Raw genomic sequence first — 72089 nt, 5'->3', positions numbered from 1 at the left:
AAGAAATGGCTAATTCCAGGTCTATTTTTCAAGTAGAAAATATACACAATGATCACTGGACCAGCTTATCTTAGCAGAAATCAAAGAAGTTATCAAAGATTAATAAGACCATGTCAAAATTGGTCAGAAACAAACCTGAAGACATTCCTACTGGCCAAAGATGGGACAACTTAAGCATCAATACAAATAATAGCCGTAACTATTTACAATAGCCAAGACATGGAAGCAACCTAAGTGTCCATTAACAGATGAATGGATAAAGAGGTGGTAAATATATACAATGGAATATTACTCAGCCATAAAAAGAAAGAAAAATTGCCACTTGCAGCAACATGGATGGATCTAGAGATTGTCATACTAAGTGAAGTAAGTCAGACAAAGACAAATATCATATGATATCACTTATAATGCAGAATCTAAAAAATAATACAAATGAACTTATTTACAAAACAGAAATAGACTCACAGACATAGAAAACAAACTTATGATTACCATGGGGAAACGGGGAGGGAGGGAAAAATTAGGAGTATGGGATTAACAGATACACATCACTATATACAAAATAGATAAACAAAGGTTTACTGTACAGTACAGGGAACTATATTCAATATCTTGTAATAAGCTATAATAGAAAAGAATCTGGAAAAGTATGTATATATATATATGTATAACCAAATCACTTTGCTGTACACCTGAAACTAATACAATATTGTAAATCAACTGTACTTCAATTAAAAATGTAAAAAAACCTGCAAAAACTTGTTCTATTAGGGACTTCCCTGGTGGCACAGTGGTTTTGAATCTGCCTTCAAATGCAGGGGACACAGGTTCGAGCCCTGGTCCAGGAAGGTCCCACATGCATGGAGCAACTAAGCCCATGCACCACAACTACTGAGGCTGCACTCTAGGGCCTGCGAGCCACAACTGCTGAAGCCCGTGTGCGTAGAGCCTGTGCTCCACAACAAGAGAAGCCACTGCAATGAGAAGCCCGCACGCCGCAACAAAGAGTAGCCCCTGCTCGCCACAACTAGAGAAAGCCTGTGCGCAGCAATGAAGACCCAACACAGCCAAAAAAAAAAAAAAAAAAAGAGAGAAAAAGAAAAAAAATTGTTCTATTAAACAAATGAAAGCAATTTAGTAATAAAAAAAGAATAATAGCTGTAATGAATTAAAGCACATTATGTGTAAATAGTTCAAAATTATACTTCAAAAAAACTCACTGATCATTTTTGGAGAATGCTGGAGAACCAATTCATTATTTCTAAAAAATGGACTGTAATACAAGAGAACCTGTTGAAGCTAATTAATTTGTAGTTTTTCAACTAAAACTGGAAGGCTGGACCTTGTTACCTTGGATCCTTGAACATTAAGATGGAGATCATTCTGTTCTATGCTGTTCATAGTTTACTGAATTCTGTAAAAGAAACAGTGGGTAAGAATGCTTTTACTGTATTTTTAACAAATTTTTACTGCAGATTCATAACCCCAGTTAGCTATGTAAAAACGTTAATGAATGATGACAGAGATAGAGAGGAAGAGGCGTCATCATACATAGTTAAACAGAACATGTTAGTCTGTTCTAACAGATTGCAACCCATTAGTCATTTGTGTTAGTTTTACAGGGACATCTCCATTTAACTTTGCACTGGTATGTTTCACAAGTTCCATTGTGGGCCATTATTCCTATACATTTATATTAAAAACTGCAGGAGACAAAAATATTACAGCATTACATATTTTTAAAAGGACCAACCAAATTAAATTAAATGTCATGAACTTTACTTCTGTCTGTAGGTTTATTTTAAATTATCACTTTATCCTGCATAAAGCAGTTTTTCAAATGGCATGTGACTTTTCCATTCTAATAAACTTCTTTAGAATACCATCATGAAAACTACCTACTTTGCATCCTACTCTATAATTTTCTATCCTGTCCTACGTGGGTGGAGATTACCCCATTTGCTCAATGCATTATTAGGTCAATTCACAGTAACTGCCATGGTTATAGTATATGACCCATTCCAGAATAAAGGGGGTTTGAGGATGTAAGTTATATCAATTACACTCTTTCAAAGAAGGACGGGAAAATGGACTTTAAAATGAGTGAACTAAGAGAAAACAGGCGTCTAGAAGTCTGCTCCTAATTATTGGTTTTAAAGGGTATACACATGGGAGTGGTCACACCAAGGGTACATACAACACTTTTTTCACTCCTCAAAGGCAACAGTATTCACAGATAAGGGTGAATTCAAGAAAACAGAAATCCCATTGTTGCCAGAAGGACATGTCAAACATTTGTATTAAACATCACTTTGAAAGGCTCTGTACTTCTTGTTAGAGTTACCGAGGAATATGAAACATAATCATTATTCTCAAAAGACTAACTTTGATTAAGTGCTTCCCATGTACCATGTTCAGCTCTATGTGTGTGTATCTTATACATATATATCAAAACCTCACTCCAACCTCCTCATATAGGTATGGTTATTTCCACTTTAGAAATGGAGAAACTGAAACTCGGTGAAGTTAAGTAACTTGCCCACGGTCACACTGCAAGTTCAGTATTGGATCTGGGTTTGGAAACTTAACAGTCTGTCCTGAGAGCCTGAGCATTTAACTATTATGCTATCTTCTCTACTGCAGGTTTGGTCAAGAATCAGAACATTTACGTATCCTAGTTAAGACGTGCAGATGGGTAGGTGAGAGATTTTGGTTTTAGTACTTACTCTGACATTTTAGTCGATTCTCTTTGTACCTCATTTTGTTCATCTATCAAATGAGAATCACAACATGTCTATCTTACGTAACCTATCATGCAATTATTACAGTAATTACTGTGAGTGCTTTAAAGGACAAATATTATACAAATAATAAAGTGCTGGGTTTTTTCTAAAGCAACAGAGGGCCCCCATCTGTCCCTGTCTTTGTAGGGTCAAGGTCTGGATTGATATTCTAATTCAACAGATTGAGCATCTACCGTGGACCCAAAAAATGCTTTGCACTACTTCTGTAAAAGGTGTGTGAACAAGATATGATCACTACCTTTGTTGAGTGCCCAGTCTCAAGTCAGAGACAAACATTAAATAAGCAAGTACACAAATATGGGTGTAATTTTTAAATTGTGTTTTAAAAGAAATAAATACCTTGTCAGGAAAGAGAACAAAAGAATGGACTTGAAGGATATGTCTTTCATACTGGTGGAGAGAAGAATTGAAAGTATGGTTGACTAAATGGGAAAAGAATTTGAAAAGGAATAGATACACATATATGTATTACTGAATCACTTTGCTGTATACCTGAAACTAACACAACACTGTTAATCAACTATGCTCCAATATATATATATTTTTTTTAATTTGAAAAAAAAAAAGCAAGTATGGTTGAGGGGGTGTGGTATATGAGGCAGGTGGGAGAGGTACCAGCCTAGGGCTAGGGCATGAGGGCCCTGTAGTGGGTTTTGTATTTTATCCCAAGTGCAATGGGAAATCATTAGTGGGTTAAAAGCGGGGGCCTGGCATGGTCAAAGAGTTGAAGGTGTTTGCAAAAGTGACTACACTGATGACCCATGATGTCAGGGCTGGATGAGGGGTCGAATAGAGGGTGGGACTGCAGGATGGAGAGAAGACAGCTGGTCACTGACCTGAAGGGCTTGGTAAAAGGTGAAAAGAATGTTGCTGGAGTTACTGGAGAAAGCGGAGGGATAGGACAGCGTGTTTGAATGAGTGAGGAATGCAAGGAAATTTCTGGTCCATGTTATGATCATGGGAGTGGGCAGTGGTGACAGAGTAGAGGAAAATGTGGCTGAAGATGTGAAGTGAGAAAACTAAAAGGCCAGGATGACTTGACTGACCTGGGAAGAAAAGTTGCAGCTCCCAGAAGGCTCAAGCTTGAGGGGTTTGTATAGGGCTGACCCCTGCTGGTCAATTCTGGTAGAAGCCCTGAAGCCCAGCTGCTGGCTGAGTCGAACCAGAAGGTCAGTGAAAACTGTAGCCGCCGGCAGCAAAGGAAGAGGGCTGCTTCTACTTAGACATGACCTTTTCACTTTTCAAAATGTCTCTGCCAGGGATTTTGGGCTCAGAATGTCCTCACAACTGAAGCACCCTTTATAAATAATCCTGGGCTCATGTTATCAAATAATGAAAATGCAATGCATGAATAGTTGGAGGACACAAGTTTCTCTCTAAATTTTGTTTTTAACTTAATAAAGTGAAACATACAAGTTATAAAGTACACAAATCTTAACTGTAAAGCAAGATGAAATTTTAGAAATATATAAACCTATTACATTACAAATATAATTAAAATATAGACTATTCCAGCAGCCCAGAAACCTCCCTCTTGCCCACCCCCAGTCACTACTTACTCCACTATCCTAACTTCTAGCCACTATCCTGACTTTTAACAGCATAGATTAGCTTTGTCTGTTCTTGGACATCATATAAATAGAATCAAACTGTATGTACCCTTTTGTACCTTTGCTTCTTCGACTTAGCGGATGCCTGTGAAATTTACCCATGTTGCATGTAGCTGTAGTTCATTCCTTTTTTAAAAATTCCATTTTAAAAATATACCATTATTATTTATCCATTCTCTTGCTGATGGCCTTTTAGGTTGTTTTCAGTTTATGAATTTTACACTGCTATGACCATCCCTTTATATATGTCTTCTGTTGATTGTATGTATGTATGATAGATGTATAACTAGATATGGAATTGCCAGGTCACTTTAAGTGGATACTATCAAAGGTTTTCCAAAGAGGCACTCCCACCAGCAGTATATGATAATCCCAGTTGTTTCACATTTTTGCTAACACTTGGTGTTGTTAGGTGTTTTTTTTTATTCTAATGTATAAAGAAGAGACTTCAAGAGAACCCCTTGGAGTTTGACCCATGTCCCTTGCAGTTGGTGTGGTACAGAGGTGAGTGCCAAACCTAGTTCTGAAAAACTTCTCCAGGCCAAAGTGGCCGGTTGTGGCAGAGTACAGAGGGCTGCATTTAATGTGTGACATTCCCTCTGAGGGCAGGGCAAAAGCTGGATGGCTCTTATGGACCAAATGCAGGTCTTGGGTCCCTCTTGGATCCTGTCCTTAGCAGCCATGAGATCCCAACAGAGAGGTGGCCTGAAAGACAAAAGGGAGCAGTCAAGAATGGCAGTTAGAGGAGCGACATGGCCAGGGTCAGAAGAACTGTCATCAAAGAGCCCAGCGTGGGAATTTCTGAGGGACTCAAGGAAGGGCCCATAAGAGGAAGATCTAGCTTTGGGGGTCTGCCTGCCCCAGAGGGCACCTTCATAAGGCACCTGTCAGTGAGATTTTTCTGTCCCTTCCTGTCCTGGAAAAAGAGCAGAGACAACCTGGTGAGGGCCAGGAGAGAAAAGGAGAACCACAGTGGGAAAAGAGATTCAGAGCTGACCATGCCCTCTCCCCCACTGTTGCCCCCAACCCCCCTCAGCCTAAAGCAAGCCAGAGCTGAGAGAAGGGAAGAAGTTCAAATGAGGTAAGAGCTGGAGTTGTGATTAATACATACCCTGAATATTTTAATTACTAAAATATCTCTGATAAACGCCCCCCAAAAAACTTGTTCTCCCTACAGAATTGCCTACTTCATTTAATGGCTACTCCATTCTTCTAGTTGTTCAGGCCCAAAGCCATCAATCAGATCATCCTCTGTCTTCTCTCACACTTCATATTCTATCCATCAAGAAATCCTGCCACCTTTACCTTAACATGTTCTATGTTTTGAAAAGGGAGAGTGGTCAAATATGGTTTTGGTGTTTTCTGTATTTAGGATGTCCTGAATTGTTCACTGTTGGCCAACTTTCAAGAGAATAAGAATTAGTACAGTTTGTAGGTTTGCTAAGTTTACATAGAAATGCTCTGTTCATTCTGTTGCACATGCTTATGCTACTAAAGGCTAAATCATCAAACTAAGGACCAAAACCTAAGAAAGGAACCAACGGTTCATTAAAGTGAGATGATTGTGGTTACTACTAATTCATATTTCATACAATCCAGTAAAAGGAATTGTTGGTACCAGATAAACACAGATGAGCTCAATCTTGTAGATGAAGGTTTGATTTGGACACAATTATCTATGAATATGGGTTTTAAAACAAATATAAAGCCTTAACTTAGAGTTTCATTGTGTTTTATAATCATCACTGCCTTCATGTTTAAGTATCTGTTTAAGTCCACCTAATAAAGGAGGAATACATGTTTGTGTATGGGGTTTGTAAATATGAATGCAGTGAACTGTAACTTTAAAAAGAACACGTTTTTTTAAAAAAAAAATTCTTATTAATCTAGCCAATAGAATTATTTGCAGAAGAACTGAGCATATAATAAGGAGTTATTTATTTATAAATAAGAATATTTTCCCCAAAAAAGCTTCAGATACTTTAATTATTCTAGGATTCTTTCAAAAACTAAAATTTAAGGGGCTCTATCTCCAGAATGACAGCACGAGGTGCTCCGTGGATCTGTTCCCCAGCAAAATAACTATAACTGGTGAAAACTATAAAAACACCCATTTAAAATCTCTGAAAATTGTCCTAAGTTCATACAGCAAATGAAGAAATATTTTTTCAAGGAAATCTACTAAATTTCAGTATGAACAACAAGAGTCCGTGACACTTGAGCTACAACCTGCTCTCTCTCCCCTACTCCAGCTCAGCTTGATGGAAGCTCCAATCCAAACAATTTGTCCAGAGAGATAGGGCTTCCTTTCTCCTTAGTTCCTAGTCAACGGATATGGTATATCATCAGGAGGTGCCACCAGCATCTCTCATCTACTCCATCTTTGAGTTGCATAGGCAAGATTCCTGGTAAGTGTGGCCAAGAAGTTGAAGTCTCACTTCCTCTACCCAGCTCTTACTCATATGATGGAGGTTCTACCACAGGCACAGCAGACTGAGAATCCTGGGCCCCCAATTGCCCTTGCCTCAATTTACTTGAAAGGTGGAGGTTTCCACACCAGAAGAGGCAAAACAAAGATACGTGGGGCTACCACCCCTATCCAGATGTTTGTAAAGCAGTTAAAAGTCATTACCAACTCCAGCTCCAGAGCAGTGGATCAGAGATATTGTCCAGTGGGAGGTGGTCTATAAGAGCAAAGAGTTCCAAAGCTCTCTCTAAAGGAACTAACTTTATTTCAACTGTCATAAGAATCAACAAACTTAAAGGAAGATCAATAGAGATTGTATAATTCAAAGAACAGAGAGGGAAAAAAATGAAGAAAAATGAACAGAGCCACAGAAAAACGTGAGACACCAACAACCACACTGACATATGTGTAATGAGAGTAGCAGAGAGAGAAAGGACCAGAAAAAATATTCAAAGAAATAATGGTTGAAAGCTTCTTCAACTGGAGGAAAAACAGTAATCTACACATTCAGGATACTCAGTAAACTCCAAGTAGGATAAACTCAAAGAGATCCACATGTAGACACGTCATAGTAAAAAGGTTGGAAAGCAAAGACAAAGATAAAATCTTGAAGGCAACAAAAGAAAAACAACTAATCATAAGTAAAGGAAGCAAAACAATTATAAACTGACTTCTTATCTGAAAGAATGAAGGCTAAAAGGTACTGGAATGACATATTCAAAGTGCTGGAAGTGTCAACCAAGAATCTCATATCCAGCAAAGCTATTTTTCAAAAATGAAGGCAAAATAAAAATATTCCCAGGTAAATGAAAACTAGGAGAATTCCTTGTTAGCAGACTCACCTTACAAGAAATATTAAAGGAAGTTCTTTAGGCTGAAAGCAAGTAACTCCAGACAGTAATTTGAAATCAATATTTTAAAAAAGTACTGGTGGGCTTCCCTGGTGGCGCAGTGGTTGAGAGTCCGCCTGCCGATGCAGAGGACACGGGTTCGTGCCCCAGTCCGGGAAGATCCCACATGCCGTGGAGCGGCTGGGCCCGTGAGCCATGGCCGCTGAGCCTGCGCATCCAGAGCCTGTGCTCCGCAACGGGAGAGGCCACAACAGTGAGAGGCCCGTGTACTGCAAAAAAAAAAAAAAAAAAGTACTGGTAAAGGTAGTTGTCTAATTATGTAATTATTTTAAAACAGTATAAATGCATTTTTCTTCACCTGTCTTTTTTTTAAGTTGGCTGAATTGTTTAATTTCAAATTCATGTAGTATTTTATATTTAAGTTACATTACTTTTTGTTTACTTTTAAAAATTAATATGTAGTTGTATAATATTATAAGTTACAGCTGCATAGCATAGTGATTCACAATTTTTAAAGGTTATACACCATTTATAGTTATTATAAAATGTTGATTATATTCCCTGTGTTGTACAATATATCCTTAAAACTTATTTATTTTATACATAATAGTTTGTACCTCTTAATCCCCTACCCCTAACTTGCCCCTCCCCACTTCCCTCTCCCCACTGGTAACCACTAGTTTGTTCTCTATATCTGTGAGTCTGTTTCCTTTTTGCTATATTCACTAGTTAGTTTTTTTTTTTCAGATACCAACATATAAGTGATATCATACAGTATTTGCCTTTCTTTGTGTGACTTATATCACTTAGCATAATACCCTCCAAGTCCACCCATATTGTTGCACATGGCAAAACTTCATTCTTTTTTATGGCTGAGTAGTATACTGTTGTATATATATATACTACATCTTTATTCATATGTTGATGGACTCTTAGGTTGCTTCCATATCTTGGCAATTGTAAATAATGCTGCTATGAACATTAGGGTTCACACATCTTTTCGAATTAGTGTTTTTGTTTATTTCAGATATATACCCAGGAGTGGAATTGCTGGGTCATATGGTAGTTCTATTTTTAGTTTTTTTAGGAACCTCCATACTGTTTTCCATAGTGACTGCACCAATTTACATTCCACCAACAGTGTACCAGGGTTCCCTTTTCTCCACATCCTGGCCAGTGTTTGTTATTTGTGTTCTTTTTGATGATAGCCATTCTGATGGGTTTCAGGTGATACCTCATTGTGGTTTTAATTTGCATTTCTCTGATAATTAACGATGTCGAGTATCTTTTCATGTGCATGTTTATGTCTTCTTTGGAAAAATGTTTATTCAGGTCTTCTGCCCATTTTTTATTGGGGTTTTTTTTTTTTGATGTTGAGTTGTATGAGCTGTTTAGGTATGTTGGATATTAACCCCTTATTATTAGCAAATATTTTCTCCCATTCAGTGGTTGTCTTTTCGTTGTTGGTGGTTTCCTTTGCTGTGCAAAAGCTTATAAGTTTGATTATTTCTCATTTGTTTATTTTTGCTTTTATTTCCTTTGTTTTAAGAGACAGATCCAAAAAACATATTTCTACGATTAATGTCAAAGAGTGTTCTACCTATGTTTTCTTCTACAAGTTTTACCGTTCCCAGTCTTACATTTAGGTCTTTAATCAGTTTTGAGTTTATTTTTGTACATGGTGTGAGAAAATGTTCTCATTTCATTCTTTTACATGTAGTTGTCCAGTTTTACCAGCACCACTTATTGAAGAGACTTTTTTTCTCCATTGTGTATTCTTGCCTCCTTTGTCATAGATTAATTGACAATAAGTGTGTGGGTTTATTTCTGGGCTCTCTGTTCTGTTCCATTGATCTATGTGTCTGTTTTTGTGCCAATACCATAATGTTATTCACCTCCTCTTATTTTAAAGCAGTTGTGTAAAACAATAGGTATATAATTGTATTGTTCAGCCCATAATATGTAGAAAGGTATTATCTTTGACAATAGCAACACGAAAGAGATGGTGGGAGCTATATGGAGTGAGTAAGGAAAGTACACCAGATGGTAATTATGATCCACAGGAACAAGTTAAGAGATCAGAAGTGGTAAAAAAGGAAGTTTAATGTAACAAATTCTATGTATATGTGTGTGTATATATATATACTTTTCTTTCTTCACTTAGCTTCCTTACTAGACATAAAATTATATAAGGCAGTAGTTATAATAATGCATTTTCAGTTACATATAGACAATATGTATAACAATAATATTACAAAAATGTGAAGAGATTAGAGATATGTATGAATGATATTTCTATATCTCACTGAATTTGAGTTAGTATAAGTCTGAAGTTTATTCTGATAAGGTATATATAGTAAGCCTTGGAGCAATCATTAAGAAAATAACTAAAAAATTTTTTTAAATAATTAAAATATTACAATGGAAAATATTCAGTCAATGCAAACAAAAGCAGTAAAGTATGGGCATTCCCTGGTGGTTAGGACTCTGTGCTCTCACTGCTGAGGGCCTGGCTTTAATCCCTGGTCAGGGAGCTAAGATCCCACAAGCCGCACATAACCACCACCACCAAAAAAAATAAGAAAAATAGAAAGAAAGCAGTAAAGGAGCACTACAGGAACAAAAAGACAAGGAATGTATAGAAAACAAAAAGTGAAGCATCACATGTAAATCCAAATGTGTCACTAATAATAATAATGTCATTATTTAATCAAATTACTTGATTTGATTTAATCAAAAGGCAGACATTGTCAGACTGGATTTTTTTATAAACCCAACTATATTGTATAAAACTTTAGGTTTAAAGATACAAACAAGAAGCTGGAGCGGCTATGCTAATATCAGACAAAATAGACTTTGAGGCAAAAGAAAAGCTGTACTAGAGATAAACAGGAATATTTTATAATGATAAAAGGGATAATCCATCAGGAAAATATGGCAATTTTAAACCTATATGCACCTAATGACAAAACCCCAAAATATATGAAGCAAAACTCACAGAAATGAAAGGAGAAGTAGTCAGTTCAACAATAATGGTTGGGGACTTCCCTGGTGGTGCAGTGGTTAAGAATCCGCCTGCCAATGCAGGAGACATGGGTTCAAGCCCTGGTCCGGGAAGATCCCACATGCCACAGAGCAACTAAGCCCATGCGCCACAACTACTGAGCCTGCACTCTAGCGCCCATGAGCCACAACTACTGAAGCCCGCGTGCCTAGAGCTTGTGTTCTGCAACAAGAGAAGCCACTGCAATGAGAAGCCCACATGCTGCAATGAAGAGTAGCCCCAGTTACCACAACTAGAGAAAGCCTGTGCGCAGCAACGAAGACCCAACACAGCCAAAAATAAAATAAATAAATTTATTTTAAAAACCCAAAAAACAAAAAGCAATAATGGTTGGCCACTTCAATACCTTACTTTCAATAATGGAAAGAACAATGGGCAGAAGATCAACAAGGAAATAAAAAACTTAAAAACACTAAAGCCCAACTAGATCTAACAGTCATTTATAGAACACTCCATCCAAAAGTAGCAGAATATAATTCTTCTGAAGTTCACACAGAAAATTCTCCAAAATAGACCACATGCTAGGCAATAAAACAAATCTCAATAAATTTAAAAGGATATAAATAATATGAAGTACACTCTCTGGCCACAGGGAATGAAATTAGAAATCAACAACAGAAAGAAATTTGGGAAATTCACAAATATGCAGAAATTAAACAATATATTTCTAAATAACCAAAGGGTCAAAGAAGAAATCACAAAGGAAATTAGAAAATACTTTGGAATGAATGAAAATGAAGATACAACATACCAAAATGTATGTGACTCAGTCAAGCAGTGCTTAGAGGGAAATTTATAACTCCAAATGCTCCATATTTAAAAAGAAGAAAGGTCTCAGGACTTCCCTGGAGGTCCAGTGGTTGAGATGCCATGCTTCCACTGCAGGGGGCACAGGTTTGATCCCTGCTCAGGGAACTGGGATCCCGCATGCTGCACAGTGCAGCCAAAAAATAGAAAAAAATAAAAAATAAAAAAATAAAAAGAAGAAAGCACTCAAATTGATAACCTAAGCCTCTAACTTGAGATGTTGGAAAAAGAAGAGCAAACTAAACCAAAAGCAAAAAAGGAAGAAGGAAATAATAAAGATTAAAGTAGAAATTAATGAAATAGAGAATAGAAAAAAATCAACACAACCAAAAGTTGGTTCTTTCTTTAAAAAATCAACAAAATTGACAAAATTTAGCGAGATTGCCAAGAAAAAAGAAAGAAGACATAAATTACTAAATTTAAAAATGGAAGACGGGACTATCAATCTTACATAAATAAAAAGGATTACAAAGGAATACTATGACCCGTATGCCAATAAATTAAGTAACAACTGAAATGAACAAATTCCGAGAAAGACACAAATGACTGAAATTGATTCAAGAAGGAATAGAAAATGGCAATAGACATGATACATAAAGAGATCAAATTAGTAGCCAAGGGCTTCTCTGGTGGCACAGTGGTTGAGAGTCCGCCTGCTGATGCAGGGGATGCGGGTTCGTTCCCTGGTCCAGGAAGATCCCACATGCCGTGGAGCGGCTGGGCCCGTGAGCCATGGCCGCTGGGCCTGCGCGTCCGGAGCCTGTGCTCCGCAAAGGGAGAGACCACAACAGTGAGAGGTCCGCGTACTGAAAAAAAAAAAAAAAAAAGTAGCCAAAAACCTACCCACAAAGAAAATCCCAGGCCCAGCTGGCTTCACTGGTGAATCCTACCAAACATTTAAGGAAGATTTAATACAACTTCTTAAAAACTCTTCCAAAAGATAGAAGAGGAGGGAACACTTCCCAGTTCATCCTGTGAGGCCAATATTACCTTGATATGAAAACCAAAGACATCACAAGAAAGAAAACTACATACCAATATCTCTTATGAATATATATGCAAAAATTCTCAACAAAAGATTAGCAAATTAAATTCAGCAATATATAGGAAGGATTATACACCAGGACCAAGGGGGGTTTATCCCAGGAATACAAGATTGATTTAACATCCAAAAATCAATTAGTATAATATTCATATGAAAATTCAGGGACCCCAGAATAGCCAAAACAATCTTGAAAAAGAATAACAAAGTTGGAGGACCCACACTTTCCAGTTTCAAAATTTACTGCAAAGCCACAATAATCAAGACATTGTGGTACTGGCATACAGATAGATATGTCAATCAATGGACTATAATTGAGAGTCTCACACTGATGATCGGTTGATTTTCAACATGAATGCTAAGACAATTCAATGGGGAAGGAACAGTCTTTTTGGCAAATGGTGCTGGGACAATTGGATGTCCACACACAAAAGAACGAAGTTCATTCCCTGCCACAAACCACATACAGAAATTAACACAAAATTGATCAAAGACTTAAGTGTAAGAGCTATAGCTATAAACCTCTAAGAAGAAAACATGGGCTTAACTCTTTGTGACCTTGTATTAGGCAATGATTTCTTAGGTATGACATCTAAAGCACAAGCAACAAAAGATAGAGACTTATATCTAGAATATATCAAAAACTATTAAAACTTGGGACTTCCCTGGTGGCGCAGTGGTTAAGAATCCACCTGCCAATGCAGGAGACACAGGTTTGAGCCCTGGTCCAGGAAGATCCCATATGCTGTGGAGCAACTAAGCCCGTGTGCCACAACTAGTGAGCCTGCGCTCTAGAGCCTGCAAGCCACAACTACTGAGCCCGTGTGCCACAACTACTGAAGCCTGCACGCTTGGGGCCTGTGCTCTGCAACAAGAGAAGCCACCGCAGTGAGAAGCCTGCACACCGCAACGAAAAGTAGCCCCCGCTCGCGGCAACTAGAGAAAGCCCATGCACAGCAACGAAGACCCAACACAGCCAAAAATAAATAATAAATTAATTAATTAAAAAAAACTATTACAACTTAACAAAGACAAGTAGCCCAATTAAAAATGAGCAAAGGATCTGAATGGACAGTGCCCCAAAGAAAATACATAAATGGCCGATAAACACATGAAATGATGCTCAACATCATTAGCTATCAGATAAATGTAAATGAAAACCACAATGAGATATGCTGTAATAAAAAACACAAATAATAACAAGTATTGGCAAGGATGCGGAGAAATGGGAGCCCTCACACATTGCTGGTGGGAGTGTAAAATGGTGTAGCTACTTTAAATAACAGTCCAGAAGTTCCTCAAATGTTATACATAAAGTTGCTCTGTGATCCAGAAATTCCACTCCTAGGTTTTACCTAAAAGGAATGAGAAATAAAAATATATGTTTGCACAACTTGTACTTATATACAAAGAATTGTACCTAAAGGTTTATAGAAACATTATTAAACAAGTTGTTCTTTGGAGGAAAGAAGCTCTTTCTTTCCTTCTGGATTTGAGGCAGAAAGGATGTTGGAAAGAGCTGCTGCCTTCTTTTAGGCATCATGGAGTGGGGGGATGGAGAAGGCAGCAGTGGAGTCTGTAACTGTCTGGAACCACCAGGTGGAGCCCGAGCACAATGCAGAGATAACACTTTTTTTTTTTTCTTTTTTTTTTGCGGTACGCGGGCCTCTCACTGTTGTGGCCTCTCCCGTTGCGGAGCACAGGCTCCGGACGCGCAAGCTCAGCGGCCATGGCTCACGGGCCTAGCCGCTCTGTGGCATGTGGGATCTTCCCGGACCGGGGCACGAACCCGTGTCCCCTGCATCGGCAGGCGGACTCTCAACCACTGCGCCACCAGGGAAGCCCAGAGATAACATTTTATGTGCCCTATCTAGCTATGCTGGAAAATTTATTTATCTGAACTTTTCAGTTATGGGAGCTGTGTTTGACTATACCTTCTTATTCTCTATATTCTTGATGCTCTGGCATTTGGGGCCTTGATCCTGGAAAGACTCCCCCTCCCAGGGCTAGCTAATTCTTAGAGATAGATAGCAAATGACTCTCCCTGCTCGTTCCCTCTCCCACACCCAGAGTGTGCCTTTGACATACAAGCCAAAGAATCCAGAGTCAAGCTCCCCAATGATTTCCTTTATCAAACTCTCACACACCAAGCCAATATTCCCCCTGCCCTAAATCAACCCAGGGCCAGGTACCAGACAGCTAGAGACCATCCCATAGCCCAGAGCCTACTGGGATAAATCAACTATCCAATCCTAAACTTACTCAGTTACCTACGCTGTTTCACCCATTCTTTCTTATCAAAACCCTTTTAATGGCTCTGGGCCATGTTCTCCCCTCTCTATCCTCTCTGCCCCCTGACCAACCCTGGTCCTTTCCCACGTGGCCCTGTGTGGCATGCTGGGCCTCCTGTTTCTAGGGATCTGTGAGTATAAACTTCTTCTTTCATGACAATCATTTCCATGTGGGCGTGTCTTACCCTACCTGATTAAAACAAATCCTGGGTAAATTTTTGAACAGAACTCAATAAATTCCTTCCTTATTATTTTTTTAAAATTTATTTTATTTATTTTTCGCTGCATTGGGTCTTTGTTGCTGCGTGCCGGCTTTCTCTAGTTGCAGCGAGCGGGGGCTACTCTTCGTTGCAGTGCGCGGGCTTCTCATCACGGTGGCTTCTCCCGTTGCAAAACATGGGCTCTAGGCACGCGGGCTTCAGTAGTTGTGGCACGTGGGCTTCAGTAGTTATGGCATGTGGGCTCAGTAGCTCTGGCTCACGGGCTCTAGAGTGCAGGCTCAGTAGTTGTGGTGCATGGGCTTAGTTGCTCTGCAGCATGTGGAATCTTCCCAGACCAGGGCTTGAACCCGTGTCCCCTGCATTGGCAGGCGGATTCTTAACCACTGGGCCACCAGAAAAGTCCCCTTTCCTTATTTTTTAAAAGCCAATACTGAAGCCAGTGCGCCTAGATCCTGTGCTCCACAACAAGAGAAGCCACCACAATGAGAATCCTGTGCACCGCAGCAAAGAGTAGACCCCACTCGCCACAACTAGAGAAAGCCCATGCAGCAACAAAGACCCAACGCAGCCATAAATAAATAAATTTTAAAAAAAATTACAGTGCTGGTATCTGAAGAAATACCATTTTTCTCAAAGGTTGATTACATGCTCCTGCTTTGAGGTGGCCTGGTTAATGTATAATGCAGATGCACGTTTTACGTTGGGAAAGACCTAACACAAAGGGGGCACGTTATTTATTTTTTTCTTTCTGTCTTAGTTTGATTGGCCCGCCATAGAAAAATTTGTGATTTTACTTCATCTGTGTCAGAAAAAGTCCTAACTGATACATATAATTATTGCCCTGTGGAGGCCTCCTGTGGCTTTTTGGTTGTTCGGCACATATCCATTTCCCCTTCTTTTGGTAACCTCACTCTGGTGTCCTGTTAGGAATTCTTCCTGTTCTTGGTCCATGTGCAGCAAATGGGTACCGTCCCTCCACATCAAGACTTGAGCATGTGACCAGGACTGGCCAAGTGTTGGAATTCCATTCCCTGGTCACAGTGATTAGTTCAACGGAGGTAATTTGACCAAATTTGCCTAATCACAATGAGTCACGGGAAAAGACTTCTTTTCAACTGACTTTGAACCCAGAATGATACAGGATGGAGAACTGTTGACACCATCTTACCATCTCAAGCTAAAAGCTTGCCTGAGATAAAGCCAACACAATAGGAATGTAATCAAGAGATGGGAAAAGAGAAATTGAGTCCTGATGTCATTATTTGAGTTTCTGATCCCATTATGCTTGAAGTCCACCCCTACACTTTTCAGTTACATGAGTCAACTAATTTCATATTCTGATTAAGCCAGCTTAACTTAGTTTAATTAAGCCAATCACTTGTTAGAGAAAATTCTCTTATGAAATTTTAGCTTGGTTACTCTTCAGTACTGTGTCCTATTTGAGTAGAACCATTTACTCTTCTGACTTGTGAACCCTGGAGAAATGCTGATGTGTAGACCTGGGCTAACTAAGATGAACAAAATGCGCTAATAAAGGATACAGGTAGACATCACGCAGTGTTACCAAGCTCATACAGCTTACTACACAACAGGCCAATAAATCGAGAGATGAGGTGTTGGGACAAGAAATAGTGACTTTATTCAGAAAGCCAGCAGACCAAGAAGATGGTGGAGTAGGGTCCCAAAGAACCATACCCAAGTCAGAATTCAGGCTTCTTTTATACTGAAAGGGGAGGGGGTGTGGCTGTTTGTTGCAAACTTCTTGGTGCTGGAATCCTATGTTCTTGCAGCTGTCTATGCAGGTCTGGTCACGATATTCCTATAAACCTCCAACAAGACAAATGTTATTCTCTGTTCTGTAACTTTTTATCTCCATATGAATGGAAAAGTGTTACACCTTTAAAGTTCAGAGCCTTCAGAATGTGCTATCATGTATATTTCAGGCTATAGGCAACATTCTTTTACAAAAGGTGCAGAGCCAGCATGACTAAGCACAGGCAACAGAGCACCCGCGTTAGAGCTAAAGGAATAGACTTAATATGGAGTCAAGTTTGCTCTTCTGTGTTACAATGGTCCATCAGTGAATATTCCACAGCTAAGAAAAGGAAAACAAAGCTCACTGTTCTCAGATTGTAATTTTTCTCACCTCTTTCCTATTTTCCTTATATGAATCCTGTCTCATTTCCATTAGATAGAATCAATCAGTTTATCTTTCTAGTATACAAATAAAAAAGCATACTAGTAGTTAATTCTTTGAATTATTCTTTGATTTTTCTGACAATCTTATTCTCCCACAGCTAATTTATTAATGCGCTAGGTTACAAGCAAACTTTCTTTGGTGCCTGTTTTTTGTCACATTATAAGGCAATTACCTCAAAGCAAATGAGGTGCCGATTTGTGCTCTATCACATCACCTTCTCAGCTCCAGGTCGTAGCAGACAGGCATCACCATGACCATGTGTATACTCAGTTATGGAAAGTATTAATTTTTCACATTAGTTAAGATTTTGTGGTACTCTTGTGAAGAATTCATGGAATACCAGTTTGCTGCCAGACAAGTTTGTTGATCTCCAGCACAGTTGTAGAATAGACTACTATATGAATGCTTGGTAAGTTCTTCTAAGATCGGGTGGTAGGCAATAAGAACCAGTAGAGGGTTATTAAGCAAAATCACTTAAATTTTTGAGTGGGTTAATATTCTGAAATTCAGTAAAATGCCAGTTCAAATAAGGACACCAACATGGTCTTTCGTGATATTTTGCTTGGTAAAATAAAGTAACATGGGCCATTGTGTGCAGCTAATTGAATAATCAAAAAATATATCAATTTTTTCATTTAATTTATGTAAATAAAGTATCTAGTATGTATTAAGCACTGTGTTAGGTTTGGTATACAGGAGGAAACTGCACCTCTCCCCACAAAAATGTGATACAGAATAAATGCCTTATTAGAACTCTTCATGTGAGCCCAGAGGAGAGGTCGCAAATGCAGCTTAGCTCTAACTACTCAATGGACTATTATGCCATCATTAAATACTATGCTTAAGAAAATTCGTGATGGTATTAAAAATGATTATATATGTAAAGGGAAAAAGCAGAACACAAATTTTCATACAGATTTTCATCTTAATTATGAAAACCTAATCAAAATTCACACAGAAAAATACTAGAAGAAAATGCACCTAAATTTTAACAGTGGTTGTCTCTAGATAGTAGGTTATGAGCTCTATTTTTTTCTCTTACTTTTCTAAGCTTTACCCTCCTCCTTCCATGTTTTCTATTACTTTTATAATAAAGCACTTTAAAATTTATTATAAAATTGCTTAAAATAGTAAAAAGTAGACAAGTACAATGAACTCCTATGTATTTATCTTCCAGATTCAATGATTATCAAGATTCTGCCCATTTGCTGAATCTAGCCTTCTTTATTGTTTCCCCCAGAGTATTTTTTTCAATTTTTATTTTATTTAATTTATTTTTTTGGCTGTGTCGGGTCTTAGTTGCAGCATGCGGGATCTTTCGATGCACCATGCGGGCTTCTCTCTAGTTGTGGCACTTGGGCTCAGTAGTTGCAGCGGGCAGGCTTAGTTGCCCCGCAGCATGTAGTATCTTAATTCCCCAACTAAGGATCGAACCCTAGTCCCTTGCATTGGAAGGTGGATTCTTAACCACTGGACCACCAGGGAAGTCTCTGTATCAGTGTACTTCTGTGCAATTTTATCACATCTATATAGATTTGTGTAACCACCACCACAATCCAGATACAGAACTGCTCCATCATCATAAAGATCTCTCAAACTATACCTTTAGAGTCATACCCATCCCCAACACCTGGCAACTACTGATCTGTTCTCTATCTCCAAAATTTTGTCATTTCTAGAATGTTATATAAATGGAATTAAACAGTATATCACCCGTTTAAGAGTGCTTTTTTTTTTAACTCAGCATAATTCCCTTGAGATCCATTCAAGTTGTTGTGTGTACCAATAGTTTCTTTTTATTACTGTGTAATATTCCATAATCTGGATGTACCACATTTTGTTTAATCATTCACTCATTGAAGGACATTTGGGTTGTTTCCAGTTTTGGGCTGTTGCAAATAAAACTGCTATGAACATTCCTATACAGGTTTCTTTGTGAATGTATGTTTTCATTTCTTTGGGGTAAATGCTTAAGCATGCAGTTGCTGCGTTGTATGGTAAGTGACGTTTAGTTTTATAAGAAATTGACAGGCTGAGTGTATTATTTTACATTCTGACCAGCAGTGTATGAGAGATCCAGTTTCTGCGTCCTTACAGCATTTGATATTATCACTATCTTTTATGTTAGTCATTTAATATTCTAATAGGTATGTAGTGGTATCTAATTGTGGATTTAATATGCGTTTCTATGATGGCTAATGATGTTGAATATCTTTTCCTGTGAATCTAATGGATATTTAAAAAATAATCTCGGACTTCCCCGGTGGCACAGTGGTTAAGAATCTGCCTGCCAACACAGGGGACACATGTTCGAGCCCTGTTCCGGGAAGATCCCACACGTCGCAGAGCAACTAAGTCCATGCACCACAACTACTGAGCCTGAGCTCTAGAGCTCGCAAGCCACAACTACTGAAGCCCGTGCGCCTACAGCCCATGTTTTGCAACAAGAGAAGCCACCGCAATGAGAAGTCTGCACCCCGTAACGAGGAGTAGCCCCCGCTCGCCACAACTAGAGAAAGCCTGCATGCAGCAATGAAGACCCAATGCAGCCAGTAAATAAATAAATAAATAAATAAATAAATAAATAATCTCTAAGGATCCACCAAAACTTAAAGCAGTATTACTTCTGGGAAAGTGAGAAGGAACTGGGGTTAATGATGAGTATTAAGAGAGACTTAACGTGTATCTGTAATGTGTTATATTTTAAGAGAAGAATGAATTCATGTATTATTTATGTAGTTAATTATTAACTAAAAACAAAAAAGCACAGAATAAAAAACAGAAGCAGTATTTTATCATGGAAAGAACTCTGACTTCAAATCAGACAGACTTGGGCTTCCCTGCTGGCGCAGTGGTTGAGAGTCTGCCTGCCGATGCAGGGGACACAGGTTCATGCCCAGGTCCGGGAAGATCCCACATGCCGCGGAGCGGCTGGGCCTGTGAGCCATGGCCGCTGAGCCTGCACGTCCGGAGCCTGTGCTCCGCAACGGGAGAGGCCACAGCAGTGAGAGGCCCGCGTATCGCAAACAAAAACAAAAACAAATCAGAGAGACTTGGGTTTGAATTCTGATGTTCCTACCAAGTGTGAGACTTTAGGTAGTTGATTTTAAACTCTTAGTCTTACTTCTCTTGACTGTAAAGTAGTGATAATAGTACCTCATAGGATTGACATGAGGAATTAGTTAAATTAGATAATATATTAAAAGGGCTTAGTATAGTGTGTGGCAGAAAAGAGTTGCTCAGTAAGTAGCAGTAAGCTACTATTCCTAGTAAGAATGAGACTTTGTTAGTGTTTAATTTATTTAGACCTTTGACTCCACTTATCCTCCAATAAATGGACTAGTGTTCATTTTTCAGGAATAGTATCATGCTGTAGCATGCTTAGTGATTTCATTCCATGCTTCCTAAATGAGTAATAGGTTATGCTTTTAGGTTGTACAAAGTTGACACTAGCAAATCCTTAGTAAACTCTTTTCCTTGAGGTCCTCGAAATTTACGAAAATATCTATAATGTTTAACAAAGCCTTTTTTCTACATCAGTGTAATTGTCAGAACAAATCAACATGGCAAGTATCCCTGTCCCATAATCTTAACCAAAGAGTAAAGAGTGATCATTTATCCTTAACAATGCCCAAACAGGTTTGCACAGGTCTGTTTCCCTGTGGCAACTTTACATTCCAAGATGAAATCTCATCCAGATATTCAAAAGAAACTCAAGCTCTCTGCACTATGTGATAAATGCAGGTGCCATGTCACCAAAATTAAGTGACAGCTCTCCAACATGAGTTAGTCCACGTTAGCACACTTAGGTTTCTCTGCCACTGTTGATGTCTGGTCATCAATGCCAACATTCTTCTAGGTGACAACACGTTGCATTTCTCATTTACAGTGTGAATTCAATTCAAGTGTCACGTGTCAATTACCTATGTTTACCTGAACACACATAAAGAACTGATTGTATTTCTAGAAATGTTAATACAGGTCATGGGGGGTGAACGTGGTGAATCTTGTTCTGATAATTAAGGAGAAAAAGGAAACGTAGGAAGGAGAATAAGGAACAAGCATATGAGGTGAGCCTATCTGATCGTCTTAATGCTCACCCAATGAAAAAATAAAAGGGAACATGAATTTCAATGTTATAACTGTGATTTGTAAAATAACTAATAATAATAATACTTTTTATAAATTAACAGAGTAATGCATCTATTGGGGGCAAAAAACCCAAACTGAATTGTGTAAAGTGAGAAAAGCTTAAAAAGTCTGGTCAGGATCACAAAGTTAAATCTTCTTAAAATGTAGATTAGAAGCCAGGTCTTCTTATTCATGGTTCAGGATGCTTTCCACTAGATTCATTATTCCATGGTATACCTATACCCATTATTCCATCTTTTAACTTCTCTGTACCTCAGTCTACTCATCTTTAAAAGAAAGGGGTGGTAACAAGTCTGAAGGTAATCATGGGCATCTGTGGGCTATTTTCAATATTCTGCCAAATATCAGTGATACTGCTAATTTCATGGCAGTGATACTGATTATTTCAGGGTATGCCACAAGTTACTGGAGCATGTGTCAGACAGTCACCTGTGCACGGTGAGCAAATAGAGGATGTGCTCTGTCTGGCAACAGCGCAGAGCAACAGTCAAAATTAAACAGCAAAGTGTACTCTGGGGGGTTCTCGTGCTGGGAAGGTTGGAAACCACTGAACTAGACTGCTATGTTGCTTTAGCAGTGGCAGAAAGAGAGTTAATTCCCGCTCACTCCTCTCTCTGTCTACGCCTTCTCTGAAAGCCAGGACTAGGAGATGAGTCAGAGTTTGAAGAGGGCTCATGGCTTCCTCTGGCAGTTGTAGGTGAAGATCTCAGCTGGACTTGTAAACACCAGAATACAGATAAGAAGTGATCCTGGGAAGGTAGAAGAAGCTGACCCTAGACCTCCAGGCCAATGGAAGAGGCAGGGCTTGAGCTTTGTCTTATTAAGTTCTATTTTTATTCCATAAACTTACATATCTTTATTTTAGACTCATTTGTTAAGCTTCAAGGCCCTGACAGCTTGTGACAAGAGCTCATGCTGTTCTACACGCTGCCGTTTGGGGATTTGGCCATGGAACATACTCCTTTTTCATCTTTCATTAGAAATTTAAATTTATCACTGCCCCCACCAGCATTGTGTTTCTTCTCTTTTCAATAGCAAATTATTAACATCAGATTTTAATCACAGTATTGAGGTAACAGAGTATCTTATTTAGGTTAAAGATAGATAAATTCTGAACTTAACCAAATTTTATACATTTTATGTAGATAATTCAAATGATTCTCAAATTGAAACTTAACCACTGTGCCACCAGGGAAGTCCAACAACCTCATTTTAAATTTTTTCTTTCTTTCTTTTCTTTTTTTCCCCTTTGAATCTTTGTACTTGCAGTTACCTTCCCTGTAAAGATCTTCCCCCAGATATTCACATAGCTAGGTTCTTCTCATCATATAAGGCAAAGGCCACCAGTCATCCCCAACGTCCATTCTCTTCTCTTCCTTGGAAATAGAACCTCTCGTTTTTAGCTTGGCACATGGCCATCTAGAACAAAGACTCCATTTTCCAGCCTCTCTAACAGCTAGATATGGCTGGCCAAGTTCAAGCCAGTGGGATGGAACTTGAAATAGTATATGGGACTCTCAGGAAGGGTCCTTAAAAGGAAGATGCTTGCCTTTCTTGACCATCTCCATGCCCCTAACCTGCCTTCCTCCTTCCTACTGGCTGGCATGTGGAAATGGTAACTGGATCACAACCAACCATGAATTAGAATGGAGGCGGGGGCAAACAAGATGCAGGAGACTAGATCCCTGTTGCTGTAGAGTGTCATTCAGCCCTACAATGCTAACCTACAAACTTCATTTATGTGGCAGAGAAATAACACCATTTTTAAGTCACTTTGTTCTAGGTTTTCTGTCGCTTACAGCTGAATCTAATCCTAATGGACACAAAGGCTCAGGTTAGTGTCACCTTCTTAGAGTGGTGTCCCCCATCCCAAGTCATATTCTATTATTTTCCTTATAGCACTTCTTGTTATCTGAATTTATCATATTTTTAAGTTCACTTGTTTAACATTTGTCTCTCCCAACTAGAATGTAAGCTTCATGAAGGCTGGGACCACATCCAGGTCCTAGAATGGGACCTGACATAGAGTGGGTATTCTAAATATATTTGCTGAGTGAATAACAATGCCCGGTCTGGTCAGAGCCCTACTGGTATTAGGAAAGCAGGCAGAATTCTCTAGACTCTCTGCATGGAAGACATCCTCAATTTTCTCTGCTCAGAGTTCACACTCATGTATCAATTTTCTAATTACTAATTCAATGTCCCAAGTGTTTGAAACTAGAAAATTAGCCTCTGAAAAGATGACTTAAACCTCTTGGTCAAGAGAAAGGTATGTCTCCCACCACAAATTAATAAACTGGTATGTGGTATATGATTGGTTAGGAGGCACAGCTTTCAAAGTAGGCAGACAAAAGTTTGAATATCAGTTTTACCATTTATAGAAAAGTGAACTTGACTAGTTAATTTACTGAGCTTAAGTTTCCTCATCGGTAAAAAAAAATGGGACTAACAATACCTATATTTTAAGACTGCTGTGAGGACCAGGTGAGAAAATGCATTCAAGAGATTGAGCAGTTTGCCAAGGAGAGAGCCTGGAAGCAGGGGGACCAGGTTTTAAATCCAAGTCTTTATGATGCTGGATTCTTAACCCTTAACTTTTACACTATCCCGCCACTAAAATGGCCCCCACAGCTATCCTTCTCAGTCTTATAGTCCTAATATGTTAGCATATCCTCTCAACTGACTTAGGCGGAATACTAACATTCATTCATTCCTCCATCCATTCATTTATTCAATTTATTTATTTATGCCAGAAATCTCAGTTTTATTTGGTGAAGCAAGACAGCATTTAGGACCTGGAGTTTATTCAGTGACGGAATTAGAGTATTTGGTAGGAAGAATAGCTTTTGGATTGGAAGGAGTACTGATAGAATCAGTGAATTCAAGTTTTAGTCCATCATAAACAGTAGAGTTTGTCTCTGAGTGAACTGCTTTAACTTTTATCCTGAAAGTTAAAAAACCACAAACCTTTATTGAGATATACAGATACCATACAATTCATTTATTTGAAGTATATACTATACTGTATGTCAACTATATCAATAAAACTAGAAAAAAAACCAATATAATAGTAGAGTTGTATAACCATCACCACAAGCAATATTAGAACATTTCATTATCCCCCAAAGAAAGCCCATATCCATTAGCACTCATTCTGCATTTCTCTGCTCCTCCCTGACAAACCCCTGACAGTCATAAGACAATCACCAATCTACCTTCTGTCTCTAAAGATTTGCCTATTTTGGACATTTCATATCAATGGAATCATACAATATTTGGCTTTTTGTCACTGGCTTCTTTACTTAGTGTGATGTTTTCAAGGTTCACCCGTATTGTAGCACGTAGCAGTACTACACTCCTTTCTATGGCTGAATATTATTGCACTGTATGGACATGCCACTATATTTTGTTTATCCACTTTTCAGTTTATAGGCATTTGGGTTGTTTCCAGTTTGGGGCTATTGTGAATAATACTGCTGTAAACATTTGTGTGTGAGTTTTTGTGTGGACATGTTTTTGTTTCTCTAGTGTATACCTAGGAGTGGAATTGCTGAGTCATACGTTAACTCTATGTTTAACCTTTTGAGAAAGGTAAATACTGCTTTTTAAAGCAGCTGCACCATTTTACACTCCCACCAGCAATGCATGAGGGTTCCAATTTCTCCACATCCTGGTCAGCACTTGTTATGTTCCATCTTTTTGATTATAGCCATCGTAGTAAGTATGAAGTGGAACCTCACTGTGGTTTTGATTTGCATTTACTTCATGGTTTCCTTGATGCTAATGATGCTAAGCTTCCTTTTATGTGTTTATTGGCCATTGGTATATCTTTGTGTAAATGTCTATTAAAAACGTTTTCTCTTTTTTTTTTTTTTTTTTGTGGTACGCGGGCCTCTCACTATTGTGGCCTCTCCCGTTGCGGAGCACAGGCTCCGGACGCGCAGGCTCAGTGGCCATGGCTCACGAGCCCAGCCGCTCCGCGGCACGTGGGATCTTCCCGGACCGAGGCACGAACCCGCATCCCCTGCATCGGCAGACGGACTCTCAACCACTGTGCCACCAGGGAAGCCCCGTTTTCTCATTTTTAAATTGGGTTATTTGTCTTTTTATTATTGAATTTTAAGAATTCTTTAATATGCTAGATAGAAGTCCCTTATCAGATATATGACTTGCAGATATTTTCTCCCATTCTGTGAGTTGTCTTTTCAGTCACTTGTTCGTGTCTTTTGTGCACAAATGTTTTTTAATTTTGGTGAAGTGCATTTTATCTATTTCTTATTTTGTTGCTTGTGCTTTTGCATCACATCGAAGAAACCAAAGCCTAATCCAAGGTTATGAAGATTTACCCCCTCTTTTCTTTTATGAGGTTTATAGTTTTATCTCTTAAGTTTACATCTTTGATCCATTTCAAGTTAATTTTTATATATGGTGAGGTGGGAGGAGATTAACCTTTTGAGCGAGGAATATCACAACTAAAATGCCAACTAAAATTATAGCTTTGGCGGCTTCCCTGGTGGCGCAGTGGTTGAGAGTCCGCCTGCCGATGCAGGGGACACAGGTTCGTGCCCTGGTCCGGGAAGATCCCACATGCCACGGAGCAGCTAGGCCCGTGAGCCATGGCCGCTGAGCCTGCGGGTCCGGAGACTGCACTATGCAACGGGAGAGGCCACAACAGAGAGAGGCCCGCGTACCGCAAAAAAAAAAAAAAAAAAAATTATAGCTTTGTACACTTAATGCCTATGAGATTTGTTTTTTTTATTTTAAAAGTCATTTAAGTAGCCTAATTTCAAAACTATAACTCTTATTTGAAAGCAACTGCCGCAGCTAATTAGGTCAAAACCTCTTAGCTTTGGAAATGAGAAATTGTGGGTCAGGCAAACAGTACTTGACTGTTTTTTGGTCCAATCTGGCAACAATCATTGATGGCTGCTTCAAGTCCTAAGTGACAAGTTTATGGGGAACTCTGTAATAGATTATTTGGTAACACCAAATTCCAGTGAATAATCTTAACATCACTAAATATGGGATATCTTGACATTATGTTTCTTCAAGTGTGATGCAATAGGAAGTACATACTACTGCCTATGAAATACTTTTGCCAAGATAATTGAACCTTAATCTAATCGTACTTCTAGATCTAACTACCAGTTTACAAAAACTATGGAGGCTCATGGAACAAGAAAAACAATACTACGTGGATACAATCAGCTAAATCCAGAATGTGGGAAAATCTAGAGGACAAATGATCCAGTTTATTCACCCAAAATATAGTATAAAAAAGAGATGGGGAAGTGTTATAGACTAAAAGAATCTTAAGAGACATATCAACCAAATAAATGATATGGATGTCCTCTTCCTGAGTTCTTCAGGTACAGAATAAGGTGTAATATACATGGTAATACTATCAGTTTCTAAAATGAGTGAACACCTTTGGAGTGAATTAAAGTTTTACTCAAAACATTCCCAAGGTGACTTTGTGCTCATTAAGTTAGAAACTGTAGACACAAGTAACTGCATTTTTAAGAGATTCCAAGGAAATCATTCTTATCTATAAATTCTGGAGAGAAAAGAGTTAATTATTTTTATTACCTTACTTCAATTGTTTTCCTTCTCAAGTAGAATACATACCAATGAGTAGGAGTGTATTTTAACAGTCATTGTATTGCTCTGCAACCATAAAAACATACTGTTCCATTTGAGTACAGAAGCTAAATCAGGTCCAAGTGAAATGCTAAGGAAGTCATCTCCAACTGGGATGCCAACTGAAGCTTCAGGTTTTCATGACAGATCTAAAGTTCCCCCAAATCCTGAGTAAACGGAACTTAGGAGTCAGGCATACCCATACCTATTCCTAGTTCTGATATATGATAATTTGATGAATTTGGGCAGGTAACAATTTTTAAAAACAACTCTGTTGAATTTACAAGGTATAATTTACAGGTCTCAAATGTACAGTTTCATGATTTTAGTAAATTTATACCGTTGTGCAACCATCACCAAAGTCTAGTTTTAAATTTCCATCACTCAGGCTTCCCTGGTGGCACAGTGGTTAAGAATCTGCCTGCCAGTGCAGGGGACACAGGTTTGAGCCCTGGTCTGGGAAGATCCCACGTGCCGCGGAGTAACTAAGCCCGTGCGCCACAACTACTGAGCCTGCGCTCTGGAACCCATGAGCCGCAACTACTGAAGCCCACGCACCTAGAGCCTGTGCTCGGCAACAAGAGAAGCTACCACAATGAGAAGCCCGCTCACAGCAACGAAGAGTAGCCCCCACTCGCCACAACTAGAGAAAACCCCACTCAGCAGTGAAGTCCCAATGCAGCCAAAAATAAATAAATAAATAAAAGTATTAAATTTCCATCACTCCATAAAAGTTCTCTCATGCCTATATTTAGCCAAACGTGGCTCCCAGCCCAAGCAGTCATGGATGTGCTTTCCATATCTACAAATCTACTTTTTCTAGAAATTTCATGTTAATGGGACCATACAATACATAGTCTTTTGCAGCTGGTATGTTTTTAAGTTTCATCCATGTTATGGTATGTAGTTTCCTTTTTATTGCCAAACAGTGTTCCATTGTATGGATATACCACATAGTTTACTCATTTACAAATTGAAGGACATTTGGATTGTTTCTACTCTTCACCTATTATGAGTAATGCCACTATGAACATTTGTACGCAAGTCTGTGGATATATGCTTTCATTTCTCTTGGATATATACCTAGGAGTGGAACTGCTGGGTATGGTAATTTTATGTTTAACTTTTTGAAAAACTGCCAACCTGCTTTCCAAAGTTGCTGCAGCGCTGTATGTTCCTACCAGCAATGTATGAGGGTTCCAGTTTCTCCACATCTTTGCTAACATTTGTTATGTTTTCTTTCTGATTATAGGCATTCTGGTGAGTATGAAGTGATATCTCATTATGATTTTAATTTGCATTAAATGATTAATGATGTTGAGCATCTTTCCACGTGCTTATTAGCCATTCATAAATCTTCATTGGTGAAATGTCTATTCAAATCTTTTGCCCATTTTAAAATTAGTTAATGTGTCTTCTTATTGTTATAATGTTCTTAATATTTTCTGGATACAAGTGCTTTGTTGGATATATGATTTGCAAATATTTTCTTCTATTCCATGGCTTGTCTTTATCTTTTCTTAATACATGAATTAAAAGTTTTAAATTTCTATTAAGTATAACTTGTCAATTTTTTTCCTTTATGGATCATGACTCTGGTGTCATATCTAAGCAATCTTTAACTCAACATCAAAAGATTTTTGTTTTCTTCTGGAATTTATAGACTTTTAGCTCTTTTGCATTTAGGTCTATGATCCATTTGAATTAATTTTTATGTATAGTGTGAGGTAAGGGTCAAAGTTCTCCCCCCCACCACCACAGATATTCAATTGTCCTAGCACTATTTGTGTTAAAAAAATTTTTTTTAGTCTTTCCCTATTGAATTGTTTTAGCACATTTGTTGAAAATCAAATGACCATAAATGTAAAGGTTTATTTCTGGGCTGTCTATTCTGTTCCATTGATCTATATGTCTATCCTTGTGGCAATACCACACTGTATTCATTAGTGTAGTAGCTTTATAAGTTTTCAAATCGGGTAGCAGAAGTCTGTCACCTTTGCTTTTCTTTTTCAAAATTGCTTTGGCTATTCTAGTTCTTTTACATTTCCATATAAATTTTAGAATCAAACTTGTCAATTTCTAAAAAGAAAAAGGGCTGCTGGGGTTTTGGTAGAGATTATATATATATATATATATATATATTTTTTTTTTTTCCAACATCTTTATTGGAGTATAATTGCTCTACAATGGTGCGTTAGCTTCTGCTGTATAACAAAGTGAAACAGCCACACGTATCCACATATCCCCATATCCCCTCCCTCTTGTCTCCCTCCCACCCTCTCTATCCCACCCCTCTAGGTGGTCACAAGGCACTGAGCTGACCCCCCTGTGCTATGCAGCTGCTTCCCACCAGCCATCCATTCTACATTTGGTATTGTATATATGTCCATGCCACTCTCACTTCACCCCAGCTTACCCTTCCCCCTCCCCATGTCCTCAAGTCCATTCTGATAGAGATTATATTGAATCTATAGATCAATTTGGAGAGAACCGTCAACTTATGTTCAATCCATGATCATGGTATGTTTATTTACCTAGATCTTTGATTTCTCTCAGCAATGTTTTGTAGTTTTCAGCTATAGGTCTTGCATTACTTTTGTTACATTTATTTGGATTTTTCTGATACTCTTGTAAATGGAATTGTTTTCCTTACTTAATTTTCAGATTGTTAGCTGTTGGCATTTATAAATATATTGATTTCTGCACGTAGTTCTTGGTAGACTTAATTTTTTATTTTATTTTATTTTTTGCAGTACACGGGCCTCTCACTGTTGTGGCCTTTCCCATTGTGGAGCACAGGCTCCGGACGTGCAAGCTCAGTGGCCATGGCTCACGGGCCCAGCCGCTCCGCGGCATGTGGGATCTTCCCAGACCGGGGCACGAACCCGTGTCCCCTGCATCGGCAGGCGGACTCTCAACCACTGCGCCACCAGGGAAGCCCTAGACTTAATTTTTTAAAGCCCCCGTTTTGTCATGTGTAAAAAGGAAATAGCTGCCTAGCAAGATTTTGTGCAGAATAATATACATACAATTTCAGCAGAAGGCTAGAAATGAAGCTCTCCCCCACACAAAAAAATTCAGTCACCTAAAATGTGAGGTCACATTATTTTGGGGAAAGGGAAATGACCAGGATGAGCCTGGTGCAGAAGGCAGGAAACAGTTGCCAACAGCATTATATCTGTATTTGCATAATCAAGGCGTTTTGCTGCATTTTCATTAGTGTAGCAAATAGATGTTTGTTGATATTTCCTATCATCTGCATGTGGTGATTTTATAATCAGAAGAAAACAAATGTTACTTCTTAAAAAGTAAAAATTAGTAATCCATTTAATTTCATAAAGAGGAAAAGTAAAAGGACACAGAAATGCTTGAATTCAATTTGCTGAGACCAATTAAATATAATTCCATGAAAACTACACAGTGTTAGGCACTGGGTCCAGAAAAGTAAGACATGTAATTTATGAACTACTGCAAAGTTCAGCAGGCTGAGGTACCTCAATGACTACTGAAGCAGATGCAGGGAAGAGATTCCCCCGAGGCCTCCAACTCAGACAAACTTCTCAAACTTCCAACAGCGATGGCAGCTTTATTTTGATCTTTTTTTTTTTTCTTTTCTTTTTTTAAATTTTGGCTGTCCGGCTTGTGAGATCTCAGTTCCCCCACCAGGGATTGAATCCTGGGCCTTGGCAGTGAAAGCGAGGAATCCTAACCGCTAGACCACCAGGGAGCTCCCATACTTTGATCTGTTTTTACATGTTGGGTTTCCATATAAGATTAAATTTGAATAAAGCATTCTATGCCTTTATAAGGTTTGAAAACCACTGTCTAATAAAAAAACAAAGTGAAACTGAAAAGCAGTCTGGTATTATAATATTCAACTGAGGGCTCATGTAGAGTGGGCCCAGATCACAGAATTCCTGAGTGGCGGGGCCTTGTTTGAAACTGGGGTTGTCTGATTTCAAAGCACAGAGTCTGGGTTCAGATAGGTACATATACTGCAGAGGTGTGAAGCAACATCATGCTGCTGCAAGGGAAGTGGTGAGCAATGAGGCTGGAATCGTTAAGCTCCTACTCTTGTTCAATTGACTAAGGGCGAACCGGGCAAAGACAGATTGGGCTGGAATTGGAGGAATCGGTGTAAATGCGCGATTTCATGTGTCTGTACCATCGCAGCTCTGCCCACTGAAAAGGCTTACAAGCAATGATACACCAAGCCTCATTCAATGGTGGGGTTAGCAAGGGTGTCTGCCGCCTCCCGCCCTCCCGGCAGGCTTCTCTGTCACATTCCATTGCGGTCTCGCCACAGACCAGATATCTTTCATCTGCCTGCGCCTCCTTCAGCCGGGTAAGCGGAGCCCCCAGCTCCTGCCACGCCTTAAGGAGAAGACCGCAGCGGCCACCACCTCGGCGGCCATTTACACCCGGTGAAGCGCCGGGGACAAGACGCCGACAGGAAGAACCTGCATGGGCGGCAACCCTGAAGGCGGAGCTGGAACCGAAGCCGGAAACGGCACCGTGGGCGGGACCTCGGGCTCCTTTGTTTCTTATTGGAGCTCACCGCTGCCAGTCTCTGCCTCCTCCCTCCCGTCCTCACCTCTTCCGCGCCGGCAGTCAGTAGGGGGCGGGCAGGGGCGGGCGGTGGCGGGTAGGGGCGGACGGCCACTTCCGGGTGGGAGAAAAAAGCTGAGCCGCGGGAGGGGCCGGGAAGAGGGAGGAGGAGGAAGAGGAACCGACGGACGGCGGCGGTTGTAGGTTGTTCGGTGGCGGCGGCTCCGGCTCTCTTACGGGCGCACTATGGACAGCCAGGGCCGGAAGGTGGTGGTGTGCGACAACGGCACCGGGGTAAGCGCTTCGCGGGGAGGCTGCAGCGGCTACAGGCTCGGGCAGGGGATGAGCGAGGGGCGCGCGGGCCCTTGGCGCCCGGGGCTGCACCCCTGGGCCTTCGGCCCCCGGGGCCAAGGGGCCAGGGCCTCGCTTCCCGCCTCCGTGGGTGTGGCGCGCGAGAGGGTCGGGCCCCTTAGTTTACCCGAGCCCGCCACTCCCGCAGCTCGGGGTCAGGACGGCGGGCGAGGCCGGCACTGGATGGGGTTCCCACCTGCTGCCCGGCCGGGGCCGGCCCCGCGCTGGAGCCGCGGGATTCTGGCTGGCTAAAGGGCCGGAGGAGTAAAAGGCTGGGTTTGTGTGTTCCAGAAGGGCTCCATTCCCCAGGGTTGCCGGTGTGTAAAAAGAAGATCAAGAGGCCTTCCTCTTCCTGTATAGCTGAAGATACAGAACGGGAGGCAGGAAGCGGGTTTAAAGAAAAAAGGGAAGTGCTGTCATGCAGTGAGCCTCAGTCCTTTCGCAATGTTTGTTTTTTTGTTTTCTTGTTTTTTGAGGGGAAGGGAGACCAGGTCGGCAGCGCATCGTTTACTTTTTGTTCTGCATGCTGGAAATTTGGCCCAGGTGCAGCCCAGCAGAGACCAGTGTGTTCCAGTGGTTGATCTTAAACCCTTTAAGGCCGAAGTGTTAATTCCACTAACCTTAGGGGAAGTTAATCAGTTTGGGTACCCCTCCTCCTTTTTTTCCTTACTTGCAGAATACAGGTAATGTTAGTATTTAAGATTCTAAAATGCAAATAATTGTAAAAATCTGAGTAAAACACTGATATAGAAATTATTTGAAGGTTGTTTCTTTCAATCGCCCCCCCACCCCATTTTTAAAAAATGTATTTTGGGCAGCAAAGTCAGCAAATTAGAAGACAGAAGTGTTACTTATTTTGGATGAGTTCTGTAGTGATCACTTCCCCCTACATTACAACAAGTCCTAACCATCTTGGAGCTGCAGTATTTTGTGACTTTTATCCCCTTCCTTCCATAAATGTGATAGATGAATTAAAATAGATTTTATTTGAACTTTAAAGCCCTTTGGAAACTGGATTGTTGAGGGGAAAAAAGAGCTGATATTCACAGCTATAATATGCTGCCCTTGATTGAATTTGTTAGACTTTTACAAGCAATGATGATATTAGCTTTATCTGACCTAAGTTAAAAACGGATGAGAGTAAGAAGACATCCATACAAAATGGAATAGTACTTAAAGAAAAGGAGGCAGGTTCACCACTATAGAAACATTTTTAAGATCTATTGTTAAGTTTAAAAAAAAGTTTTACAGCAATTCCATCTTTATTAAAGATATTTATGTGTCCACAAATGTATGTGTATATGAAAGTTTTGGCGGAATTCATAAGAAATGTATGTTCATAGTGGTTACCTGTGAGACTAGGGCTAAGAGTGAGGTAAGGTGGGAAGGACTTCATCACCCTTCTGAATTATTGGAAAACTGTTCTTTGTTTTTTAACAAACCATGTATTTTTAAACTATCTTTAAATGAAACTAACTATAAACATGTATTACTTTTACAGTTAAAACTCAGTTAAAGGTGCTTTTTAAAAAATATTAGCCTGATTCCCACTGTAGTCTCAAATTGACCTCTAAATAAATGTAAATCTTTAAAAGTTGATGTTAATATATTTTTTTTGTGAATATGTCAGCTTTTTTCTTTAGAAATTGAAGTCAGTTATGTTTTAATGGATTCCTCCTCTTTGAAGGACAGTGAACCCTGTTTTTGTAGTATATGTTTTCTCATAATATTTAGGGTTTTTTTTCTTCTTCTTTTTTTAAAAAATTTTCTTTTTGGCTGCACCGCATGCAGGATCTTAGTTCCCCGACCAGGGATCGAACCCGCGCTCTCCGAGGTGGAAGCGTGGAGTATTAACCACTGGACAACTGGGGAAGTCCCATAATATTTAGTTTTTATGTTACTATTTCATTAGTTTATCTGTGTTAGAAAACTGATTGTATATTATTGATTAGTCTTATGTCTAATCCATAATTTAAGAATCTTGTTTCTTAAGACAAAAGATCAGTTACTATGACATAAATAGAAAAGTGTAGTTAATTCAAACAAAAGCTTACATATTTGGTGTTATGTTTCTAGTTACTCTAAAATTTTTATCCAGATTTTCTATAGGACATGGTAGACTTCAAATGAAGAAACCACTCTGATGTGGTATGTAGTCATGAATGCTGTGATATTTCTGAAAATTTAGAGAATTAGGAACCACTTAGATTCTGTATTTCTTATGGTTATACTTCATAGTCAGTTTGATTTTAGTTAGGTACCTGAAGGTCTAATGATTCCTCTATGATTAAATAAAGAAGATATTAAAATTAAATTTCTAAAAACTTATGGAAATAGTTGTTACTCCAAAGCAATTTGCCTCTTAAACGTTTTAGGTGTTAAAATTATAGGTATTTGAGAACTTGATTTTTTTTTTTTTAATTTATTTATTTATGGCTGCGTTGGGTCTTTGTTGCAGTGCGTGGGCTTCTCATTGCGGTGGCTTCTCTTGTCGCGGAGCACGGGCTCTAGGCGCGCGGGCTTCAGTAGTTGTGGCGCACGGGCTTAGTTGCTCCATGGCATGTGGGATCTTCCTGGACCAGGGCTTGAACCCGTGTCCCCTGCATTGGCAGGCGGATTCTTAACCACTGCACCACCAGGGAAGTCCTGAGAACTTGATTTTTTAAGCCCCTCTGGCAGGCCCTGAATCGAATGCCCTAAGAGTAGGTGAGTTCTTGTGATCACATGCCAGATGTTGGTCCCGCTCTTCTTCCTCACTAGCTCCCAAGCTGACCACTGTCTCTTTTCCTCCTAGAGGAGGAAAAGCTCATCCATTTCCAGTACTTTATGCATTTCACCTTCATAACCATTCAAACCTAAAATGGAGCCTTCGTCCAAACCTGCACCTAAAATAGAGCTGCGGAAAGTGGCCAGATAGGTGAAAATGTGGAGATCTGCTTAGGCTTGGGTGCCTTGCAAGAGTTGGGCCTGGGCCCCTGGTGTTGTATATTCTTTTACCAAACTTGGGTGATTTCATCAACATTGAGTTAGTTCACCAACAGTGAAGACTTCTGGCGTGCCTACTGTGTGACTGGTATAATTTTTAGAGTCTAGTGATACAAAGTAGCTTATAGTGTTAGGTAATTATACTTTTACAATTCACATTTGTAGTATTATGGCCTTTATCAGGCTTATACAGATTTATATAATGAATTTAGGAGTGTTTGAATTAGAAACAAATCAGAAACAGGTTTGGTTTCACCCTATAAAATGCTTTGGCATAGGGCTTCCCTGGTGGCGCAGTGGTTGAGAGTCTGCCTGCCGATGCAGGGGACACGGGTTCGTGCCCCGGTCCGGGAAGATCCCACGTGCCGTGGAGCGGCTAGGCCCGTGAGCTATGGCCGCTGAGCCTGCGCTTCCGGAGCCTGCGCTCCGCAACGGGAGAGGCCACAACAGTGAGAGGCCTGCGTACCGCAAAAAAAAAAAAAAAGTGCTTTGGAATAAATATAATAAATATTTTGGTGGTCTAAGATCAGAATAATCACTATGCAATTAAATTAATATGTCAATACCATCAATTTAAATTAATAAAGGAAAAATACAAATTAAATAAGTCCAAATGAGGCTTTATAAATCCCAGTTTATTTTTTGAGGGAGAAAGGTACTTTTAGAGCAAATGTAGATGAGCTTTTTTTTGTTGCTTGAAAGAACATTATATTGTTCATGTTCTTACCATTTGATGACTCAGTAGGAAGTAAGGGAGCCAGTTTAAACCACAGTGCTATGAAGAGGAAACTATATATGGTAAAATCTATTTCTTAAACACAGCCTTACTGCACACAATGAGAGAACTAAGCCACCAAGTCTTAAAATGATTGGAATGGGGGGAGGTATCTCCAGGATTAAAAATGATACCAAACAAATAATTTAAAAAAGAATATTTTCTTTCTATTTTATTACATCGTGGTTTAGATCTTTTAAAAAATACTTGCTTTTTACAAGAAAGGAAATGGCAGGTTGTCTGTTGGTTATATGTTATTGAGAAATACATCATTGTAATTATATTCTTGTTATTATAACTATTAATGCTTTCACATTTGAAATAATGTGAAATAGTGCAGCACTTGCTATTTTGACCAAACACTAGTACCCTGTAGTAATGCTAGCACTGGATTACTATGGCAGCATCTACTTCCAGTAAGCTACTGCTTAAGCAGAATAAATGATTTCATTAATAAGTGATTGGTATCTTTAATTTGAACTAAAAGCCAAATTTCCATTTTTTATAAAGCACAGGAATAGTAGTTTACAATTATTTTTATAGTTTCAGGAGTTCTTAATTTTTTGTCATCTTACCTCAGGCACTTGGCAAATATTTTGTCCCGTGAAGTATGCTCAGACAAGAATTTCAAGGTGCAAACTACCCATCTATAATTGTTCAGGTTATAATCAGTAAACATTGAGTGATGTGATTATGGATTTACCGTGTTGCACGTTGCCCAGTGTGTTTGGCTCAGAATGAGGGGAGGCACGTCAACCTTCGCAGCCTCCTCCCTGCACCAGGACTTGGCTTACGCCCCATCCCAGGCTCCTGCCCCACCTTTACCTTATGTTACGATTTCTCACTTAAATCATTTGTTTACATTTAATGTGCTAAAAATGCCCTTACAAACTTGTACGTTCTTTTTTCATTCATTCTGTCATTTTTTTTAAGAACATTTATACCCATGTGAGCAGGTTCAGTCTGGTGAATGGACACTTTTGACCCACCCAGTGTCCTTATCTGTTCATTATGTTAATACATAAGAATTTAATGTCTACATTGTATTTGGTTTCTATATTTGGAACATATGTATAAATTATGACTAAAGCTGGTGATCATGACAAATTTTATTTTTGTAGAAATTTGGATATGGTGGGGTAATGAGAAGAGATTCTCTGGTTTTGCATCTGATTTCAGTTCACGTCAAGTGAGCTGGCTTTTGACTTAAGGACAAAAGCGAGTTTGATTTAGAAGAGAAGCGTGTGAGAGGTTTTTTCATTTTCTTTTAATTTGAATAGACTAGAAAATACTAAGTATTATTCTTTTCCTCTGTGGCAGTTGTCACTCCAACTCTTTCTGGGTCACATGGTTAAATTATTTGGGAAGACATTGTGGAAAAATGGACTAGCATTTCTGAATTCTGTTGAACACGTTTTTAGGGTGGGAAGTGTATTGCTCTTTATCAACCACTATTCAAATGGAGAGAGAGGTATGAGCAAGCAGGTAATCTATTGCATATGCCATCATATCACAGTAACTTCTGCCTTGGAAGCTAATCCGGTCAGAATTGTATCATAGTTTTAGAAATGGGTATGTGGCTGAATGGTAAACTAAGCAGGACTAGGTTTTGTGAGTTTGGAAGAAAACCTATCTGAGCAGTGTGTTTTATGTAGGTTCTAAAATGTAAACGTGAACTGAGGAGATACGAATTCAGGTGGTATTGGAAATATGCAATTTTAAAATTTTAGGCATATTTTTCATACCAGTAGCTTTAGTCTGCTAAAGACATGACTTCAACATATTTTTAAGAGCTCTATATATAAAAGACTTGAAATTATGCGTGGCAGAATGTTCTAGACTATTTATAATTAAATGTGGTTCATCAACATCATTTCCAACAAGATTGTCTTTGCAGTAGAAAAATTTTATGTTTTGGAGGGTTAGTCAGAAGTCAGTGAGTTTCAGGTAGTTTACCTTTACCACTATCAAACAAAACAGTTCCTTGTATGTAACAGCTTTCTCTCCACTTCTGTGTTATTGCTATCATGCATCACATTTAGTTACTGTTTTTCTCCTTAATTCTTCTAAGAGAATATGGTACCTGAAGCCATGGAACAATAGACTTTCTCAATATTAAACATATTCTCTAGGTTAAAATAATCATAGTATCATACGGGTCAACAGCAAAACTTCTAATATTTATTGATCAGTTAAATAATATGCATTTAGTATGTGTCAGACACTGTTCTAGGTGCTTGGGATTCATCAATAGACACAAAAATCCTTGCACAGTGTACCATACATTGAATAAAGGCTTGGTAAGAGAGAGGGTAGAGACTGATTGCATTTCCTTTCTTTTATAGCTTCTTCCTCCCACCCTGAAGTTTTAAACTGCCTTTTCCTTGTAATGGCTGCTCTTAAAAATAAGTCTAAACAGACTGTATTATTGGTATAAGAACTAAAAACCCTTGGTTCTATTTTCAGTTTTACTGTAGATTGTTAAATCTCCTAGTACATCAGTTTCTTATTCATAAAATGGGAGTATTATTAGAATCAGTGATATGTCCTCATTGGAGAAGTACACTATCTGAATATGAAATTATGTCATTTGTTATTACTGAATACGTTTGTCTAAATATAAAGATGTAAATAGCCCAAAATGCCTAATAAATGTTTATTTTGATGCTAGTCCATATGCCATTTGATTTTCAAAAATGAGGTTGCTTAAGTGAATTGCCAGACATGAATGAAAAGCTGCTTTAGTTCTGTTCATTTTCTGACATTTCTCTTTTAAAAATCCTCAGCATTTGTTGAGTGAATTTGTCCCTTCCCCTCTGTGCATCAAGGCAGTGGGCTCCAGCATGAACCGCTCAGCTTAGCTCCCTGTGGTGGGGAGACCTAGGCACTAAATAAGCAGTTAACCAGTAAGGAAATGGGAACTCTGGTAGTAGCGCCATAAAGGAAATAAATGGAGGATATGATAGATGGGGTGACTACTTTGGGTAATTTGAAAGCAACAAAAGTTTAAAATATTATATAAATGCAAAGTGGTACTTTTCAGATACAGTTTTTAAAAGGATAATATCATAAATACCTTGACACTAACCCACTTTTACTGTTCTTTTCCAGTTTGTGAAGTGTGGATATGCAGGCTCCAACTTTCCAGAACACATCTTCCCAGCTTTGGTTGGAAGACCTATTATCAGATCAACCACCAAAGTGGGAAACATTGAAATCAAGGTAATATTTTATTTATTGATAAATGAGGAACAAAACCTGTGAGGTGTTCTTTGAATTAAGTAGTTTTAAAATGTGATGCCTTGAAAAGCAAAGGAGGAGGGCCGAATTTCTTATATTTAAAATTTTTATCAACACCTGAAGAAAGGCACCAGAAACTGAAGTTAATTTCATCTGACTTTAAGTATAGCTTGATGCCATCACTCTCTGAATGAAGTAAAATACTTAGTAAGATTTTTATGTTGATGTGAATACTATATTAGTGACTTAAAGTCCTATTACCTAATACAATTTTTAAAAGAAATCAGCCTGGTATTTTTATGCCTTTCAGTTCCATATATTTTTCTATGTTAGTGTCTCTTTGGGACCTAAGATTTTTCCTTCCCATGTTCTCATGGCCTGATCCCCCTACATTTTTATATAGCTAGTCAGGAAACACAAGATATAAATCTTATTGGTTCCTCTTTTCACCAGTATAACTGATTTCCATAGTGTGCAGGAGGAAGCTGTGCAAGTCTTTATTTGGCCTTGTATTTATCTTAGCACGAGGAGAGGGAAGGGAATATTGTCATTGCCTACCTACTGTACTTAACATGAGTGACTGGATGTTAAGGGTGATAGATTTTTATCTTCTATTAAAGGGATTGAAAACCAAGTGGGAGTTACAATATTGTAGAAGAAAAAGAATCAAAAGTCAGTGGTCACCAATTGACTTAAATTTTTCAGGTGGCCTAGGGATCAGGTTATACAAAATGCAGTAAAGGGGCCCTTTCACTGAATCATTTGTGAACGGACTAGCATTGTTGGTCCTATGTGGACAGTCCTTGGCAAGACTTCACTGAATTGTTAGTGTGTGAGTTAGTGTGTGCCTCTCTGGAACGTTTATTTGAGATGTCTAGGAAGGTGGTAGTAGGTGGTAGAGGTTTGCTACTTGGTGGCTCTCTGCTGTTGGGACTAGAGAATTGAATTACACAATGAATAAAAGTACAAACTGAAACTTAGGTTCTGTGTTAATTTTTTAAAGACTTAACAGAGTGAATGATTCTGGCCTCTGTTTTGTTATGTTACAATCAGAAGGGATACTCAATATGAGAGGTTTTTTGTTTTTGTTTTGGGGTTTTTTTTAGGGTCTTTTGGGAATTTTGTGGAATTCTGTATTCTCTTTTTGTGAACTCCTTTCGTTCTGATTGAATTCAATCTTAAATGAACTCAACTTAAAATTTAGCTAATAATAGTGATAAGGATAAACTTTTTAATGATGTTGGAAGTCACACTTCTATTCAGTATCAGCCTTTTAAAGAAGAATGGCTTTTTTATATACTTTATGGATAATAACATTTTTGAGGTATTAAGATACATACAGCTATTTTTATTGACCAGCATAGTCACAATAATTACCATTTTCTTGCTTTTTAAGGCCAAGTGATAGAAATGAAACTAGATGATATCCTAATAAGACGGTTTTGCTAAGGAATTCCCCAGTAGCATTTGCCTGTATGGTTTGTCAGTCTGTGTTCGATTGGCTCACTTCTGTTCAATCTGCTTAATCTTTTAAGTCTTTCAAGTTAATTTGTCTTCCAGTAGAAAACAGTGAAAGAAAACAGACCTGCGTCAAATTTAACTTGACTACTAGAGCTTGGAAAGTCAACTCTAAATACCCTTTACTTACTCAGCTAGACCTTTTCTGCTATTTATTTTCCTTAATTAAGGTTCTTAAATTCAGTAATGAATTAAAGAAATATGACTTTTTTGGAATTCCTATGCCTAGTGGATTGATTTATACTTTTTGTGTCTTGTTAGCTAAAATGTGGTAGACTAAAAACTGGAAATTTAAATTGTTTAATGAGTTTATTTTCATTCAGGAGTAATAACTGTCCATGCTAATTCGGCCCTAATTGTTAACTCCGTAAACTGTAGTAGTACTGCATCTGACCTCGACCTAATTTGTCTCTATTGCTTGTATGTTTAAAAATTTCAGTGAGGATTTTATTTAGGCCTTTTCTGACTCTTACTTCTACCTTCTCTCTCTTCACCTTTCTTGACCTGTTGAAGTAGAATAACAAAAAGATGGTAAGTGAGGTTACACACATGCTCTCTGTTTGTTTTCCACTTTTGCTTGGTGGGACAGTAGTTGTTGTTTTGTGTCCCTTTGGTATTGGGGAGGGGGGTAATTCCATATTTTAATTTTTTAATTTTTAAGTACTTTGATTTTTAACCTTTTTCATTGCTTCAATTTGGTAGCAACTAATTAAGTCCTATACTTTCCTGATTGCATACAATGGACCAAATCAGAACTAATTACTAACATAGTTTTGAATTGTTTTCCTTGTGTTTTTTGTAGATGAATGTTACGATTAAAATGGAATGTGGTGTGCATTTTATTAGAAACCAAGTGGCTTTATTTAGGATATGTGTGATCCAGAAAATTGGGGTGAAGTTGTTGCATTTGGATAAATCCACTTTATTGACCATTGTTAAATTGAACACTACCTGTCATAGCCTCTATATATATGTGTATATATTTGCATCCAGTACAGTATCATATGTGTATTTAATAAACTGAGTAAAATTTTAATGTGCAAATGAACTATAAATAGTAAAGGGGGAGAAAAAGAGATTGACTTGTTTCCTATATTATCCTTATCGATGAGCAGATTTTGCATTATCTGAGTATAAATAAGAAAAAGGTGGAAGTCTTGTAAGACTTTCGCATAGACAATAGATTCTTCCTCTAAGTAAATACCATTGTGTGGCACCTTTTTCTTTTGCACTAGAACTAGGCGCATCCCAGGCAATTGACTCTCACCATATTTTTCTGTGGTAGTCAAAGTGCTTTCTGTAGTAGATATTTTCAAGTTTGTTTGTTTTAAATATTATTTGTAAGCAGCTTTGACAGAGATTAATATCAGGCCTTTCTAGTGATATGTATTTTAACTAGTAACAGTAACTTTGTGAAGTTTTCTTTTGAATAAACAAAAGCATTTAAAAGTGGAAATTCCTACATTTATCCTAAATAAAAGATCATGCATTTGTCTTAAAATCTGGAGGAGATTAAGAAAAAAGTGCACTTGTAGAGAACAGTGTAGGCTTAATTTAATGTTTTTTATGAAATTTTGTTCTAGGAATTTAATTGTGGTTTTAAAGTATATTTGCTCTACTTTTAATTTGAGGTGACATTGTTCAGAATGATTCTTGGCAAATCTCATCTACACTGCCTGCTTTTCATAAAATATAAATGCTTTTATAACAAAATCTCAGACAGTTACTATAATTTTTCATTCTTTCAGGTAATAGGTGATGGTTTAGGCTTGGTCCAATGATGAGGTGGGTGGTAAAAAACTAAGGCCTGATCTGATGGCTTATAATTTTGGTCTTGGAGATGCGGGCAAGTTACATAACCTTTTATCATTTTGGGGTTTTGGAAGTTAAAATGTTCTAAGGAAAACTATATGTTTTAGGATTTTTTGAAATAAAATTTTAGATATCGATACGTTTTTAAATTAGGTAGCTTGAGTTAGTCAAGACTATTTGCACTAATTTGATAAGTTAATACTCGTTTTCTTCCATTTTAAATGTCTTCTTTGTTCAGAGGGATGGTAAGATACTCAATGCCAGATGTTTTTTTCAGTTAATTATTTATGGTATGTGTGCCCTAGACGTAGATCCATGACACTTTTATTTTGAGTTGGCATTAGATCAGACATATGTAAGCCCCTATTCTTGCATGGAATAAAAACTAAACAGTCTGATGAAATCAGACCAGACTTATACTAAATTTGTTGAAATGTAGTTGTGAATATATATCGATGATATAAACCATCTAATTATCTGATCTGTTATTACCTTGTATAACACAAAGAAAGATATATTCTAGAAGAAAGTAACAAAATTGTATATTAAGTTATATTGATGGCCAAAAGTAATATATGTACTTGGAGGTATAAATTCCTCCCCCTAACATTTTATTAAGACGTGTTTAGAATACACGGCAAAGTTGGAGGAATTTTGCAGTGAAACCCATACATCCATCACCTAGATTCTGATATTAATGTTTACTGTACTGATATATCACATATCTATCCATTTATCCATCTGTCAGTCCATCAGTGTATCTTGTCTTTTGATGCATTTGAAATTATCAGTATACTTCTCCATAAGTAATTCAACAAATGCATGTCAGTTACTAGAGTTCACAAATATAGATATTTAGTTTTGCATTTTCCTATCAGATGATTCTAAATAGTTAATATTTAAGCAATTTGAGTATTAAGTTATGGTAAATTAACTTTATACAAAATTAGTTGCAACAGAAAAGTTTTAGTGAACATTTCTAGCATGTGCTTTAACTTTGTTTTTCCTTTTTGTTGTTGCTTTCAGTGGATTTTCTGGAAATCTGTTTGGTTTTTTTTATTAGTGTTGTTTTTAGAGTCTTCACCCTTGTTTATCTCTTCTCTTTTTTTTTAATAGTTATTTTTAAAAGTTTTAAAGTCATACATGTATTTAAACTTCTGTTTTAAAATATCCTAAGGTCTTAAAGCAAATAGTAGCTATTTCTGATACTAGGGTTTTTTTATTTTAATTGAATTCATCAGTATATGTAGAAATCAAGATCATTTAGCATTTTGACTAGCTGATTTCTAAAATAAATTTAAATTCTGGGACATCATTAGCCTTATTATACACACAAAATTTGACTTTTGAAATGTGGGTCATCTTAAGTATGCTGTCATTGGAGACAAGACTTGTGAGTATTCTGCTTCGTGTGTAATAGCATAGTTTTCCAGTATTATACTTTAAGATTGAAGATGTCGCTCATGAGATAATTTTAAAGAAGAATTGCTTCTCTTTGTCTTAATTTTTTGTATCTCTACAAATTATCATTCATCTTGGTGAGGCATATATTGAAACTTAATTTCAATTCTAATTGAGGCATATATAGGTAGAAGTTTGTGAAATTTACAAGTTATGTGGTGCATATGTCCATTCTTACAGTGTAATAAAACATCCTTTTATTTTTTGCTTCTCATTATGCTTTATAGTAGTTACACTTATCATTTTGATATTTAGTACAAAGAAATGTGCTGCATGCATTGAGCATTTTTCTACAAGTTTTTTTTTTCCCTGATGTGCTATCTCACATATCACAGGCCTTATTTTTTGAACATTTGAGCAAAAGAAACAGATGAAACCTCATACAAAACCCTCCAAAATATGAAAATGTGGGGTTTATTTGTGCTAATGCTCTTCTTTTGGAAACATATGTATTAAAGGTAAGGTCAATTTATTGATTTAAACCACGCTGTACATAAAAATTTATTATTCATGATTAAGATTTGCAAGGCATTGTTCATGAAAGAAAAGACCTTTTTAACTTGTGGAATGAAGAACTTTGTCTGAAAGTGCCAGAAAGATTAAAATTAATTATTCCCAAGTTTTCCAAAATATTATGGGAGGATAATTTTCTGAAGGTATTTTATACAAAAATTTGGTCTAAAGCTTTGATATTATAATTTTCTAGGATCTTATGGTTGGTGATGAGGCAAGTGAATTACGCTCAATGTTAGAAGTTAATTACCCAATGGAAAATGGCATAGTACGAAATTGGGATGACATGAAACACCTGTGGGACTATACATTTGGACCAGAGAAACTTAACATAGATACCAGGAATTGTAAAATCTTGCTCACAGAACCTCCTATGAACCCAACCAAAAACAGAGAGAAGATTGTAGAGGTAAGTTTTTAGATGGGTTGCGCACATATGTGTTTCTGTGATGTGATGTTAAAGCACATGTTTTTTCTTTTATCTTACCGTTGTCCTTAACAATAAAGGGAATAAGAATAATTGTTATTTTCTCCCAGATCCTATTTATTGAGCACCTAACTATGTTAGTCATTACTTATAAGTAGAATATACCAGTAAACAAAGCGAAGTCCTGCTGCCATGGAGTTTATCCTCTAGCAGGGGAAAACAGACCAAAAGAGCAAAAAGTGAGTTAATTGAATGGTTTGTTAGAAGATAATAGATGCTAAAGGGAAAAAAAAGAGTAGGTTAAGGGGGATGGGGAATGTAGGGAGGCTGCGTTTTTCATAGAATGTGGTAGTATGTGTCTGTGAGAAGGTGATATTTAAACAAAGGGAGTTAGCCAGAATATATTTGGGAAGAGCATTCCAGGCAAAGGGAGTAGCCAGTGTAAAGGTCTTGAAATGGGAGCAAGCCTGGCATATTAGAGAGTCAGCAAGGAAGCCAGTGTGGGAGAGCAACGAGACGAGGTGGGAGAAGTAATGGGGCAATCTAGGGCCGTGTAGGCTCTAATAGGGAATTAGATTTAAACTCCAAGTGAAATGTACAAGGAAGAGACATGCTCAGATTTAGGTTCCTGTGGCTGCTGTGTTGAATGTAGATAGAACATAAGGAGGCAAGGGTACAAGAGAGACCAGTTTGGAGACTTTTTCAGTTACCTAAGCACAAAATAATAATGGTTAGGATTAGGGGTAGTAGCAGAGAAGGTAATGAGAAGTGGCCAGATTGTGGCTCTGTTTTGAAGGTAGGGCCAAAATATATTCTGATTTCTTAGATGTGGGTAATAGAGGGATAACGGCAAAGATTTCGCTTGAGTAACTGGAGGATGGGGAAAGACTGAAATAGTAGAAGAGGATTTGGGAGGGAAATGGATCAGCAGTCCAGTTTTGGACATGTTAGGTCTTCATTAGACATCCAAGCAAAAATGTCTAGTAGATGGTTATTAAGATCAAGTTCAGGAGAAAAGTCTGGGACTGGGGATAAAAACTTGGGAGAGTCATGAGGATATAGATAATATGGTTCACCAAAGAAGTGATAGTAGACAGAGGTGAGAAAGCGAAGGGCCAGGGAGATAGAGGAGAGCTGGGAAACGAGGTTGAAACGGCTAATGAGGTAGGCAGTTACAGAGAGCAGAAAGTCTACATTCTTAATAGTTTAGATAGGTAACTTTTCAAGGTTGTCTTTCATTTTGTTATATATGAGATAGAAACCTTTAATTGCTTTGTATTTGAGTAGCTTTCCAGATACTACTTAATGTAAATATCTTGTTTTACTCAGTGGCTATCTTTAGATGTTTATGGAAATTTTGGAAGAGATTTAGAATTTTTATATTAAGTGTTTTAAAATTTTGAGATCATGGTTTTAGCTACAGAATCCATATCATTTCTTATGGTTCGTATTTTATTACCTTTTTCCCCTAGCCACCCCAAAAACTATGAAAGATGGGCTTTACTGTATTAGCTCATATTTTAATTGCATTTTACACTTTCTGAGTTGTTTTTGTTTTTGTTTTTTGCACGGGCCTCTCACTGTTGTGGCCTCTCCAGCTGCGGAGCACAGGCTCCGGACACACAGGCCCAGTGGCCATGGCTCATGGGATGTAATTTCTATGTAATTTCTCCGCGGCACGTGGGATCCTCCCGGACCGGGGCACGAACCCGCGTCCCCTGCATCGGCAGGCTGACTCTCAACCACTGCGCCACCAGGGAAGCCCATTTTACACTTTCTGAATGGTTTACAATCACTAATACTTTGTGATGGATAAGTAGTCATTTGTAATTGCTATTTATTTTTAGCAGCTCATTACAAAATCAGAGTGAAGAGATATTTTTGCATTAAATCAAAAGGTTACTACACAAGGAAACCTTTCGGAAAGTAACACAATACCAGAATGAAAACCAAGTTTTCTTTCAAATGAAAAGTTAGGGAGATGACAGGTATAGTGTCATCCACTAACTAGCTATTTGACTAGGACACATTTTTTTAATCTGCAAAAATGACAAGAATTAGTCTTACTGCACTCTAAGGTCTCATCTTTAGTTTAATGCTCTTTTTTACTCATGAGTGCAAATTTGGCTATGATTGATAATGCCCTACTTCAATCTCATCCAGAAAGTTGTATTAGAACTACAGATACTTTTTAATGATCTTATAAGTAAAAACAAATTCTAACAGACTGTCAAGTTGATAAATGCAAATACAGTTGACCCTTGAACAATGCAGGGTTAGGGGTGCCAACCCCCCTCGGTCAGACATTTGTGTATAACTTTACATTTGGCCCTCTTTATTCCAGTTCTGCATCACTGGATTCAGCCAATCTCGGATCATGTAGTGGTATAGTATTTATTTACTGAAAAAAACCTGCAATTAAGTGGACCTGCGCGGTTCAAACCTGTGTTTTCAAGGGTCAACTGTATAGCATTATTCTTCCATTTTCATCCCTGTGGTGGGGGAATAAAGGATGATGGAGTAGAATACTACTTAGAATATCTAGTTGCTTAATTGATGAGTATGTGTTTCAGAGATGTAAAATTTATTTATGTATGTATGTATTTTAGAATTTTTAAATTGAATTTTATTGAAGTATAGTTAATTTACAATGTTGTGTTAGTTTCAGGTTACAGCACAGTGATTCAGTTTTGTTGGTTTTGGTTTTGTTTTTGGCTGCACCACGCTGTATGCGGGATCTTAGTTCCCTGACCAGGGATCAAACCTGTGCTCCCTGCAGTGGAAGCACGGAGTCCTAACTGCTGGACTGCAGGGAATTCCCCAGAGTTGTAAAATTTAAATTCTATATAATTCTTATTGTGGTCAGTTGTAAAATTTCTAAATATGAGATATTCATAGCGGTAGTCAGCACTGCCAATCAAGGAATGCTCAGTGTAGATGACAGAGAAAATCCTATAGGATGTTCCCAGCCAACCTACACTACAGAGAATGAGCATGGTTGGGAGCAGAGAGGGCATGAGGGAACTCCTCCCTGCAGTGTACCTTGGCAGAGAGTGGAATGCAGCCTTGGCTCCAGTGGGGAGGGCAGGCTCAGCTGCTGAGCATTCAGGATCTGCCAGCATTCAGGAGTTGCTGTGTTTATTTTTGTTTTCCTGCCCTACTGTTTTATTACCTTTTTTTTTTTTTTTTAAACTGCTGGAGGTAGAGACACAGTCTTTCTTGGCCCAGGTTGAGGGAGAGGGATGCGAAGGTAAGCAGTTAAGCAATTTCTATAGTTTGTCTTTAAATTAAAAGATATTTCCTTTAAGGGACATCAGTTGAGAAGAAAGGAAAGCAGAATGCATTCTTTCACTCTAATTAGCCATTAACTAAAACACTCAGAAATCTTTGCTTTGTAGCACTTATGAAATGCTTGGGGACTTAGTGTGTATTCAAAAATCTGTCCCCAAAATTGGAGCTCTGTGACAGCAGGACTTCAGTAGAGGCAAAAAGAGCTAAAGAGAATGGAGGATTCTTTTGGGTTCTTTGATTCTATTTTGGATAGCTAATCCACTCTGAACATCAAGAAACCTTATACATACTTATATGTAATTTCTAAATACTAATTTTTTCCCTTTCCTTTTGCATTTTCAGGTAATGTTTGAAACTTACCAGTTTTCTGGAGTGTATGTAGCCATCCAGGCAGTTTTGACTTTGTATGCTCAAGGTAGGTGAAGCTTAACTTTTAGTATAATCAGTTCAGCAAATATTTATTAAATATGTTTGATGTCAGAGGAGTTTGATTTTTCGGTAAGTTGTAAGTCCCAGAAGAGCACAATATATATGTATTTATATTTATTCAAATATTTTAAGTATTTATTCAGATATTGCCACAATTTCTAAAATTTGTCAAATAAAATATACACATTTTTATTTTCTTTACTAAACAATGAAAGACTTAGGAAAAAGAAACTTATCAATTTTTTAAAAGTAGAAGGTTCGGGGCTTCCCTGGTGGCACAGTGGTTGAGAGTCTGCCTGCCAGTGCAGGGGACGCGGGTTCGTGCCCCGGTCCGGGAGGATCCCACGTGCCACGGAGCGGCTGGGCCCGTGAGCCATGGCCGCTGAGCCTGTGCGTCCGGAGCCTGTGCTCCGCAACGGGAGAGGCCGCAGCAGTGAGAGGCCTGCGTACCGCTAAAAAAAAAAAAAAAAAAAATTAAAAAAAAAAAAGTAGAAGGTTCCCTCTTTTAGGCTATTTAAAGTAAAAAATGTTTTATAAAGTGGAGAATGAAAATGGAATTTGTCCTCAGAATTGGCAGTTAAAAAAAAAATAGAGCCAAAATGTTAGTATAAATCATGTTTGTCAAATACATAATAGATTAAATACAAAGGAAAAGGCAGACATTTGAGAGTGCCTTCCTAACTTTTGAGGTGGATTTAATGGAGGGGAGCTACTGTGTTTTCTTGGTACTGCCGTTAGTAACTGCCTTGCTGTCCATTGGGAATAAAATAGTAGCCATGTAGGGAGAACTCTTTATATTCTGATGGTCTTATTGAGAACTTAAGGGGCCATCAGATATGTGCTACAGAGTTTGTTAGGCATTTAAAATGTAAAGATGCCTCAAGGACTTAGAATCTAATGGGGAAAAGCTACAGAAATTGATTCAGCATGTCAGAGAAGATTTCTGAAGGAGGTGACAATTAAGTCTTAAGCCTTAGTACTTAAGCAGTGTATGACAATACAGTTGACCCTTGAACAATGCTGGTTTGAACTGCATGAGTCCACTTATACATGAATATTTTTTAATAGTAAATACTACAGTACATGGTCCGTGGTTGGTTGAATCTGGGGATGTAGAGGAACCATGGATGCAGAGGGCCAATTATAAGTTATATGCAGGTTAACCCCCGTGTTGTTCAGGGGTCAGTTGTACTTGGGAAACAAACTAATATTGTCGTGATCCATCTGATTCTACACGTGCGTAAGTAAAAATCACTTTTCAAAATACATACTGGGTTTTTAAACTGTCTTTACTACTACATATAGATACTAAGAAAGTACTTGGGGAGAATTAAATTTTTAAAGAGGCTTTATTCATTCAACAAGTGTAGCATGTGCCTCGATTTCTGTTTAGTGCAGAGGATATGGCAGTGAGTAAAGTAAGCTACTCCGTAAGCTACGTGTGGTCTCCTTGTCCTTAAGGCAGTTACAGCCCAGCTGTGAGTGATTAGTGCTTGTGTGCACCTAGGTAATTTTGTTTCATTTTTTTTTTTGTAAATTTCAGAAATTATTTTAGAAAATACTTTGGAAAATAGATATTAAAAATTTTGAATCTAAGCTTTGAAATTGGTAATAATAGTTGCATTTAGGGGGTGGGGATGGGACGTTTCTGCTGAAATGATATTTTGTTTTAATTGAATGAAATTTACCTTAACAGATTTTTCTAGCAGTATTCATAAATTTATTTCTGTCCAAGGAGAAGATACCCTCTTTTAATTCCTGATACTTAGCTATTTTTATTTAACTGTTGAATTCTTAATTTTGAGAAATGATAGTCCAGTAATACTAATCAAAAGAACTCTAAGCCGTGGAAAAATTCTCCTTCTTAAACAAGGTGGCTAGTGCTAACCAGTTAAACCAAAAAAAGTAAGAAGCAGCATTCGGAGCCAGGGAAGGTTTTTGAATAAGAGAGAGGTAACACAGTGATTCAGGAAAGTATGTTTGACTGCATTTTGCAGACAGGATTGAGGGGAATAACAAATCATGGAGTCTGGGCTGGAAGTTAAAGTGGTCAGGGAAGGTATAAATGGAAAGGTAAGAACTAGATTGAGCTTTAAAGAATCCTTAGGAATGAAGTGGAAAGAATGAATAATCCAGTGACAGAAGGGTGTGGCACTGGAATCCGGTCAAATACGTAAGGGAGAGGCCAGTATGTAACCTAGTGGGAGTGTAGAAAATAAGGTGAGGTTGGATGGGAAGGTCTATTTGGAAAAGAAAATATGTAAATTGCTGCTTTAGTTGATATTACTGGGAGTATTTTTGAATTAATGATATTGTGGATTCTTCTTTTTTACAATAGAAAGTCTCTTGTTTAAAAGAATGCAACCTTAAGAGGCAGTGTATGATTTTTATGAAACTTAAAAAATCAGTCAAGGAAAAACAGATTATATCAACTTCAGTAGGAGGTGGTTTGAATAAACGTATTCCAAGATAAATCAGTTACTTAGTGCCTAATGAGAAAGAGGGAGAGTGCCTACTCAGGGATGGGACAATGATAAAAGAATGCTTGAGCAAATTGTAGATAATGCATATTCTGGTTAAAATTTTTTTTGTTGTTAAAAATATTATTAGACTATTAAAAACTACTAGAAAACATGAGTCAGAAAAAGTTTTGTCTTTCCTGAATTAACCCTGACACAAAAGGTGAAACAGTAATTTGCAGCCATTTATAGTTTTAAATAGCACATATGAGAAACAAGGCAGCTTCTTTGCTGTTTTTTAAGAGGTTTAACTGACATTGTCTTTTTGGTTTCTGGTGAATAATTGAAATGATCCTTCGGCTAGTCAAGATGAATTGTTCTCCGATTTCTAGCTATCTAGTATCAACAAATTTTCCAAACACAGTTTTGTCATATGACAAAAATAATAATAAAGAACTAGATTATTTCAACAGGTTCACTATCAACTTGTGTAATATTTACCTTTCACAATGGTTTTCGTAAAAGTTATCCATGATGCTCTAGAAAATTTTACTTTAAGGAAATTCAGGGATCCAGATTAAGTTGGAAGGAGAAATAAAGACCATGTTGTATTTTTCAGTCCTAGGTCTGAAAAATAGTCCTAGGGCTATCTCCTGGGGTAGCCCATGATTAGACTAAAAGTCTCACAGGAGGCATGTGAGAGAACACTGACTTTAGTGTCTGTGTATTCGAAATAAGCTGCAAAATAAGCAAATAATAAAGAAATGCTGGCTTTTAGACCATTCTGGTTGGTGACGTTTCTAGTTTGGTTTCTTTACCAATATTTGAAATTTGCTGGCTTTGATTTTTCTGATTTGGCTTTTTATTTACAACCTCATGGTTCTTCCACAGGTTTATTAACTGGAGTAGTGGTGGACTCTGGAGATGGTGTGACTCACATTTGCCCAGTGTATGAAGGCTTTTCTCTCCCTCACCTTACCAGGAGATTGGATATTGCTGGGAGGGATATTACCAGATATCTTATCAAGGTAAGCAAAAAAAAAATAATATCATAGAATTAGATTTTGTAGTTTTGTGTGTACCAACTTAACACAAAATTGAGTGTATCATCTCAGGATTCTAGCTAATCTGCACCACCAGAGAAGTGGCCCAGTTCATTATTCATATAAAATCCATATGAGATTCACACACGTGATCTCTTGTATACTAATGAGAGTTCATCATTACATAATTATATTTACTATTCCCAAGGAATGGGTAGAGAGGTATTTCAAAGATGGGGGAAGACTCTAAAACTTCCTTGAACAACCTAGGCAACCTTTCTGCCATAAGACCTTCCTTTGAACAGGTGGATGATAAAGTGTACTTGTGAATATAATTAGTTATAATTTTCTTTAAAACATTGCTGGATAAAGTATATAAGGCCACTATTTGGAGGCATGTGGGTTTTTTGTAATGTGGAAAAAAAAGGTTTAGAATGTTGTCTGTACCAGAATTCTGTAGTTAGTGTGTTCTCTCCAGGTCAGTCAGTGGCTCTCAGTCAGGGATGATGCTACCCCCCCAGGGACATTTTGCAGTGTCTGGAGACATTTTTTGGTTGTTACAGCTTTGCAGAAAGGCTGCTAAACATCCTACAATTAACAGGGCATCCCCTGCAACTAAGAATTGTAAGGTCCGATATGTCATTGGTTCTGCTGTGAAGAGACTGTTCTAGGATGAAATCTGTGCAATAAATTAGGTTGCATTAAGTCTTCACCTTGACATTGGGTTCCTTTAATCTCATTTAAAGTAATAATAAGATTGTTAATGAGAATTATAATACTCTCATTCTAAGCCAAAATTCTACTCGAAGGTGACTACCAAAGGAGTGCCCAAGGGATTTCTTTTGAACATAAGCCCAAAGATAAGGGGATTTGTTTTCTTAAGTTTTTATATGAAAATGTTGTTTATGATGCATATTATGTGGGGTTTTTTTGTTTTTAACAAATGCTATTGCCCATCTAATATGTGTCAGACATAATAGAAGTTAGGGATAAAACTTCATTAAAACCTGGGGTATTTCATGAATATGGTATTGATTGAGCAAATTGCAGAATTATAGGAGTCCAGTGTAAAATATTATTTATTAATAGATATTTTGCTCATTTTGGCCATTTATTATTCATGAACTGTTAATTCTGTCTCTCTGTGAAACTGAAATATAAATCCTATTATGGCAAGTAATATTCCCGTTTCTGAAATACTCAGTAAGAGCTAAGGCTTCACTGCCCATTGCATTTGGTATTGATGTGACATATTTAGAGAGCATTAATCGCTTTTGCAGAGTTGAACTCATTCAGATTACTTGTGGATTTACTGCTATTTTTTTGTACCAGCTGCTTCTGTTGCGGGGCTACGCCTTCAACCATTCTGCTGATTTTGAAACAGTTCGCATGATTAAAGAAAAATTGTGTTATGTGGGGTATAATATTGAGCAAGAGCAGAAACTGGCCTTAGAAACTACGGTATTAGTTGAATCTTACACAGTAAGTATTTCCAGTGTATAATATATATGTGGTTTTAAAATGGACAACTTTGGCTATTGGTGTATGCTTAAGGAGGTTTTCTTGGAATCCAGTATTTTTGGTTTGGGTTGTTATAATATGTATATGTGTGATCTTTAATGTCTTTCTACATTATGATTCTATGATTTAATTATTTTAGGATACCGTATAACATGAAATAAGGCAAAAATCATGTATTGCTTTTCTACTTTAGGATGCAGTTAGATGTGAGATATTATTTTGAGATTCTAGTACCTGGAATAGCATTTTTCAGCATGGGTTTCACATAATGTTATTTCTGTGAGATGTTAATAGGTATTTCACAGAAATTAAAATGGGGGCTAATTTTCAGGTAAGTTTGGGAGAGAGTTGATTTCACTTTATTAAAGGACTTCTCAGAGCCTTTGATATGCTGATTTGTACATGACTGCAGTAATTCCTCAGCATTTCATGGGGCTGGTGTTCTGAGATACTTTGGGAAGTGGTCATCCTATAGGATGGCTTTTATAATTCAGTAGGTGGCAGTCTTCCTGACTTAGTATTTTCTTAATGAGATGTTCAAAACAAATGTTAACTTGAAATTGAAACTGATGAGACTTAGAACCTAGTTATAGTTTACACTAGGGGAGTTGATCCTCCCTGAATTTTTAATGTATTGCTGTCTTTAAGTCTGTCATTCATCTGGGTATAAAGTACTTCCACATTGCATCTTTGATCAATGCATCTGGAGACATTTTTTGGTTGTTACAGCTTTGCAGGAAGGCTGTTAAACATCCTACAATGAACAGGGCATCCCCTGCAACTAAGAATTGTAAGGTCCAATATGTCATTGGTGCTGCTAGGATCTAGTAGTTATTAAAATGAAATTGAGTGATAGGCAATAAAAGCAAGTATTCTTAAACCATTTGATTCATGTAAACTCAACCTATCACAAATATGTACATAATAGTCATTTGAAAAATAATTATAGGGACTTCCCTGGTGGTCTAGCAGTTAAGACTCCGTGCTTCCATGTGGATGGCTAGTGGGAAGCTGCTGCATAGCACAAGGAGATCACCTCGATGCTTTGTGATGACCTAGAGGAGTGGGATAGGGAGGGTGGGAGGGAGGATCAAGAGCGGGAGGGGATATGGGGATATATGTATACATATAGCTGATTCACTTCGTTGTACAGCAGAAACTAATACAACATTGTAAAACAATTATACGCCAATAAAGATATTTTAAAAAAAAAGAAAAAAGGTTACCAGGGGATAAGGTGGGGGAGGGATAAATTGGGAAATCGGGATTGACATATACACACTACTATATATAAAATAGGTAACTAATAAGGACTTAATATATAGCATAGGCTACTCTATTCAGTACTCTGTAATGACCTATATGGTAAGAGAGTCTAAAAAAGAGTAGGTATATGTATATGTATAACTGGTTCACTTTGCTGTACACCTGAAGCTAACACAGCATTGTAAATCAACTGTATTCCAATAAAAATTATTTTTTAAAAAATTGGAAAAAAAAAAAAAAAAAGACTGCGCTTCCACTGCAGGGGGCATGGGTTTGATCCCTGGACGGGGAACTAAAGATCGTGTATGCCACATGGTACAGCCAAAAGAAAACAAAAACAAATATAAATGAATAGGGACTTCCCTGGTGGCACAGCGGTTAAGAATCCACCTGCCAATGCAGGGGACATGGGTTCGAGCCCTGGTCTGGGAAGATCCCACGTGCCGCGGAGCAGCCAAGCCCTTGAGCCACAACTACTGAGCTCGTGCCACAACTACTGAAGCCCGTGCACCTAGAGCCCGTGCTCTGCAACAAGAGAAGCCACCGCAATGAGAAGCCCGCACACCGCAACAAAGAGTAGCCCCCGCTCGCCGCAGCTAGAGAAAGCCCGCGCACAGCAGTGAAGACCCAACGCAGCCAAAACTAAATAAATCAAAAAAAAGAATAAAAATAATTATAAATTTTTATAAGTTATATTGTTTAATTTTAGAAGATACTGATCCAAATAGTCAATAAGTCAATACTTTGCAACTTAATGATCTCCAGATTTGCTCTGGGGAGTCTTTCCTGAAGCCTTCTTGGCAGTTACCCTAGATTTATAATTTGTCACCTACCTGACTTTGGAAGAAAGTGTCATGAGGCAGAGCATAAGGGAACTAGAAGTGTAAGACATATTTTATTTATTTATTCTCCTTTCTCAGAGAGTTTGAGGTAGGTTACAAAAATACATGCAACAAATAAACAGTGAACTGATGAGTAAATGAAGAGGGTTAAGAGTGGACAACTAACGGAAAGGGTAAGGTTTGGTGCAAAGAAATGGGAAGCATACAGTTTTAACAGATCCAAGAGGTAGTTCCTAGGGTAGGTGGCCCCAGGCTGGCCTGCAAATAGAGCTTTGAGAAGAGCCACACCATCAGAGGCTGGAAGGGCCAGGTACAGAGGTTTTGGTAACAGTAGTGTGCCATGTGAAGTTTTTCCATGTATCTTGGGGTGATTTCAAGTTTGGGTTTTAAAGTTTATTTTTTTTAAGGGTAAATTATTTTTTAAAGACATGTGATTTATAAAAAGATAATTTTGGAGTGATTGCTTTGCACATACTTGTAAACAATCATAGCAAACGGGGGTAAATGTCTTAAGGAACTTGCTTCATCATGCTTTGTCATATTGGAAAGTCAGTTTTGGAATCTAAACATAATTATTTTAATTATGTTATTTTAAACAAATATACTGTTAGAAATGTTAATGTAAAACTAATTCTGGTATGTCATACAGAAATGTGTCCAATGCCAGCGTATACAAGCATGCTTGTTACCTAGGTCAATTCAGTGAATTGTGAGGGAGTTTTTGTTTAACATTTCTCATTTAATTAAATATAAACATGATGTAACTTAAGAGTTTTCTGCACAAGGTCATGTTGTAATGGTATCTGACCAGTTGTTTAAATCTCATTTGCTTAAAATTATATTTATTCATTATCATTTAAAATTTAATAGGACCTAGTAAGTAGGATACAACAGAATTGCCCAATAAATAGTCTAGGTCAATATTCTTTAAGTTTTCTTGATCATACAATTTTTTTAGATTAAATGATTTGACAGAAGTTTCACACGTGATATAAAGTGTTTTGATGACAAAATAATAAAGTTTCCCAGAGTAATTATTTGGTGAAAGAAATTACTGAAAAATTTTAATTGAATTTGTCTGTGCTCCATGGTAAAAATATCCATAAACTCACAAATGTGTTAAAATGATAAGCAACACTGACTCCAGCAAAAATCTAGTTGCCATGGGCGATCAGCGCCACCTGTAGTGCTCACCTGCACACACCAGTGGACCATCACACACTCGTGCGTTGGCGAATCCTCCAAGAAATTCCTCCTATTTGGGGCCGTGACATACCATTTTAAAAGCAGAACATAGCATGATAATAAAAACAATTATTTTGATGTATTTAATTTACCTTTTTTATCTTTTTTTCAAAAATGTATTTTCAGAGAAATATATTGCTGATAATGATTTTGGTTCTAGAACAGGTGTTTATAAGTACTAACATCTAAAGAGCACTAGGAATTTTTTAAATCTTTTGCTGATACCTGATTGTTCTTGGTTTCTAGCTCCCAGATGGCCGCATTATCAAAGTTGGGGGAGAGAGATTTGAAGCACCAGAAGCTTTGTTTCAGCCTCACTTGATCAATGTTGAGGGAGTAGGTGTTGCTGAATTGCTTTTTAACACAATCCAGGCAGCTGACATCGATACCAGGTACATTAGAAATTGTTGTTTCAAAGTTATTTATCAGAAATAGATGGAATAGGCTTCCCTGGTGGTGCAGTGGTTGAGAGTCCGCCTGCCGATGCAGGGGACACGGGTTCGTGCCCCGGTCCGGGAAGATCCCACATGCCGCGGAGCGCCTGGGCCCGTGAGCCGTGGCCGCTGTGCCTGCGTGTCCGGAGCCTGTTGCTCCGCAACGGGAGAGGCCACGATAGTGAGAGGCCTGCGTACCGCAAAAAAAAGAGAAAAAGATGGAATATAAATAGCTAGAATGACCAAGTTGTCTGTTGTCTCACTCAGGTTTCTGATAGGATGACACGGGTTGTTGAACAGCATATATCATTGTGTCTCAGGTGCCTCTTTAATCTTATTTTGAAATAGTTTAAATGTTGAAAGTTGCAAGAATAGAATAGAGAACTCCTATACACTGTCCAGTTTTCAGTTTTACTGATTTTAACATTCTGCATGTTCGTGTGCTCTCTCTCTCTTCTTTCTTGAGCCATTTGAGTAGGTTGTATGCATAAGTCCTCTTTACTGCTTAATATTCACTTTGTATTTCTTAGGAATGAGGCTATTCTCTTACAGCCACAGCGCATTATTGAGTTCTGGGGATTGATTACTGACATACTTTCATCTACCATCTATTTCAGTTTTGTTCACTGTCCCAATAATGTCCTTTATACAGTTTTTCTTTTCTCCAGTAAAGGATCAAATCTAAGGTCACACATTGTATTTAGTCGTCATGTCTCTTAGTCACCTTTTATCTATTATAGTTCCTCAGTCTTTTATGACATTGATATCTCTGCAGAGTACAATTTGGGTTTGAATGTTTTCTCATGATTAGATTTAGATTGTGCATTTTTGGCTAGAACAGTACTTAAGTGATGTGTCCTTCTCAGGTTATCACATCCAGAGTGATGTCTGTTTGCTCCGAATTGGTGATATTAGTGTTAAACTCTTAATGAAGTTTCCTGTTTTCTCCACTGTGTACGTTTTCTTTTTTTTCCTTTCCTGACTTTTAAGTAATTTGTGGGAAAATACTTTGAGACTGTGTAAATCTCCTGTTCCTCATCAAACTCTGGCCCCCACCCCTTTTGGCGTCTGTTGATGATTCTTGCCTAAATCCATTTTTATTGTGATGGTTGCAGACAGGTGATTTTTTCTCATTCTGTCATTCTGTATTTATTAGTTGGCATTCTAGCATAAAGAAGTCCTTTTCCTTTCTCCCTTGTTTTGTTTGTTGATTATCAGTATGGTCTCATGATTTTATTTGGTGGATTATAATTTATTACTGCCTTATTTCATTTTGGTGCTAAATTGTTCCTGATATCGCCTGTGAGAGCCCCTTCAAGCAAGCTCCTGTGTCCTTTGATGTGCCCTCATCTCTTTTTGAGCACATTCTACTTCATTCTGTTTTGTGGCACAGGATATTCCTGGCTCATCTTTAATTTTGTTTTCTGAATAGGTAGTGAAAACTATACAAAAAAGTATACTCAGAAGTATTACTCTCCCCACCCCTTGTCTTTCACCCTAGTCCTCCTCCCTCTTTTTTATTTTCTTGCACAAAAGGTAGCATACTGTAAATACTCCTTTGCACTTTGCTTTTTTCACTTAATGTATTTGAAACAAGCTTTTTTTTTTAATGTCTAAAACTGCCTTCTTTTTATACGGCAGGTTTTTATTATCCGTTTTATTCACGTGTGTATGTATGTCTATCCCAATCTCCCAATTCATCCCCTGCCCTGCCCCCGCTTTCCCTCCTTGGTGTCCACATGTTTGTTCTCTACATCTGCCACTTCCTAGGGGTTGTCCTTATTCTTTGTTCCAGTTGCATTCTTTTTTCCAGTGTGATAATGCAGTGATAATGCTGCATTTAATAACCTTGTGCACACTGTGTCTTTGTATTGTTGGGCATATATATTCTGAAAAAATGTCTGGGGGGAATAGTTGGGTTGAAGGATAAATGTGTGTGGTTTTGTTATTGCTCAGTTCCCTTCTATGAAAGTTGTACCCTTTCTTTTTCCCACCAGTCATATATGAGGGCACCTGTGTCCCCAACAGCTTGTTCACACAGTTTTTCAGCATTTTACTTTTATGCCAAGTCTAATGAGTGAGAAATGATATCTTAATGTAGTTTTAATTTGTGTTTCTCTTAAGATTGAAGTTGAATATATTTTTCTATGTCTAGGGCCATTTTTATATCTTATCCTGGTGAATTATCTGTTTGTGGCTTTTGCCTGTTCTATGGAATTAAAAAAAAATGTTTTCTCTCAGTTTTTGAAAAAGTTCTTTTTATATTAGCTCTGTGATATCTATTGCAGACAGTTTGTCATTTTTCATTTGTCTCTTATGGTGTTTTTGGCCATACAAAATTTTGTTTTTATTTAGTTATATAAAAAGATCTATAATCTTTTATTGCATCTAGAGTTTGAGTCATAGTTTAGAAAGCTCTCTTTGTACTCAAGTTATTGAGAAATTCACTCAGAAGCATTTTATTAAGCAAGTGTTTGCCTACTTCTTTATTTAACCCTGAATGAAATAACCCCCTAATTTTTGTGGGCTGGCTGGGGAACAGGCTGGTAATGGAAATTAATAAAAATAGCAGTTGGCTTATAAAAAGCTATAAATCTAATGGAAGATGATCAAAAATCTCATCTAGACTTAATAATTATGATCAATTCTTACGGTAGGGATTGGGTAGATGCTTTTGTCCCTTGATTTAATGATCACTAATAGCAAAATTATATTTCAAAGTGCATTCCTATTGGTAGTGATTAAAGTTTTGGTGTTCCTAAAGCAATGGAGTGAGGTTCAGTACCCTCTCCACGTTGCTAGCTCTGGAAAGCAGCACAACTCAGATTTTGTTTTGCATGTCCTGTGTGTTGAAAGCATACATGTAAATGCTCATGGGGGGCTTCCCCGGTGGTGCAGTGGTTAAGAATCCGCCTGCCAATGCAGGGGACACGGGTTCGAGCCCTGGTCTGGGAAGATCCACATGCTGTGGAGCAACTAAGTCTGTGCACCACAACTACTGAGCCTGCACTCTAGAGCCTGTGAGTCACAACTACTGAAACCCGCGTGCCTAGAGCCTGTGCTCAGCAACCAGAGAAGAGCCCGTGCACCGCAACGAAGAGGAGCCCCTGCTCGCCACAACTAGAGAAAGCCCGTGCACAGCAACGAAGACCCAGTGCAGCCAAAAATAAATAAATAAAAATAAATTAATTTTAAAAATAAAATAAAAATAAATGCTCATGGGCATTTACCACATGTAGCTATACCTCAACAACTTAGTTTATGTCACACTCATGTGCATACTTCTGCAATTAAAAACAATACAGAACTTATTCTAGAAGCTAGAATTATAATAGCCTGAGCCTTTGAGAACCTGAAAGTAAGTAAAAACCTGGAAGTGAGTTTGAATGAGGCCAAAATGGATGTGACTTAGCTCCTGAGTTTTACTAGGAGAAGAGTTCCTCAGACCCTCACTTCAGATGATGTTACTTTTACTACGTATGCGGTTATTTTAGATTTGATTATCTGGTATCATGACCAACAGCATATTTAAGGAAGAAAGCGAGGACTGCTCTAAGAAGAAGCAAGCACATCAATCTAACCAAAAATAGTAGCTGACGGCCTCAAAGCAAAGGAGCAAAGCAAGAACTGGAATCGTGGTAGAATATGGTTAATTATAGTAAACAACCACATCTAAGTGGCTCTGTGGAAGCACTGTGATAGCACAGTCCAAATACTTCAAGTTTGTAATGTAAACTGGTCATTACTAAAAGACTCAATTACATTTGCAAGAAAATGTTATGTGCTTTAGAAGTATTGTTATCAAAATGCTAATAATTTTATATATAAAGAGGGTTTATTATCTATTAACAGTAGTAATAGCAAACATTCAGCCTTGTGGTTTACATGTTGAATTTTATTTAATTCTCCCAGCAGCCACCTGAGGCTCATGTAAATAAAAGCAACTCTGAGATACTGTTTTCCTAATCTGAAACCCCTAATGAATACCTATTGTGTTTTTCTAGATCTGAATTCTATAAGCACATTGTGCTTTCTGGAGGGTCTACTATGTACCCTGGGCTGCCATCACGGTTGGAACGAGAGCTTAAACAGCTTTACTTAGAACGAGTGTTGAAGGGAGATGTGGAAAAGCTTTCTGTAAGTATCAATCAATAATTCAACTGTTAACATACTTTTAAAACCCTGTAAAATAGTTTGTGACTCTTGACAGCCACCAGAGGGAGCAAGAAGTCTTTCTAAACAAATTTCTAATGCAGTCTAGTGTAGCCTTGAAGAGGTAGGAAGAAGTAAATGGTTCAAGATGAGCTTTGTCTCAGGGCGGTCCTAGTGCCGGGGCACCTCTGTATTCAGTGTATCGAGGCACCTGGGCCCAGGGCCAGATGTTTTGGTTCATCTGTAACAAACAGTCTGGAGCCAGAGGTGCCTGTAAGTATATGGGAAGAACCTGTTGTACTATGGGGAGAGAAAGACCCCTTTGGGTTTGTTTTTTTTTAACTTGTTTTTTTAATATGTAGTCAGCATTCAGTGCTACTCTTGGACTGTCTCATGTTTCTGACTGAGTTATTTTCTGGCTGTTTCTTGCATATGTCTTATCTCCCCAATCAGATTGTAAACAACACCGTGTCTCCAGTTCTTTTGCATCCCCGTCAACTATCATAGCTCTTGAAACAGACTTTAATTGGTAGTTGTTGGTGTGTAGAGTAGGAAGAAATTTTTAAACTAGTACGTAACAGTTGGTGGTTATTTGGCATTGATTTTTTTTCTACAAACCCTGGACTGTGTGAAGTATACTATACATACTATGCATTCAATTAAGAGTCGTTTAATTCTAAATTAATCTCTGAGGTTCATCTCACCAACTTTGATCAGTTTATATAATGAGATTACATCCTACAGAGGGCTGTATGTATTAGAGACACTATGTCACATCTTTTATTTGTGACTCAAATTGTTGAAATTAAATTGTGTGTGGACTCATACATTAAACAAATTAAAAGACTCAAAAGGAGCCATGTTGTCTAAGTACTTCACTCATTTGTCTGACTTTGAGTATACATATAATTTAAAATCAGTCTCAGATGATTATTTAGCAAATGCTTCTTGAACTCCTCCTAGGTGCCAAACACTTGTCTAGATGGTGGGAGAAACAAAACAGTGGTGAACAAAACCAAAAATCCCCGCGTTTAGTTTGTGAATAATATATCAGTAGTAATAAGCACTATGGAGAAGTCAGGTTAGGGGCTAGAGAGCGGGCAGTGATTGGGGGAGATGGTGTGCTCCTTTGTGTAGTGTGATCAGAGAAGTACTCCCGTGAGATAAGATGTAAGTCTTATTCAGCCACGGGGAAGAGTTTGGCTTTCCTCCTATTGAGGAAGGAGGATCTTGCGCAGAGATGGTAGGATCTGACTTGTTTAAAGGATCATTAAGTCTGGGTGGTGAATAGATTGTTGAGGGAAGGGAGGAGGAAAGGTGAAATCACAAGACAGGTTAGGAGGCTCTGAGAGGAGGAAGGAGCTGGGAGAGGTTTATAAGATAGACGAGGAGGTGTGAAGTGGTGTCTTGCAGAGTGCAAGAGAGAAGAGAAATGTCACGGGATTGCCGAGCAGCACTGAGGGGCTCAGCTGAGGTAACGTTTAAAGCTAGATGTTGAGTTTCTCCGACACGTGTTCAGTTGCTTGAAGGCAGGGGCAGAGCAAGAGAGTTGATCACCCGAGTTGGTGTTCTGCCGAGTGAGGGAGAGAAAGACAGAATCACTGAGGATGATGTCAGGACATGGTGGAGAGAGCACGCAGACGTGCCACAGAGCGGGTATGAGGAGGAATAACCTGGGCATCTATAGCTGCCCTGGGCAAAGAGGGGTGGTGGATGGAGTAGTCAGATAGGGTGAGTTTCTGAGTGGCTGTGGAGTTGCATGGAGGAGGGAGAGAACAGTGAACAAGAATTACTGTTACCAACCTCCAGAGTTAGGCAGGTAGTGAGAGAGAGAGAAATAGCAGCCAGTTGAGAAAGCTGCAGGGGCAGTGGTGTCCTCAGGGGCTAGCCAGGTGTCCCCGAGAGCGGCGTTGCCAAACCATAGCCCTGGACCAAACCTGGCTGTTCTATAAAGTTTTTTGGAACACAGCCAGACCCATTCTTTTGTCACATAATATGTTACCTATTGTCACATATTGTCTCTGGCTGCCTTTAGGTGTTGCCATAGAGACCTGCAGAGCCTCAAGTGCTTAGTCTCTGGTCCCTTGCAGAAAAAGTTTGCTGACCCCTGCCAAAGAGTAAAAAAGTAACTAGAACAGTTAGAACAGTAGGTTAGCCTCAGAATTAATAAGTAAACAGATGTTTTTCTATGTCATGTGTTATGACAGATCCTACGGTTCATTTATGTGATGTAAAGACAATGTAGAATGACATAGTTATTTTGAGTCTTTTTGCGGGATTTGTGACTTTGTAAATAAAACTGCTGTTTCATTTTGAGGTTTCTCTTTCAGGTGTTGACTGACCTACAGATGGAGGTCTTTGTTAGACAGTTAATAGTGGCTCCTGCTTGTCTTTAATTTTGGTTACTGTGTTCATTTTTTCCAACATCCTCATAATTTATTTTGACCGTATTAGGCCTTGTTTATTTTGAGAACATTTCGTTTGAATTTGAGAGAATAGAAAGTGAGCTTTGCTTATAAGAAAAGAACTTAAAACTTACTCTATTGCATGGGACTACAATCATAGGGGCGTGAGACCTTGAAGAAACTATAGCAGTCCGCTTATCCCAACTCTTCATTTGACAGCTGGCCAGGTGATTTGCCCATTAGTGGGAAACCTGTCACAGGGCTCTGGTACTTGGGCTCTTGGTAGGGCGAACATGGAATTCTTTGTTCAAATCAGGCTGCTTTTGAGAGTGACCAGGAGTGTAGTTAACGATGGGGCCACAGGTGTACATTGCGACTGTTCTAAGCACACTGGGATGGATGTGTGATCTCCTGGCTGTGAGTTTTGGGCAAATTACAAAATTTCTCTCTCTAACTGAGATACTTACGTCACAGGACCTCTGTGAGAATTCAACAAGAGAATATAAGAAAAAGTCATTTTCATAAAGCAGAAAGCACCACGCGTGTGACGTTTTATCATCTCTTTCTCCTTTAGAAATTCAAGATCCGCATTGAAGACCCACCCCGCAGAAAGCACATGGTATTCCTGGGTGGCGCAGTTCTAGCGGACATCATGAAGGACAAAGACAACTTCTGGATGACCCGACAGGAATACCAAGAGAAGGGTGTTCGTGTGCTGGAGAAACTTGGGGTGACTGTTCGATAAACTGCGAAGCTGGTTCCCATCACGCCCCTAATGCTTTCTTTTTTCCTTTATTGCCAATCTTTGAACTCATTCAACTCCAGGACATGGATGAGGCCTCTCTGTGCCCTTTGACTGGAAAGGTCAGGTTTTATTCTGGTGTCTTGCAGAAGTTTTGTTAAATTTGTGTTGATGTGGGTAAATCTGACTGCTTAATTCCACCACTTCCCTGCAAACACTAGAGGGCCGGGGTCCTGTCTGCTGCTCTGTTTCTCCTAAGTAGGCATTTAGATCATTCCTGTAGCCTTCCTATTTTCACTTTCCTGTTCTAATGCTGCTAGTTTTTAGTCTTTAGCACACTAGGTGGTATGCCTTTATTAGCATAAGAAAAAACAACTTCCACAGGAGCTTTTATGTGTTATTGGGGTAGGGTGGTGAGGGCTGAGTGGGCGGCTGCTGAACCCTTTGTAGCGTTTCCCCTGTGGTGTGGCGCTTTCTGTGTTACTACTGCAGCTTTAAGTACCTTAAAGCTTCTGGTATTAACATTTTAGGGAAATGGTTGGCTCAGAACTAAAGCGTTTGGGGTGGGGTTTTGCTTGGAGGAAAGGGGGGGGTTTGATTTTATTTTTTTGATTTTTGAGCTTTTCTGCTCTGGGGTACGTAAGATGAACTTTATTTACAGTACTTTGATTTGGCAGGTTTTCTACTTTTGGTCTGCCTGGAACTATTTCCATATGCTGTAAAAAGCAAGTGTAGTGTCCCATTATTATGTGACTTAGGGATTTTTTATTTGTTTTTTAAAATCAACCAGATCAGCTGGGAGTAGACTCCCTAGAATCTACCAATGGAAAAGTAACATTGAAAAAAAGCCTTTGGAAATTCAAATTACAGACAAAAAGTGCTTAAGAGCTGGTATTTTTCTAAGTGCTTCTGTTAATACCAGAAGCATTAAGGTAACCCAGTGCCAAGTACCATTCTTGCAAAATTCTTTTATATAACCAACCAGTGCTTATTTAATAAAAACAAGTAGATACATATAAATAATTACTGGCAGTAGGTTATAATTATTGGGTTAAAAATAACATTGAAATATGGGACTTGTGCCAGTTGGGTAATTTTCACTAGTTTTTTTTTGTTGCTATGTTTTCATTTAGAACCTGGAAGTGGAGTAAAATTTGACTATTTAAAATGTTGGCCAAAAAAAAAATCAAGATTTAAATGCATATTTGTACTGAAAAACTAATCATAACTACTAAATCTCAGCCATCTTAAGCTTGAAAGAAGAATTGTTGGTATTTTGTAAATGTTAGCCGATTTACCTGTCAGAAAACCATATTTATGAATCCTGTTGGTATTGCTTGGTATCTGAAAAAATATCAAATAGTACCCAGACTTGAATTCCTTCTAAATTTGAAAAATAAAGTAATAAGAAATTGTATCACTCTAAGTACAAAATGCACATTCTGGAGAAAAATGTTTTTCTTCATTTCAAAACATTCTTTACTAATAACGACTTTGAAAGAAGCAGCGTACTTTTTTGGGTGACTGAAATTGGAGAAATTATTGGCTATAGCATCTGTTTTTTTGTGAAGAAACTTAAAAATCAGTTTATATGAAATGAGCAGCAAAAGAAGGTTAGTTTTAATTATGCAGCTTCTGTTAATATTGTGTATTTTTTGTCTGTTTTACCTCAATTTGAACAAGTAAAAGAAGTTTGCCTGCATGCTGGACATGCTTCAGTACACGTGAATAGCCTATGAATAACGTTTGTTAGATTTTAGGGACGTGGGTATCAGAGTCACTTTGGAATTCTAAAGTGTTCCTAAGTCATGTTCTTATAAATCCCCCCCACCCCAGCCTTTTGAATACTGAGTTGTTAAAGGACACAGATGTAGGACCAGTATCTACTAGTTCATTTCAGGTAAATGGATTGACTTCTGACCTTTGGTCATGATTTTAAAATATGGAGGTAGAAGACAACAAAAAATGGGATAGACTCTTAAATAAAGCAATGAAAGCATTTGTCATTTGTCCCTTGAATGTAGAATTTGGTTTTAATTTTATAATTCTGCTAGCAAACATGACAGTTAAAATGATGTATTAATATATAGAAAGAGTATAGTTTTTAAATTACATTTTATAATTTTCCTATTCCAAGGTGAAATAACGCATTTAGTAATTTGGGGGTGGGGTGGGGAAGTATCATGTTTAATTGGAGTTGTCAGGTATGAGTCCCTCAGAAATTAAATTTTTTTCGGTTTTAAAAGAGATCTGATATATAGCTCTTGAAAACCTTTGTCACTTAAATTTCCAATAATTAAAATTCTTTTCTTTTAAAATTAGAATTGCCAATGCCTTGACCTTTGAGAAGGGTTTCTTAGAAATAGGTCCTGCATTTAAACTTTTTTCTTTAAAATGTGTTATTGGAAAAAAAAATGTGGTATTGGATGTTAACTTTTACACAGTTCTGAGCACTGTCAACAATATTTGGAAAGTATTTTGAGAGATCAATGGAAAGTTAAACATTGTAAATTTAACATGAATACACTTCTTTTTGATTCAGAAAATAAAATCAGATTTTTCAAAGTAAATTTGAATTTTGTCTTTGTTTTTCCTCTTAATAGTATTTCTCTTTGGTTTCATTTTCTTATTTTTATTCATATTTTCGTTTTTGCTAATGCAAGACGTATCGACAACTTTATGCTAGTTGTTAGGCAAAGTTCAGTTCAGTGACATTCTACTATATGACAAAAAATAATTTATTTTTGGTGTGATCTTTATTTCTGATATGATTTTAAATACCTAAGGGGGGGCGGAAAACCCTAGGAATAAAAGCAAATCACAGCTACAGCTCTGTTAGACTTTTTTCCCTCTAGGAGACTGTTTTGTCTCCCGGAAGATTTAAGGAGGCTTTGGCAGTGTTAGGAATGCTCGAGAGATCTATATGGAACATGCCTCTTTTCAACAACATTTTACTTCATCTGCAGACTTCTAGGCATATTATTTTTAACAAAGCAACTAAAGACACATGAAAATTTATTAAGCTGACCCAGCCCTTTCTTACTTTTATACTAGCCTTTGAGGATGGGGTCTGGGGAGCAGATGTGAGGATTTTTGTTTTTCTTGCTCCATGAACTTGTGTGCTTCAACCTCATTGCTCCCTTCACGGCCAGAGTCACTCAGGACTTCCTGAGGTTCTCCTCTGGTGTCTTTTATCCAGTCTCTTCCTGGTCACCAGAAGAATGGTGTGATTGCTATGTCCATGTTACAGAGGGGCACTGTATTAGGTGTCATTGTTGAGGGAATGAATGTCTCAGTGCTCTTCATTCTTTTTTTCACCCACAAACCTTGACCACTGTACAACTGAGTGTGGTTATTAACTACTAATTTTAGAACCATCGAAGAGGGTATCCAACGAAAGTGAACCAGAAACTCAAGGATTGATTTTAGCTCAATATTTAACATGCTGTCTAACCTTGGACTAATTGGCCAACTACCCACAGTACCTGGGGGTATTTGTAGGATCACTTTTTTTCCTCCAGCTCAAATTTCTTGAACTATTTAGAAGCTTGAAAATGCTACATCAGAGGTAAGTGGAGGAGGTGGGGGAAGGACCTGGAAAAGTATATTTGCAAGTGTTGAGTGCTTTGTAAAGGCCAAATTACTGACTTTAACCCTGCCATATTGCAGTTACTTTAGCTACAGAGTAAAAATAAAGTTGGGATGTAAATAAGGCAGCTCTTAGTAGTTAGTATTAGCAGGGAATTGGTTCCAGGACACTACCCACGTGTCCCCCCCCAGGATAACAAAATCCAAGGATGCTCAAGTCCTTTATATAAAATGGCATGGTATTTACCTGTAATCTACACACGTCCTCCTGTATTCTGTAAATCATTCCTAGACTACTTATAATAACACAATGTGAAGGCTATGTGTTACCTAGATAGGGCTTCCCTGGTGGCGCAGTGGTTGAGAGTCCGCCTGCCGATGCAGGGGACACGGGTTCGTGCCCCGGTCCGGGAAGATCCCACATGCCGTGGAGCGGCTGGGCCCGTGAGCCATGGCCGCTGAGCCTGCGCGTCCGGAGCCTGTGCTCCGCAATGGGAGAGGCCACAACACTGAGAGGCCCGCGTACCACAACAACAACAAAAAAAAAAAATTAAAAGAAAGAAATTTGGGCCTTAACTGAGGTTCAAATGTTGAAAGTAGTAAGTTGATAATATACATTTGACCCCTTAATTTGAAATCTTCAGTGTACCTCCAAATGTGTGTGTGTGTTTGTATATGTTTTCTTAGATCTACCTACATGTGAAAGTGTTTGGCATTCAATTTAAGAACTATTGAGAAGGAATGTTGGTTTGGAACCTAAAACTATTGACTAGGTACAATTCAAAGGATCTTGATCAGTTAGGGAAGCCATTTTGCTTGTTTTGCTTTACTTAGCAGTTTAGGTAGAATTTAATATGTTAAGTATCCTACAGAAAATTTATGTAGCTAGAGTATAATTATATAATTTTTAAAATACTCAGATCATTGCCTCTCAATGTCTTTGAAGTCAGAATCACATGGAGTGTTTAAAAGCGCAAGTTCCTGGGCCCCACTCTGGACCTCCAAATTTGACTCTTGGGCCTGAGGATTTGCCTGTTTTCCAACTGCACTGATGGTTCTGATCCCCGCCAAAGCCCTCACTCCCCTGCTGTAGGATATTAACAGGACGAACAGGACCCGCTCCCCAGGGCCCACACCTGCATGCCCTTGTCTCGCTCTTCTGAAAACTTCTAGAGCTTTCAGCAAATAGGTTCAGAAGTCAACAAGCCCTGGAAACTGACGCTGACCTCCACCCCACCGCCCCAAACAAATCCTCAGTTTAGGTGGTGATACTATCCTTTGCTCAAAATGCAAATTCTTCTGGGAAGGTTAAAGCACCATCAGTCATTTACAGGTTGGTGTGAGTTAAAAGGAAGTCCAGTGACTCAGACTGACACCTAGTGAAGATTATTAGCAGCTCTTTGTGATTTAAGTGGAGGGAAGGTCTGTTTCACCTGAGTCCATTGGTGAAAACAGGCAGGATCCTGAGGAGAGTAAACAAGTCAGGAGGGTAAGTTCACTTTTTAGGGGCCCCTGTAGATGCGAGTTGGGTGCTGGAAGTGGTGAAGTAACCAGAGCAAACTGCTTATTTCAGAGTGGTTTTTAGAGCTGTTTTCTCCTCCCTTCTGACTTGCATGGTTCCCAGCTCCCTGAACTCAAGGTAGTACAGCTAGTACTACGATCCAGGCACTTGACTGAAATGATTTGTAGTCTGGCCAAGGAGCCCACCTACCAGATGTAGCTTTACTTCTGGAGAGGAAATATCTTTTTCAAATTCCATGCAACTAACATACAAGCGAATTTGGATGCAGTGGGGAGACCACTTACATATAATTGATTCAAGTTTTGATTTTTTTGTAAGCTCAGTTCGTTATAAAATTTGGAAGTTTGTGGAATTTTATTATTTTAGTTGATAGCTGCTAGAGAGAGAAACAAAAGCTTACTCTTGCATTTGCTCTTTTAGGCAGGAATAATTGTAGCCAGAGATTTGCACGGAGGGGGGCGGGGCACTGCAGCTACTACATATTAAAATTAAGTAACCAGCTGCAGGTGAGGAGGTGGTTAGTTTTCAGTGCAGAAACGCTCTCCAAGGAGGAGGTTGGTGGATCCTCTGGGTGAGTAGGCAGTGACTTTTATCTTCTGAACCTAATTCTTATATAGCTCATATAAGTAAGTTTTAGCATTTTCTGTAGAAGGAAAGTGTGTGGTTGATGCTGGATGCATTTTCTTGCTATTTGTTTGCCTGCATATCTCATTCCTACTGTTTTAAGCGTCTCTTAAATTTTCCATTTCACCCTGGAGCACACAGCAAATATCCTCCAGCATTTTAAGCACCACCTCTGATAGTACAGTTAGCTAAAAATGTGTATCAGATGTTTACAGCCTTCTTTGTTCGCCGTGTTGACGCAAAGTTTGTCCAAAAGTGGAAATGTTTATGATGTCCAATAGTCACTTTAATGACTGCTATCAATACATTTCTTATGACATGAAAACTGACTGAAAAATCACAAGGTCCCCTAAAGCAGAATGCTGTTCGTAATGTGGATTTGGGGGGTATCAGTGTTTCCGACTTGCCTTTTCTCAAACACACAGGTGAAGGCTGTGCTAGGAAAACTATCTTCTGACTTTAAGCTACTATTCTTTTAAAACGGTGTGACAATTTCATGGTTGTCTTTTTTTTAAGTTTTGGATAATTTTACTAATCTCAGAAAAGAGATGGCTGAGTTATCTTTCTCTTCCATTTTATATATGTAGCACTCTTATGCCTTAAACATTTTTTCTCTTCATACCATTCAAGGGAAGCTAAGATTTGTGGTGTGAGCCAATGGAAATCTTCTCCTAGGTATTTGTTTTTTTAAAAAAATTGAAAAGCCTTCCTTGAGCATTCTAAATGAAAGTTTTCTTTGTTTTGTTGCATTTGTGGGTCTTTCGAACAAATATATGAGGGGAAAGATTTATGTAATGAAATGCCCATGTTTTAAGAGTCTGAAGAAGCTTAGATTTATGGCACTCCCACCCCCATCTCTGCCGTCAAATCACTGAGACGAAAACTTCTGAATGCGGCCTGCATCACAAAAAAAACCTTTGCTGTTCCCACATTCTCTGAAATGACATCTTAAACTCTTATAGCTCAAGCTTTGCTAACTGGCAAACTAAACTAAATGGAAGCCCTCTTCACTAGCTGATTTGATTCAAAAACCTGACACCGAAGGAGGGCCTTTTCCCACTAAATTTCAGTACAATAATTACTTTCAAGAATATATCCTGTTTTCTACAGGCATGGAGCTTGTCTGCTAAAATAATTATGTGTGAGGCAGACAGGGAAAGAATTGCATCTGCAAAAGGCAGGACGAGTTTAGGAGATGAGGAGGTAAGCCCCTCGCTGACTCACAGCTGCCCACCCCGCAAGGAGAGAGCTGGCCAAGAACATCCACGCTGATTTATGGAGGAGAAATGAGGAAACCGTTTACCCCAGATCTCTTGGATTTGTGACAATGTCAGTGTAAACTGTTTCCATTCAGACCAAGAGGGAATTCTGAGTCTCCGAGGTGTTCCCTCTCCCACCTCTTCCTCTCCTAGGACATTCAGGCTGGTGGTTCTAAAACCTTGGGGTGCCTGAGAATCTCTTGGGGAGCTAATCATGGCGCAGATACCTGGCCCCACTTCCCGAAATTGAGGTGGTGGCACTCTCAGAAGGGCTCATTTACACTTAGAAAAACATGAACCAGAAACCCAGGGGGTTTTGTTCAAAATTAAGCTACAGCCTCAATGATAAAAACCTGGGTGTGTTTTTCCAAAGCTTTCATTTAATTGGGAGTCTTCTAACAGAATGAAGACAAAGGCTCTCCCGCCTAGAATTTACCACCAGGGACTCTTGGATTCCCGGTTAATCTCTCCTCCCTCTCTCCCCTCCC

The 72089-nt window shown here is 38.3% G+C and overlaps 1 protein-coding gene across 2 annotated transcripts; it reads left to right on the top strand.

Moving 5' to 3' along the window:
• Positions 1-31812: 31812 nt before the first annotated feature.
• ACTR2 (actin related protein 2) lies at positions 31813-67178 on the top strand. Of its 2 annotated transcripts, XM_004280621.4 has the most exons (9): positions 31816-31991; positions 38920-39030; positions 44546-44761; positions 48413-48485; positions 51850-51986; positions 53334-53483; positions 57122-57267; positions 61314-61446; positions 64441-67178. In XM_004280621.4, exons 1-9 carry the CDS (start codon positions 31944-31946, stop codon positions 64609-64611), a joined length of 1185 nt encoding a protein of 394 aa, XP_004280669.1. In that variant the 5' UTR covers positions 31816-31943; the 3' UTR covers positions 64612-67178. The 2 variants fall into 2 exon arrangements, with proteins under 2 accessions (XP_033263088.1, XP_004280669.1); XM_033407197.2 differs by lacking the exon at positions 53334-53483 and having other exon boundaries at positions 31813-31991.
• Positions 67179-72089: the final 4911 nt, after the last annotated feature.

The sequence above is a fragment of the Orcinus orca genome, chromosome 13, assembly GCF_937001465.1.
Source record: "Orcinus orca chromosome 13, mOrcOrc1.1, whole genome shotgun sequence".
NCBI lineage: Eukaryota > Metazoa > Chordata > Mammalia > Artiodactyla > Delphinidae > Orcinus > Orcinus orca.
Note: the sequence above shows the minus strand (reverse complement) of the source record. Positions and strands in the feature narration are given on the sequence as shown.

Excerpts from the sequence above, each read along its gene's own strand:
- ACTR2 (XM_004280621.4), top strand. The coding sequence starts at position 31,944 with ATGGACAGCCAGGGCCGGAAGGTGGTGGTGTGCGACAACGGCACCGGG. Across the intron at positions 51,987-53,333 it reads TTACCAGATATCTTATCAAG|CTGCTTCTGTTGCGGGGCTA; the intron begins GTAAGCAAAAAA and ends TTTTTGTACCAG. Across the intron at positions 57,268-61,313 it reads GCAGCTGACATCGATACCAG|ATCTGAATTCTATAAGCACA; the intron begins GTACATTAGAAA and ends GTGTTTTTCTAG.